Source organism: Archocentrus centrarchus, chromosome 10 (genome assembly GCF_007364275.1).
Source record: "Archocentrus centrarchus isolate MPI-CPG fArcCen1 chromosome 10, fArcCen1, whole genome shotgun sequence".
Classification (NCBI taxonomy): Eukaryota; Metazoa; Chordata; class Actinopteri; order Cichliformes; family Cichlidae; genus Archocentrus; species Archocentrus centrarchus.
This window is the reverse complement of record NC_044355.1, coordinates 29,280,844-29,352,932: the sequence shown is the minus strand read 5'-3', so window position 1 is coordinate 29,352,932 and position 72,089 is coordinate 29,280,844. Positions and strand designations below refer to the sequence as shown.

At 43.2% G+C, this 72,089-nt stretch overlaps 1 protein-coding gene across 1 annotated transcript; it reads left to right on the top strand.

The window, feature by feature from the left end:
* The first annotated feature begins 17,253 nt into the window (after window positions 1-17,253).
* On the top strand, window positions 17,254-23,916 carry LOC115786544 (uncharacterized). Its single transcript, XM_030738734.1, has 7 exons — window positions 17,254-17,539; window positions 17,891-18,064; window positions 18,770-18,886; window positions 19,283-20,964; window positions 23,396-23,447; window positions 23,592-23,701; window positions 23,854-23,916. Exons 1-7 carry the CDS (start codon window positions 17,254-17,256, stop codon window positions 23,914-23,916), a joined length of 2,484 nt encoding a protein of 827 aa, XP_030594594.1.
* Window positions 23,917-72,089: the final 48,173 nt, after the last annotated feature.

Sequence of the window (72,089 nt, the reverse complement as noted above, 5' to 3'; positions counted from 1 at the left end):
TACACTGTGGTTTTCGTCTGGTGTCTGCAATAACTTCAGCACAGACTTGGCTGTTTTGACTGACACTGAGAATATTTGACTGATTTTCCATATACTCTTTGTTTTGAAATGATTTTTTTCCCACTTGGCCACTATTTCCTCTATTACATTGAAGCCAATTATAGGCTGTTCTGCCACACTGGAGTCACTAGAGACTAACATGGGCACCAGTAGCGTCTTTGCTGAGTGATTGTCACCATCCAGAGAAAACTCTGTCTCTATCCATCCCTCATATGGTATCTCACTTCCATATCCAGCTAATGCAACTAGTGGCTCAGATAAGAGCTCAGTCAGTGGTCTTATTTTGCTGTGAGGAAGGTGTTTCTTTCTCCAGTCATTGTTTAAAAGACTCACTTTGAGCTCCGGTGTCCCATAAGGCTTCCACTGGTACCTTGTCAAGGTGGCATTGAACAACACACCTTCTCCCAATGAGGTTTATGAGCTTGGTTTGACGTTGTGTGGGGATATAACTACTAAGCTGTGGTGGGACAGCTGCGCTGTTGAGCTTACCTGGGGTCTTTGGTGAGCCTGCAGGATTTGCCTGCTGAGATGCAATGTCTATGTGGGACCTGGGGAGAGGTCGGGCTACTGAAGGTCCCTGCTCAGCAACCCCATCCCGTTTCCCTGCAGGTTTCTTCCTTGTCTGCGGCCACGAGACAGATGACCCTCTTGGCCACAGCAGAAACAGTGGCGACATGTCTCACCAGTCCCCGTCTCTCTGCACACCCGACATCCTCTGGGCCCTCTCACCGGTGGTGGCTTTCGGCTTGGCCCTGCTGACTCTGTGTATAACTTTTTAATCTCCTGGACGTCTGCCCTGATGCCTTCAATTAGCTTAACAGTCTCTGCATCCGGTCCTTCATTTTGTGTTCGTTTCTTTTTGTTGCTCTGGTCATTCTCTTTGGTGCGTCTTTCCACATGTGCGCCATCCTCATTGTTTGTGGGCAAGTAGTCAGACTGTACCTCTGTGTGTATTTCACCTACTCTGGGTGATTTGACTGGCGTGTATCTCTTAAGCTTGCTCTGTCGCTCCAACTCAAGACTGGAGGCCTCATTCACTTTTTCAATTAAGACTTCATCTGTAACTTTTGGGTCACTCAGTAATGGTTTTAGCTGAAACTTGACAGCTTCACTTAACAATCCAGTCTCCAGTGACCGCAAGAACTTACGTTGAATCAGGTTGGTGCTGAATTGCTCTCCCTCATCTTCTTCACCAGATTTACAGAGCAGTTTCTCTCTCAGTTCTATTGCTCTGAATAGAAAGGCTTGGGCAGACTCTTTGGGGTCTTGTAAAATGTTCATGAGTCTATGGAGTAGGTCCGATGATGAGTCTACTTTGTAATGTCCTCTTAATATAACTCTTAATGTAGACAGACTGAGGTCTCGCTTTACTTCTAGTAGGTCTCTGAGATGGAGGCCGGGGCTGACGGCTTTAATTACTGCCTCAATGATTTCATCCTCAGAATAACCTTTCTTCAGGCCAGACTCAATCTGGTTGGTCAGACTAGTAAAAGAGAGTTTGTCTCTTTGGCCTACTTCCCCTATTTGGCCCCATATTTTGAAATCTTTCCTTAAAGTCACTTCTGGTACCCTGAGGGTTGCGGGAGGGTTGAGTTCCCTCTCACTGGCCAGAGTTGTGTTACTCAGCTGAGTCTCTAATGTTCCTATCTTCTCCTCCAGCGCACGCCGTTCTTCTTCTTGTGACCTCTGAAGTTATTTGTATTCATGTCTCAGTCTCTCCATTTCAGTGAGCTCTGCATTTTGTGATACTGGTTCAGTTGTGTCCTGTACTTCTGGTGACTGTATGAACAACTGAAGATCACTGATGAACTGCTGGAACACCTCAGGCTCTTCGTGCCCTTGGGCTTCATCTATTGTGCTTTCTATAATCCTGATCAGGCTTCTGCGGGTGTGTCCTTTAAAGCCCTCACCTGATGGTTCCCTGCACTTAAGACGAGAGCACACCTTGAGGAGTCCTGGTGTCTTCAGAGTCCACAGTGCTGCCATGATGTCATCCTGTAGCTGCTCCATATTGACTTTCTTTGTTTTTGTCTTTTAAATCACTTCTAGGGTCGTAGGTTGTCTCTGAGGGCTATATTTTTTTTCTCTCCTGGCTAGCTCGCCAGATTTGTTACACACGTCACAAGGGGGCGCTGAATGGTGTGCTCAAGGCTGTTTTATTCTGTTTAATACAACACAGCACAGTACAGCGTTAGCGCTCTTCATCTACTAACTATACAACTGAGCTCACTTGACCTCTTAGCGCTATGGTTGCCATCTGGTGGCGTGGCATGTGTACTGCACCCCAATTTGGCAGGTGGAATAATTACTATTTTTTCGGTGTCACAACCCATAGGAACATTAAAACAGAAAAGTGAACATAACTTCAGCCTCAATAAAATGAAAAATTATAGGGGGATGTACTTTCTCAACATTCAATATGTCCTGGGTGCCACAATTTCCACTCAGCAGGGAAAGCCAGCGGGGGTTTGAAAAGGATGTGCAGGGAGCCAGGCACATTGTTTCCAGCTCCTCAGTAAGGAAAGTAGCTATTGGCTGTCCTAAAAGTCGCTAGAAGTCTCTATATGATGTCTTCACCTAATTTGCATAATTGGTTATTTCCATGTAGTTGCAATCGAGGCTGTAGTAGAGAGGAAAAACATCTTTGGAGAGACAACAAGTGAAGAAAAAAACACCCTAAATATGTTTAGAACTACTAGGGCTGGGGAATATGGACCAACAATAATGTTTCACTATTTTTTAGTTGAATGATGATATACAAAATATATCTTGATATTTTTTCTTCCCAAAAGTATAAACAAAAAAGCACTTTAGAGTCAAAGCTACATGTCCCAAATGTCACACAGACACTTTTATTCAGCTGTAGATGTACATGAGAAATGTCTCAAAAATAAACTATTGGCATATTTATATAATACTGCTCCTCAAATAAATAAATGCTTTTTTCCTTCATAACAAAAGACTCACAGCTGTGCTATTAAAATGTAAAGAGAAAAGATAGTGTGTGCGAGCACCTTTCAGTAGTGTGTGTGAGCGCGTTTCAGTAGTGTGTGAGCGCGTTTCAGTAGTGTGTGTGAGCGCGTTTCAGTAGTGTGTGTGAGCGCCTTTCAGTAGTGTGTGTGAGCACGTTTCAGTAGTGTGTGCGAGAGCGTTTCAGTAGTGTGTGTGAGAGCGTTTCAGTAGTGTGTGTGAGAGTGTTTCAGTAGTGTGTGTGAGCGTGTTTCAGTAGTGTGTTTGAGCGCGTTTCAGTAGTGTGTGTGAGCACGTTTCAGTAGTGTGTGTGAGAGCGTTTCAGTAGTGTGTGTGAGAGCGTTTCAGTAGTGTGTGTGAGCCCCTCATAGATGCTGCCTCTGAATTTGGACACAGCTCGAAGTTTCCTTCAGTACACTTGGGTGACATCTACTGGCAACAGTGGTTGTTGCAAAGCGAAATCAAGTCCTGCAAATGTGATGATTCTTTTATGTGCATAATAAGGCTTCTTAACGTACGTTGTGATGATCACTCAAATAACCTGGCAATCCAGCTGTGTTTTTATGTATTTGTTCTTTGTATCTCATTTTAAAAATCATCTGCCTGAGTAGTTCAATGTAACTGGACAGGGAAGATGTTTAGTAATAATTCAGTGAAGCAGTATGTGTGATTGATGTTTTTCCCCTTTGTTTGATGTGTTGGATATTTTCTTTGCTATTGTGTTTGGTGTACTGGAAATTTGCATTTATGCAACTCAGGTGCTTTTATTCAAAAATCCTTTTTCCACAGTTGATGGACTTAAACACTGAACCTGAAAAATCAACAGAATAATGTGTTGTTTATATCATACTTCATCTTACCTCCTATTTCAGCGGTCGCAATCACACGGGCCGAGGGCCGCATCCAGCCCCACCTCCTGCTTCTGGTCCGAGATTTGATGTCAAAAATATAAGATAATTTGGCCTTTTAAGTTGCTTTTTTGACATTTTGCTAACTCCTCTTAATTGGAGGGGAAAGCACGCAGGCAGTCGAAAGTTTTCGATTCTGGCAGAATTACAGCAACTTTGATCTGTGGCTTCTTCGAGTGCTGAAATTTAGTATGTCGCCCCTGTGATTGTGAAGATCTGTGAAACAGATTTTTATAAATCTGTAATGCACTATGTAAAGCCAAAGCAAATTTCTTGCTGGATGTAATCAAAGGTGCTAATAGAAATGTCAAAATCATATGGCAAAATATAAATAAATTGATAGGTAAGGAACATAAAATGATCAATGACAGACTGGAAATAAAAGTTAATAATAAGCTGTTGATTAATCCAAAAGAAATAGCAACTGAGTTCAATAATTTTTTCATTAAGTCTATTGATGAAATAAGACATATGTTTAGTCAGTCAGAGATAGCTTGCAATTCTAATGACTCTGGACAGCCTCTTTTTAGATTAGATCAAATTACAGATATTGAAGTCGCTAGTATAATTCAATCAATGAGGGCTTCAAAAACTAAAGATGCATACGGGCTTGACACACACACTTTTTAAAAACACACAAAGATGCACTGGTCTGTCCAATAACACATCTGATAAATTTATCCATCAGAATGGCAACAGTTCCAGCAAGTTGGAAGGCTGCCATAGTCTCACCAATTTTTAAATCAGGAGACAAATCAAATATTTCTAACTATCGTCCCATTAGCATCCTCCCTGTTGTCTCTAAGGTTGCAGAAAAATGGATTGCCAAGCTGCTGAATAAACATCTCAGCCACCATTCTCTTCTGCACCCCATGCAGTTCGGGTTTCGCCAGTATCATTCCACAGAGACGGCAAATTGTGTCTTTATAGAAACAGTGAAATCCCTGCTCGATAAAACCACCTGTGTTGGTGCAGTCTTTCTGGATTTAAAGAAGGCATTTGATACAGTAGACCATCAGGTCCTTCTGTCCAAACTGACTTATTTTAACTTTGCCGAAGACACATTAGCTTGGTTTCAATCTTACTTATCCAACAGGAGACAGTCAGTGACTGTCAGGGGCACAATGTCGTCATACCTTGACTGTCCAGCAGGGGTTCCCCAGGGCTCTATTTTGGGACCAGTTTGGTTTTCTTTGATAAGATAAGATAAGATAGTGTTTAGTTGTCACATGCACAGTTATACACAGTACAATGCACAGTAATATGTATTTTGTACCTGCAACCTTATATACACACACATATAAATAAGAAGAATAAAAAAAAAAAAAAAAAAAAGTAATTCACACTATACACTATACTCTATATACTATACACTATACACACTTTTTAAATTATAATATTTACACTGTGCAATAATAATGGTCCAGTTAGGGCTCAGAGTTGAGCAGACGGATGGCTTGTGGGTAAAAACTCTTCTTCAACCTTTCAGTCTTAGTCCTCAGGCAGCGGTAACGCCGGCCTGATGGGAGCAGGGAGAAGAGAGAGTGTCCGGGGTGGCTGGGCTGTTTTAGGATCTTCATGGCCCTCAGCCTGCACTGCTTGGTGTAAATGTCCTGCAGGTTGGGGAGGGTGGTTCTGATGGTCCGTTCAGCTGAACGAACCACCCTTTTTAGGGCCATGAAGTCCTGCTTGGTGCAGTTTCCCATCCAGGTGGTGATGCTCCCACGCATGATGCTCTCAATGGTGCAGGTGTAAAAGTTCCTGAGCACCTTGAGTGGGAGCTTGAAGTCTCTCAGCTGCCTGAGGAGGTAGAGACGCTGTCTGGCCTTCTTCACAGTGATGTTTATGTGATGAGTCCAGGACAGGTCCTGTGAGATGGTCACTCCCAGGTATTTGAAGGTGTCCACTCTTTCCACCTCAGCACCACTGATGACAAGTGGATGGTAGTCCCTCTGCTGCTTCCTGCTGAAGTCCACGATCAGTTCCTTTGTTTTGCTGACGTTGAGCAGGAGGTGGTTCTCCTGGCACCAGTTCTCCAGGCGGGAGACCTCTCTCCTGTAGGCTGTCTCCTCATTGTGAGAGATTAGTCCCACAACAGCAGTGTCGTCAGCAAACTTGATGATGACGTTGGACTCTGACGTGGCCTCGCAGTCATGGGTGTACAGTGAGTACAGCAGAGGGCTGAGCACACAGCCTTGGGGGGATCCAGTGTTGAGGGTGAGGGAGGATGAGGTGAGGTGACCCACTCGTACCACCTGTGGTCTGCTGGTCAGGAAGCTGTGAACCCACCTGCACAGGGATGGGCCCAGGCCCAGGTCCAGCAGCTTAGAGACCAGCCTGGAGGGAACTATGGTGTTGAATGCTGAGCTGTAATCTACAAAGAGCACTCTCACATAGTTCCCCTTACCAGTGTCTATGTGTGAAAGGGTCTTGTGGAGGAGGAAGGATATGGCGTCATCTGTGGATCTGTCTGGCCGGTATGCAAACTGTAGTGGGTCGAGGGTGGTGGGCAGTGAGGAGGTGATAATGTCTTAATGAGTCTCTCAAAACACTTCATCACCACAGAGGTGAGTGCTATGGGCCTGAAGTCATTGGGGCTGCTGGGGTGTGGTTTCTTTGGGACAGGGACTATGATGGACTTTTTAAAGCAGGTGGGAATCACACACAGTTTCAGTGAGAGGTTGAATATCAGTGTAAACACAGGTGCCAGCTGGTCAGCGCAGGTCTTAAGGACACGTCCACTAATACCGTCTGGTCCAGCCGCTTTCCTGGTGTTTACACGTCTAAACGCCCTCCTCACGTCGCGCTCCGTCACAGTGAGTGTCTCCGCCCCTCCGGCCGGGAGCGCAGCGGGCTGTCGGCTTCCCGACTCAAAGCGAGCAAAGAAGATGTTGAGTTCATCAGCCAGAGAAGCGTCGGCACTCACCGGGTGTGTGTGTGGTGCTTTGTAGTCCATGATGGTGCGTAGTCCCTGCCACAGTCCCCTGGGGTCAGACTGTTGTAGTTGCTGTTCCAGTCTGCGGCCGTAGCGATGTTTAGCCTCTTTCACCGCTCTGCGGACGTTGTATGATGCAACCTTGTAGTCCTCCATGTTCCCAGAGGCGAGGCCGGAGTTGTAGGCAACGGTGCGGGACCTCAGGGCGTCGCGGACAGATTTATCCACCCACGGCTTCTGGTTGGGAAAAGTCCTGATGGTCCTCCTTTGTATATAAATGATTTGCCAAATGTGTGTCAACGTGTCCACTTCCAAATGTATGCTGATGATGCTGTTATTTTACACCTGCAAAAAGTCCACAGGAAGCATCTTCAATCCTCACATTAGCCCTGGAGAATATACAACATTGGCTCCTTCAGTCCTCCTTACTGCTGAATAAGAAAAAAACAGTTACAATGATGTTTACAAAAAAAAACTCTAAAACTGGAGCAGTCTAGTGTGTTCCTGGGGGGAAAAGAGCTTGATCTTGTGCAGGATTTCAGGTACCTTGGGGTCACACTGGATCCCACATTGTCTTTTAAAAAACATATAAAACTTACAGCAAGCATAATTAAATTTAATTTAAATAACTTCAAACAAATTAGACCATCAATGACAATTAATTCAGCTAAGATTTTTCTACATTCAATGATATTTTCACATATAGATTATTGCATTACATCTTGGTCACTCACTGGAGACACGTTCTTAAAACCAATAGAAATATTATTTAAAAAGGCTATAAAAATCCTTGATCAAAAGCCCTTGTCATATCATCAGTGTAATATTTTGGAAAAATACAACATGCTCAATTTTGAAAATTTTATTAAATTTAAAAATAGCTGCTTAATCTATAAAGTTCTTCATGGACTAGCTCCACTTCCGCTTTCTACATACATTAAATTAAGAACTGACCGAGGTTTTGGCACCAGAGCCTCCTCCAGAGGAGACCTTGAAACAACCTTTGGACAAACGGTTCTGTCAGTCAGAGGGGGTCATTTCTGGAATAATGTACCGACTAACATCAGAGAATGCTCTGCTTACAGTACTTTTAAAAAGCACCTTAAGCAGTTTATTAAAAGTTCTCAGACATGTTTGCACTTTCACTAATTTTCATTTTCGCTTGTAGATTGTTTGAATGTTTGTCAATGTGTTGTCTTTTCACTGTTAATGTATACTCATGACGTTTTCTGTTGTTTGTCCTTCTGCCTAGGGACTACAGATGAAAATTAGCAATTATGCTATAATCTGGCTCATTTACAATCTGTAGAAAGTATTGATTGTTTTATTAATGTGCATTGTCCCAAATAAATAAAATAAAATAAAATAAAAAATAAATAAAGTCCAGCTTCATAAAAGTCATATTTTACAAAGCCGATTTTGGGCTGGACGTGTCATAGACAAAAGGTAACACTTAAATGTAAGATTCAACTCATTGTCATTGTGCGCACAACAAAATGATCGTTCCAGATCACTCATCCAGAGACGAGCATCTGCGGTCATGCAGACCGGCGCTACTGTTTAAGTGTCTTGCCCAAGGACACAACGCAGCCCAGAGACAGGGGCTCGAACCTGCAACCTTCAGACTGCAAGGCGAGCGCCTACCCACTGTGCCACTCACACACGAAACATGTCACTGCAGTATAAGGACAGCACACTGGATACTAAGAAAAATGATTAAAGGACAAAACGGGTTTTTGTGTGTTCACCTATTGCGCAGCTGTAAAATGAACATATTTATTCAATTCAATTCAATTCAATTTTATTTATATAGCGCCAAATCCCAACAAACAGTCGCCTCAAGGCGCTTTGTATTGTGGGTAAAGACCCTACAATAATACAGAGAAAACCCCACAGTCAAAACGACCCCAGGTTTCTGTAAGGCAGAACAAATCAATACGTTGATCAATTATTAAGTCATTTACTAATAGGGACTTGGAAGAGAGAGACCTAATGTTTAATAATCCACATTTAATTGTTTTATTTTTTGGTGCAGTTGATGAAGCTGTATTATTTATTGTTTTTGAATTTTTATGCTTAAATAGCTTTTTGCTGATTTTAGCTTTGTTTTTTGGTGGTCTGGGAGCAGGCACCGACTCTGTGGGGATGGGGTTTTGGGGGGATGGCAGGAGGAGAGAAGCTGCAGAGAGGCGTGTAAGACTGCGAGTCTGCTTCCTGGTCTCAACCCTGGGTAGTCAGGTTTTAGGGCTAATAAATTTGGCCAGATTTCTAGAAATGAGAGCTGCTCCATCCAAAGTGGGATGGATGCCGTCTCTTCTAACAAGACCAGGTTTTCCCCAGAAACTTTGCCAATTATCTATGAAGCTGTTAAGAAAATGCCGACTAGAGAAATAATTTCCCTGCAGCCCTTTGCCCCTCCAACCCCGTGGCGCCCCTGTGCATTGCATATAGTGCATACCCACTTTTTGCGCCACTGATATCCAATATAGGGTTTATTACAGTAAAAGTAAGCAAATGGTGATGGGAAGGAAGGGATGGAAATCAGAGCAGGTCTCCACCGCTGTGTTTGCAGCTGTGCTTTTTGCTGATAAACTGGACACACTGCACAGTTTATGCAGCATTTTTCCAAATATGAAGCGCAAAAATTCACATCACAATATTTAACTGAAAACTTAGCAAAGTCTCATCAGCTTGAAATATGCTCATTTTCCCTGATGTCATTTTTGAAGAAAAATATAATTTTATATTTTATTCAATGTGTTGAGGAAAAAATTGCTGTATTCTGACCATTAATATCATATTGCTGATTAAAACAGGCAGGACCCCAGGTGCAGGCTGTGCAGAGATGTCCCTGAGACAATCCAGCACATAACAGCAGGGTACAAGATGCTAGCAGGCAGGGCATACATGCAACGCCATAACCACTAGGCATAGTATACAGAAACATCTGTGCCAAGTATGACCTGGAAGTCCTGAGGTCAAAATGGGACACGTCCCCAAGGGTGTTTGAGAACAACAGAGCTAAGATCCTGTGGGACTTCCAGATACAGACAGACAAACTTGTGATGGCTAACCAACTGGACATCGTGGTGGTGGACAAACAAAGGAAGAAAGTCGTGGTAATAGACATTGCAATACCAAGTGACGGAAACATCAAGAAGAAGGAACACGAGAAGCTCGACAAATACCAAGGGCTCATATATATATATATATATATATATATATATATATATATATATATATATCTATCTCCTTGGCAACCACTGTGTTTTGAAGGTAAATGCACTCTTGTGTAAATGAAATAAATGAAATCTCCGGTCATAAGCAGTGTTTTCGAGCTGTTCTGTGCTGTTGAAATTGAGCAGAATAACATGAAACACAATTAGTTAATCTCTCTTTGCTTTTAATTGGGATATTTAGTAGCGAGCAGACAGACAATGAACTTAGTGGTGAACATTTTAAAGGCCGGCCGTTGACGACAGCCTCGAGCTCCGAGGGGAGAGAAGCTAGAGAATTGAGGCTCCATCATAGCACGAACAGTTCAGAAGCAATTTGAAATGAGGAAAAAAAAGCTATTTATTAACTGCTTACAGTAACTGCTTAGTGCTAATGGATCTATTCTGACTCAAAGTGCAGCTCTGACTGGCCGCTCCCCCTCTTCTAGGTACTGCGTACTGGCGCAGAATCTTTTAGTGGTACGCAGTACCAGACCGGACAGGCTTGCTTTCACCCCTGGTCATTACTACACTGAAGTAACTGTCTTATCAGTGAATTGTTTGTCCATGCTACATTTCAAGGTTTAAAGTCAGAGAATGAAAGCAAAGTGTTATTTGATCTTTAAGATGGGTGATTCCTTTCAATATCCAAGAGCTGAAGTGTAGCAGTTTCCTGTCAAGTAAGAAGTCAGGATTATTCCAGGTTATCTGAATGAACTTTTGATATTTCTCTTTAGACTTGCTATGCTCTGTCTTTTTACCAGCCACTGCTTTTAATAAGTATGTGGCAAAAATGGCTTGACTGGTTAACCTTCTACACTCCATCAAACTTCTATTAGACTGCTTTATATTTCTGAGAAGTCCAAAAGAAAGGGGAAATCTAAAGAAAGATGTAAACATCTAAATATGGCGATTTTATTTATGTGGCACGTTTCATTATATTTAAACTCAATGTATTTAATACAGAAGACACAAACATGAAAACCTATACAATTTTACAAAGAAATAAAACACAAGTTAACATACGCGCGCACACACACACACACACACAGACAGATATGAGTGCAGGCCTGTGTGAACCTTTTTTTTTTTTTTTTAACATAATCACAGACTTAGTTGACCTCTGGTCAGCAGGACTTTGTAACATGGAATAAGACCACAGTAACTGAACGCAACCTTAGCGCACTTAGATTCTGGTTTTGTTCAATTTAGTTAAATGCAATTTATTTATACAGTGCCAATTCACACAGTCACTTTATATTATAAGTTCATGACCCTAAATATTAGAAAGAAACCCCAACAATCACACAGCCCCTTATAAGCAAGTATTTGGTGACAGTGGGAAGCAAAAACTCCCTTTAAATAGGAAAAATCCTCTGGCAGAATGAGGCTGAGGGCGGGGCAGCCATCCACTGCAACCAGTTGGGGATTGCAGGAGGGAGGGAGGGAGACTGGGTCTCTCAGCCATAGTTTGCCTTTTGTCCAGAGTTTAATAATTGCTAATGGTAGTAGTGAAATTAGTAGTAGTAGTAGTAGAAATTGCACTTCATACCCAACAGGTATGCTGGGGGGGTGAAAGAAAAAGAACAAGGAGGGGGGGAAGAGGAAGCTGATGGAGAGGATGGCTAGGGGAGAGCTCTAGGCAGAGAGGAGAGGTCAACGTGAAGGAGATGATTGAAGGCGGAGGACGGCGAGGCTAGTGTTGTCCAGGTGGGACTGAAGAAGCAGTCTAGACACTCCAGCAAAACTTGAAGCGCTTTTTTTTCTTGAGGCAGCGTTCCTGCAGATCTTTGTGCTGCAATATGATGTTGTGCAGCTGATCAATAGTTTCTGCATTCTGCTCCTTCAGTGCTCTGCACCTTTCCTCAAGATCTTCTATTGTTTCCTGCTTCTCAGCATTTTTTTCTTCCGCTTCTCTATATTTCTCCTCCTGCACTTTCTTTGCCTCTTGAAATTCCTCATTTCTCCTCTGCACTTCATTTAGTGTACACTGCAGGTCTTCATGTGCTTTTAACTGCTGTTGCATCTCCTCATGCATTTCACTGTTTTTGAGCAGTGCACAGTCACAGAGATTTTCCACTTCTGCTTGTTTTGTCAGAATTTCTTGGATCGTGCTCTGCATCCCTGCACAGATTTTCTCCAGATCTTCCTTTTCTTTCTCTACTTTGTCACTTCTGACCTTGAGTTGATCGTAAAATACTTGCAGGTCAGTATTTTTCCTCTCAACATCCTGGAGAATATGCATTGCTTCCTGGTGTTCCTTCTGCTTCAGCAGGTCTCCATTTCTTTGCAGAGCTTCGTCAAGCTTTGCTTGTAAGACTTCATTTTTTTCCTGAACGTCTTCAAGCTTGCGTTGCATGTGCTTGTTCATTGCTTCCATGTCCTGTAGCTTGTTTTGGACCTCTCTCTTCTCTTCCAATAGTTCACTGTTTTTTTCCAATTGGGCATGAAGCATATCTTCATTCTTTCTTTCAGCATCAAGGAGCCTGCTCTGCATCACTGCATATGACACCTCCATTTGATGGAGCTTCAGCTCCTGTTCGTCCTTCTCTTCAAGGACTTCGGCAAGTCTTTGCCGGGCTTGATCCAGCATCATCTCCTGCTTTTCATGTTTTTTCTCCAATGCCTGGAGCTTGAAGCACACATCGCTGTATTCAGCTTTTTGTTGTTGCTTCTCTCTCATCAAGCCCATAATGCGCTCCCGGGCTTGATTAAACATTATTTCCCAATAATCGCTTGCAATTTGCAGGTTTGGCTGGTCCTGCATATTGGGAACTTCTCGGTCTTCTGTGTTGACAAGAAGTCCACTGCGGATTTTTCCAGAACTGACGGATTCAGCCTCAATTGGCTGATCTCCCCAGTCAACAGATCTTGGGAGCTGAAACATGTCGCAGTCTTGATTCTCTCACTCAGTAAAGTTTCCAAACGTTTGTTAAATGTTTGGCAGACGATGCCGAATGATTGAATGCTGCGACGATGAAAGCTGCCAACAAACCGACTTCTTGACTGAAAATGTTCACTTGAAGTTTCTCTTTGCTACTTAAAGCTTCAGATCAAAGGCTTTAGCTATTTTTCATTATGATGTAACAGTTTCAAAGAAAGTCAACATTCCATGTACAAATGAGGTGGTCACATGGCAAAGTCAACATTCCATATGCAAATGAGGCGGTCACATGACATTTTTAAGGGGGGGGGGGGGGCTTTGTGTAAGTTTCATGTTTTTTTTTCACCCTTTCAGACTTTAGAATGGGTTGTATTGGACGGAATCTTGGGGTTAGAGTGAGAGCTCCATCTGTCAGAGTGGGGGAATTCCAATTATTCATCTGAAAATTTTCTTTTTAAACTGCCGCTGTGTCCACAGTTTTAACTCTACAGCCTCCATTTTACCCTCAAAATGTAGTGCTGCTCCTCTTCTTTCAAAGAATGTGTCTCTCCACCCTGACAGATGTAAACATTTTGAACTGTGTGGGTCCAAGTAGAGGGAGTACCTTCCCACTCCTCCATACAGATCAATTGTAATTTTCGGGAGGAGATTTTGTCAACACCAGGACAGAACTCCTTTTTTAAACTGCTCCCATGGCCACATTTTTGACCTCAGGGATATAAAAATCACACTGATGTGTAGTTGTTCGACAGGTGTGCTGAGGTAAACTCAACAGGGATTTGCCTGTGGTGGCTGTATGTCAGCCTGTACGTTGAGCTCTGAAACCAAACTGATTTTCTGATGATTTATTGAAAGTAAAGAATTAACCTTTGCAAAGGGATCAATACAGCATGAACAGCCTCCGCACCAGCATTGACCAAAGCACAGAATAACACCCATTCCTTTATACTATTGTGTTGACACAATGTTGTTCTGCTAGCCATGGGGAGTTCAGGTTCCCACCACCATGTAGCACCTGCATGATAACAAGTGCGTCATGGCCTTGGACACAGCTTACAGTCAAGTTGTTTTCTCATCTTCACACACTTGGTCTTTGTGCTAGAAAATTACAGTTACATACCAAAGAAGTACACAGAGGTTATTTGAGTTGAAAAACAAATTTTCCATTACACAGTCAAGCTGACAGCTTTGGAGGCTGTTTTCAGTTGGTGGATTTAAATGTAGAGGAGCAGTCTGATTGGCAGATTACACTTTAAACTGATTGGTGGATTTCTCTAAAGCATGCACGTGGTTCAAAGCTGGACTGTTGGTCTCAGTTGATGAAGGTCAGGCACCTCACTTAGGGACACACACACACACACACATACAGAAACTTACAGAGTGTTGGCAATTTAGCAACTTTGTCACTAGATTTAGTGACTTTTCAAATTTCATATTCTACCATTAAACAATACGGGACCATATTTAAATATGTAATGTTTTTTCTGACCTTTTTTCTCTCCAAAGATGTTACTCCTGTCTCCTTCATGTGATGATGCCACATACCAACTTCTAGTCACAGCCAATAGCTGTTTTCTTCTAATCAGACATTAATGTTGAATAAAACTATCTAGTTATGAAGATCAACTTTAATTTCAGCCTAACAGATTTGCTCAGGAATAAATGAAACACGGACATAAACCAACATCAGCTGTTAGAGATCATCTGAGTGAGTTATATCTGTGTGTTACACACGTCACAAGGGGGCGCTGAATGGCGTGCTCAAGGCTGCTTTACTCTGTTTAATACAACACAGCACAGTACAGCGTTAGCGCTCTTCATCTACTAACTATACAACTGAGCTCACTTGACCTCTTAGCGCGGCGGTTTTCAAAGTGTGAGGCGCGCCTCCCCTAGGGGGCGCCAGAGCACTTTAGGGGAGGTGCGGTGTGAGGGAAAAAATAAACCGGGAAAAGAAGCTATCTGCTTGCTGTCTACTGATGTGAGAGAAAGAATGGACAAATAAGATGTGAAAACACTGTTGGTATCTCAAACATTAAACTCAGAATCTCAGATGTAACGTTTGTTTGAGAAAACGGTTGAAAAATGAGTTTGGGGTTGTTCTTATCATTAGAAAAATGAAAAAGGGCGTATTTGCCATACAAAAGCCCTGATAAAATAATTAAAATGGGAGGAAATGTTTTAAAATGTTCATGCGTTAAATTTCATTCAGATAAAGTGTCATTTTAAAAGATAAGATGGTTCTAAAATAAAAGCAATTAGAAGGTGTTTTGTAGTGGCATTTGTTTGTGTGTGGGTTGATTATTGGGGGGGGCGCAGCAGGCATTGTGCTCCTTGGAGGGGGGCTCACCCTTTCATACTTTGAAAACCCCTGTCTTAGCGCTATGGTTGCCATCTGGTGGCGTGGCATATGTACTGCACCCCAATTTGGCAGGTGGAATAATTACTATTTTTTCGGTGTCACAACCCATAAGAACATTAAAACAGAAAAGTGAACATAACTTCAGCCTCAATAAAATGAAAAATTATAGGGGGATGTACTTTCTCAACATTCAATATGTCCTGGGTGCCACACCCTCCCCTGCTTAATAAAGAAAAAAAAAATGACTAATCAATTTTTTTTTTTCGCTACTAATACCCAAAACAGTATCCCTTGAGTAGCTATAGCGGTTTCCCACCCTCTGTGAGTAGTGTTACACTCTATTTAGTTGTCATCTGTTTTTCACTGCTCATTCCTCATGTGTGGAATAACCACAATATTTCCCAAGCTAAATAAACAAGTTCACCTCACAGTGCATTCTTAAACCGCTGTAACCAGACACATCATCGGCTCACATTGTCACGTTGTCTGTTACCACAACCAAATATTTCTTTCAGTTAGACACTTTTATCTGTATTATTCTACTCTTGATCTTTTCAGCATGTCTGTTCTGCATAACAGTCTTGTTTATCTCAGTTTTTTTTTTTTTTTTTAACTTGTTGACTCAAATTATGCAGTCTTTCAGCCTTTAGCAGACTGTCTGTGTGGTGTTGGTTGTCCACGGTCTCCATAGTCTCTGGGAGCATGCAGGTGGGACACTCACCTTGGCACAGGCTATACCTGCCTCTCTGGTGGTTGGCTGTCCTAGCTGGTCATAGGTGAAGACCCGAGGCCGCCGGCGCTCTCTCTGTGGGTATGAGTGGGATCGGAGTGTATGCTGCTCCTCTGTGTCTGAGTCTCTGTCTCTCTGGTGGAGCTGTTCTCCATCAGAAGGATGCTCACCGCACTGCTCCTGGTCTTGTTCGTGCTGTCCATATTCCACCATATTCTGCTCTACAGGTTGATTGACTACTGCTTGAGATTCCTCCAGCTGTGGCTCATGGGTCTCAATCTCTGGAGTGTGATGAGGTCTGCTATCCTCACAGATATGGAGAAACGGAGACTCCCACAATAGGGCACCTTCTTCCTCACTGTCTGTTTCTGTATCCTCTTGTAATGACTGTTGTTTCTTCTTGTACCTTGTTGCTGTCTTTCTCTTCTGCTTGTTTGATGGTTTATTTATTCTTTCTAGAGGCATGCTATCACAGGGAAGAAGCAGGTTCCTGTGGACTGTGCGGCTCTTCCCTCCCTGTTCTGGCTTAATTTCATAAACTGGGTTGTCTGGACTCTTCTGGCTGACAACTACATACACCGCATCCTCCCAGTATGAACGGAGTTTTCCAGGTCCTCCTCTCTCCTTGAAATTGCGTAGCAACACTCTGTTGCCTGGATACAGCTGGACCCCGTGTACCTTTCGGTCATAGTAGTACTTGCCCCTTGACGACTCCTTCTGTGCCGCTGCTGCTGCTATGGCATAGGCTTCTTTCATTTGAGACTGCCATTTTTGCACATGTTGCAACTTTGTTTGGTTGGCCTTTGAAGGACAGTAAGGCAATATTCCCATATAATACCGACTATAGTCAACTGAGGATTTCATGTTATATTTGATTTATTTACATGAGTGAACAGTTACTAGTTAAAGGATTTGTTAATGTATGTTCCTAATTTAACGCTGCAGTTTGAACTTAGTTTGAGCGGAAGTTATAACTACATTTCCCAAGATGCATTTCATGTCCCAGAATGCACTGTGTTTGTTGTTGTTGAGTGATGGAGATGTACCGATGTGACCGTTGGTTTTCTGCTGAGTAAAGGTGATCATTTTGTACACGGATCTACTCCATTTTTTTTGCTGGCTAGACAGATTGGATACAACATTTTTTGGTGCCGAAACCCGGGATATCTAGTCAGCAAGGATAAGGAAAATGGAACTGGATCGATTGATAAGGAAACGCCGAGCGATCCGTGGAGCCACAACGAGGCTACTGCAAACTATGGACACGGAGCTAAATCGGGACCCCGCTGATGTTGGACGCTTACGTGAGTTACTGGCGAACCTGTCCACTAAAGAGGAAACATTACGGGAGTTAGACCAAGGAATTGAGGACGCGATAGCGACGGACGATTTGGAAGCAGAAATCGCGAGCACCGAGGATTATAAGGAAAGAGTCATCACGCTGAGGACACGTGCACAGCGAGCGGCGCAAGCTGGTGAGGGCGTAAGTAGCCCAAGGAGGGGCGCGCTGCAGCGACCCCCACTCACACAGAACTCAGTTAAATTACCCAAACTGACAATACCGAGGTTTAATGGGGATGTGAGTTTATGGAGAGACTTTTGGAACCAGTTTGAGACAGCTATTCATAATAATGATGCTTTAAGCAAAACTGAAACGTTTAGCTACTTGAAATCATACCTCACAGATGTCGCAGCTAAGACAGTAGCAGGGCTGATGTTAACAGACAGCAACTATGATCATGCACTGCAAATCCTGCGTGACAGATATGGAAGAAAGGACATTGTAGTGAATGCACACATGACCAAACTCCTGAATCTTGCCCCAGTGAAGAAGGCGTCAGATGTGGTTGCATTAAGACAGCTCTATGATGAATGTGAGATCCAAATACGAAGCCTGGAGTCACTGGGAGTTGTGTCAGAGACTTATGGCAGTTTGCTTTGCCCCATCCTGCTGCAGTTGATACCAGAGGAGATCACACTTCAGTACAGCAGGCAACGAGGTATGAGCGATGAATGGAAGGGCTCAGAGGTAATGGAATTCCTTCAGAACGAGATCATCAGCAGAGAAAGAACCATGCAACTGACCAGAGGGAATAAAGAAAGGGATAACCAGAGCCTCCTAAGGCCATTCAAAAGGCCTGACACAAATTATGAGCTGAAGGAGAAAAAACAGAGACTGTCATCAGCAGCTGCTTTGCACACTGCTAGCCAAAGAACACCGAGCTGTGTATTTTGTGACAGTGCAGAGCACAAACCTGAACATTGCCCCGCGCACAATATAACAGAGCGGCGTGATATCCTCAAAAGGACAGGGAGATGCTATGTATGCCTGAGACCGAAGCACATAGCAAAAAACTGCAGGATGAAGGACATGTTCTGTGAACAATGTGGAAAAAGACATCACAGTGCTGTATGTGAAAAAAATGGAGAGCCTGCACCTGTCACCCGCGATCAAGTGGAGAATGTTGTCTCCTCCTTCGCTACTCATTCCCCAAAGGTGAGACCAAGGGGTCAGAGCACAGTGTTGTTACAGACTGTCAAAGCATATGCAGAGGGACCGGGAGGACGGACAGTAGTGCGCTGCCTACTAGATGGTGGAAGTCAGAGGAGCTTTGTGGGTGAAACGGTGTCAAGGACACTGAAGCTAGCAGTAATAAGGCAAGAAATGTTCTCTCGTCATACATTTGGCTCTCCTGCTCCTGTAGCAGCTAAACGCAACACTGTGAAGCTGGTTCTGGAAAATATGCAGGACAGTGGACAGAAAATAGAAATTGAAGCGATAGAAACTCCACAAATCTGTACTGCAGTTATGAAGGTTCCAGGTGAGCCGATTCAGCGAGAACTGGAAAGAAGAGGTCTGCAGTTTGCAGATGCGCCAGCAGATGGTGCTAATGACTCCGAATTGTCAGTGCTAATCGGAGCAGACTTTTACTGGAGCACGGTATCAGGCCGTGTAGAGAGGCTCACAGACAAACTTGTTGCCCTTGAGAGCGTGTTTGGATGGTCTGTGCAGGGTCCAGTGACAATGTCAAGTGTCACTGAAGCAGCATGTATGCATGTACGCATTGAGGAAGAGGCACTGATTTCGAGCCAGCTTAAGGCCCTTTGGGAGGTAGATTCTCTTGGAATAATAAAACATGAACCAAGTGATCCAGATGAAGACAATGCACTCCAGATGTTTGGAAAAACAACTCAATTCAAGGATGGGTGATATGAAGTGGAACTGCCATGGCGGCACGAGAACCCAGAACTTCCAGACAACTACCAAATTGCCAAGAAAAGATTTGAAGGGCTGAAACGCAAGTTGCGGGCAGATGTAATCTTCTACAAGAGATACAGCGAGGTGATAGAGGATTACCTGCAACAGGGCATAGTTGAAGAAGTTACTGATGATGAGTGTTTATCACCCACAGTTAAATATTACTTGCCTCATCATGCAGTGCTCCGCGAAGACAAGATGACAACTAAGCTGAGAGTGGTGTTTGATGCCTCATCACATGAAGACGGCTGTCCGTCCCTGAACAATTGCCTGCTAACAGGTCCAAACCTGAACCCAGACCTGCTTGGCATATTGGTCAGATTCAGACTGCATAAAATTGCATTCATGGCGGACATCAAGAAGGCATTCTTGCAAATTTCTCTTGCTCAGAAAGACAGAGACGCAGTGAGATTTCTGTGGCTCACTGCTTCACCAAGAGAAGAGGCTGACGAAAGGCTGCGCGTGTTGAGAATGACCAGAGTGGTGTTTGGGGTGTCCTCAAGCCCAATCCTGTTGGCAGCTGTGGTGAGAAGGCACCTTCAGCAATACAAAGAACACCCTCACCCTGTACAGCTAATCACAGAGTCACTGTATGTGGATGACTTTGTGGCCAGCGTCCGTGACATAGAAGAGGCTTTGTCTGTGACAACTGAAGCCAAGAAAATCATGGCTGCTGCTGGAATGGACCTGTGCAAGTGGATGACAAACTCTCCAGCACTTAAGGAGAGGTGGAGGAAGACAGTCATAGGGCCCATTGAAGAGCCAGATGCCCACGGAACAGTGCTGAAGGTATTGGGCTTAGTGTGGAGAACACAGACAGATGACTTTGTCTTTGACCTAAGACCTCTGTTGGAGAAGCTGACAATAAGCGGCACAAAGAGAAATGTTTTGCAACACGCTGCTAGTATCTTTGACCCTCTGGGTTTCCTAACACCATTTACCATTAGGGTTAAATGCCTGCTACAAGAAATGTGGGAGAGAGGGCTGAGCTGGGACGAGAAGCTGCCACCTGATCTGAATGGACAATGGCGCAACTGGCGCTCTGAACTCCCCCTGATACACCAGATCGCTATACCACGCTGGTATGGAGAAAGGAATGAGCAGAGTGACAAAACATTAACACTTCATGTGTTTTGTGATGCCAGTGAAAGAGCATACAGTGCTGTGGCCTACCTACAGTGGGAGGGAGAGGACAGAAAGATGGCTAGTCTGGTTGCATCAAAATCCAGAGTAGCACCACTAAAGAAACTGTCCTTGCCACATCTCGAGCTAATGGGAGCACTGATAGGAGCAAGGCTCGGAAGAAACTTGATAAATCTGCTGAAGATGGAACTCTGTCAGCTTCACCTGTGGACAGACTCCATGATTGTGCTACACTGGATTCGCAGCTCAGCACACAAGTGGAAACAGTTTGTTGCCAACAGGGTGGTAGAAATCCAGTCCCTCACTGATCCAGCTGCGTGGTCTCATTGTAAAGGTAAAGAAAATCCAGCCGATTTACCCACACGTGGCCTGTCAGTGACGAGCCTGAGTCAGAGTCAGCTATGGTGGAGGGGCCCTGCCTTTCTGACCTCCTCTGAATCTGAGGCAGACTGCGCCGATCAATCAGTAAACGATAACTCCGCTGAGGAAGAATTGGAAGTAAGCGAACAAGTCACAGTACATCTCAGCACTGAAAACAACAAGGCAGTAGAGGCGGTGTTAGATCTTCAAAGATACAGTAAACTGAAGACTGTACTTAGAGTAACAGCCTGGTTAAAGAGATTTACAGACAACACATGTTTAGCAACCAAGAGAAAGGGAGAGCTGACCGCTGAGGAGTTATTTCAAGCAGAAAAATACTGGATCAAGTTGACACAACACCAAGACTTCAGTCAAGAGCTGAATCTCATGAAGGATGGGAAGTCAACAAACAAGGATTCAAAGATCAGAGAATTAAGGCCCTTTTTTGATGAAGATGGATTGATGTGTGTTGAAGGCAGGCTACAACAGTCAGACTTAAGCTTCCGGCAACAACACCCATGGATTTTGCCTGCAAAGAACAAATATTGTGAGTTGTTAGTTCAACAGAACCATGAGACCCTGATGCATGCAGGTGTGCGAGACACACTAGTGCAACTGAGAGAAAGATACTGGATAATAAAGGGGAGACAGCTTGTGAAGAGTGTTCTATCTAGATGCACCGTGTGCAGAAGATTCAAGGCGAAACCTGTGCAGCAGGTTACTGCTCCATTGCCTCGTGATAGAATCACAGAATCTCCCCCATTTGAAGTCACAGGTGTGGATTTCGCTGGGCCACTATATGTCAAGGTCAGTGGTGCACTCAGTAAAGCGTATATTGCATTGTTCACCTGCGCTGTGACCAGAGCTGTCCATCTGGAGCTTGTATCCAGTCAATCTACAGAGCATTTCCTGTTGGCTCTGAAAAGATTCGTAGCTAGAAGAGGACTGTGCAAAGTTATTTACTCAGATAACGCAAGGACCTTTAAGCGAGTCGACCAAGAATTAAAGGATCTGTGGAAAAACCTAAAAAACCCTCAGCTTCTAGAATACTTCTCAGGGAGGGGCATAAGCTGGAAATTTATTGCAGAACGAGCCGCTTGGTGGGGTGGTTTCTGGGAAAGGCTTGTCCGGTCTGTTAAAACCTGCCTGAGAAAGGTGTTGGGGCGAGCATCCCTAAGCTTTGAAGAAATGACCACCATTCTGACAGAGGTGGAAGCCACTTTAAATTCCAGACCACTTACCTTTGTCAGCAATAATCTGGATGAGCCGCAGCCATTGACACCCGCTCACTTCCTTGTAGGGAAAAGGCTCACTTCTCTGCCATCAAAACAGCTTTCTGCTGTCAGCGGAACAGCACTGAATAGACAGGAGATGACCAGGAGATGGCGCTATCAGCAACGACTGATGACAAGTTTCTGGAGTAGCTGGCGTAAGGACTATTTATTGGACCTGAAGTCAGCCCATCACAGTAAAACCTTACAGCCTACTTTGCTTAAGGTGGGTGACGTTGTCCTCATGGGAGATGAGAATATGCCACGACAGACCTGGAAGCTAGGAAGGGTTCATGAACTGTTTCCAGGGCGTGACGGGAAGGTGAGGTCCTGTGTGGTCCGCACATCATCGGGAACCTTCCTGAGAAGACCTGTTCAACTGCTATATCCTTTAGAGACTGAGTGATGAACTATTGTTCATCGGGGGGGGGAGGATGTTGCAACTTTGTTTGGTTGGCCTTTGAAGGACAGTAAGGCAATATTCCCATATAATACCGACTATAGTCAACTGAGGATTTCATGTTATATTTGATTTATTTACATGAGTGAACAGTTACTAGTTAAAGGATTTGTTAATGTATGTTCCTAATTTAACGCTGCAGTTTGAACTTAGTTTGAGCGGAAGTTATAACTACATTTCCCAAGATGCATTTCATGTCCCAGAATGCACTGTGTTTGTTGTTGTTGAGTGATGGAGATGTACCGATGTGACCGTTGGTTTTCTGCTGAGTAAAGGTGATCATTTTGTACACGGATCTACTCCATTTTTTTTGCTGGCTAGACAGATTGGATACAACATACTCTTCATAACTTACATGGTGGTTCTCACTCGGTAAGTTAAACATTATGTCGATTGGGAGTCTGGGGGTGCGGCCAAACAACAAATAATATGGTGAGAACCCCGTGGCTTCGCTCCGAGTGCAATTGTAGGCATGCACTACCTTTGCAAGTGATTGTTTCCAGTCTGCCTTTTCATTGTTGGTGAGAGTCCTGAGCATGGAGAGGAGGGTTCTGTTAAAGCGCTCCACTTGTCCGTTCCCCTGTGGGTGGTATGGTGTCGTGTGGGAGCCACGTAGCCCGCAGACCTTCTGGAGCTGGGAAAACAACTGGTTTTCAAATTCACGTCCCATGTCATGATGGATTCTCTGTGGGAAGCCAAAGTTCAGGGCAAAGTCACCAAACACTTTATCCACCACCATTTTTGCTGACTTGTTTGTTGTGGCATATGCTTTTGCAAAGCGGGTAAAATGATCCATCACTACCAGGATGTATTCGTATCCATGTTTGCATGTCTCTAGGTGAAGAAAGTCTATGGATACCAACTCAAAAGGGTAAGTGGTAGTGATAGAGGTCAGTGGGGCTTTATGGGCTCTGTTGGGACGTTTTCTCTTAAGGCATTCACAGGCATGCATCACAAAGTGTTCAATGTCATGTTGCATTCTGGGCCAATAAAATCTGTCCCTTATTAATCCCAGTGTTCTTTCTGTGCCCAAGTGTCCCATTTCTTTATGAAGTTCCCTAAATACCATATCATGGCGTTCTTTAGGAAGGAGGAGCTGGTCTTTGCCGTTCACTCGCCTATAGAGGACCCCATCATCGTTCACGTAAAGTCTGTTCCACTGTCTCAGCAGAATTTTCACATTGGGTGGCTCTTTTTTAAATGCTTGGCCTTTGGGCAGATACTCACTAACTTTGTAATGTAGTGCAGGCCCAATCACAGCATCACATTCTTGACTCGCCCTGATTTCCTCTGGAGACAGAGTCTTACCAGCTGGGGATGACATATTGTCCTGCACTAAATGAATGCCATTCTGACTGAGAATGTAGCTCTCAGGACCTTTCTGTAACAAAACACTGTCTGCAGCGGCCTTTATCACATCTTGTTTCACCTCAACTGTGCACTGTGTCATGTATTGGCTGATGTCAAGCGGTAACCTGGACAGGCCATCAGCATCAGCATTCTTCTTGCCTGGCCTCTATCTGATTGTGAAGTTAAAGTTAGCCAGTTCACCAACGCAGCAATGTCCAGTGGCATTTAATTTTGCTGTTGTGAGGACGTAAGTCAAGGGGTTGTTGTCTGTGTACACAACAAAATGTGGGGCATAATAAAGATAGTCTCGGAAGCGCTCACATATTGCCCATTTCATGCCTAGGAATTCCAGTTTTCCAGAATGCATGTGGTAGTTTTTTTCTGAAGGTGTCAGTGTGCGTGATCCATATGCAATCACCCTCATTTTGCCTGCCTGGTGCTGGTACACTACTGCCCCTAGGCCTTCTTGTGAAGCATCACAGTGGAGTATAAAGGGTTGTGTAAAATCAGGGTACCCTAGAATAGGTGGCTCTGTCAAACTGTCTGCAAGCTTATTTAAAGCTTTTTGATGGCTCTCTGTCCACATAATGGGCGTGTTTGGTGGTGGTCGCCCCTTTTGTTTTGTATTCACCCGTTTTCCTCTTGTTTTAGTCACAGGTGGTGCTGTTTTGTCTGTGGGTAGAGTCAAGAGTTGGTACAGTGGCTTGGCTATCTTTGAAAAGTCAGGGATGTATGATCTGTAATATGAGAGAAAACCTAGGACTCGGCTCAGCTCCCCTACAGTGGTTGGTGGGTTCTCATTCAGTGCCTGGACTGGGGCTATTTCATTTGGATCCATAGTATAACCCTGTTCTGACACCATGCGTCCCAGGAATCTAACTTGACGCTTAAAGACATCACATTTGTGTGGGGTGAGCTTGACACCATGTTTTTGGTATCTCTGTAGCACTTCTCGGATGTGCTGCACATGGGTTTCAAATGATGGGGAGTGTATCAAGTTGTCATCTAAATAGGGCTGACAGTTGATGTCCCTAAGACCCTTTAGGCAGTCCTCCATACTCCTTTGAAACTCCGCTGGGGCTGAACTCAAGCCAAATGGTATGCGGTTCCACTGGTACAAGCCCCAAGGAGTAATGAATGCTGTGAGGGGGCGGCTTTCTGGGTCGAGGAAGCCCTGGTGATAGGCTTTGCCTTGGTCGAGGACAGAGAACCAGGAGCTGCCATGTAGGGAATCCAACATATCTTGGATCCTTGGGATTGGATGCCTGTCTGGTACTGATTTTCTGTTAAGTTCTCTGTAGTCGCAGCACAGCCTCAGTTCACCTGACTTTTTCTGGACACAGACAATTGGTGAAGAATATGATGACCTTGATACGGAAATCCATCCTCGGCTTAACAGGTCTTCCAGATAGTCTTTTACCTCCTGATGCAAAGGCTTTGGCACTGAAACGTAGGTCTTTTTCACTGGTGTTTTGTCGTGTAGCGTAATATGCATATTTAGAGAGGGAATGCATCCCACGTCTTTGTCATTATAAGCAAAAGCATGGCACTCCTCTCGCAGCAGCTGTCTCACTATTTTCTGCTGGTCACAACTGAGATGGTCTAGGCTGACAGGGGGATCCCACTGAGGCGGCTTGTGGTTAGGCTGGGGATTGCTGGAGACCTCATTCACCTGAATAGGGACCCCTGTGTCAGCGTTAAGTCCTTCCGATGTCTTCCCTGGGTTTTCAACTGTAATTGGATACACTGCCTTTATTTCTTCCAGGTGACCCAGGGTGGTACGAGGAGACAAGGTGAGTTCTTGCTTATTTGTATTAGCAATGGAGATTGGAATGTATGCTGTCCTTCCCTGCCTGACAGTGACCAGTCCCTCTTGTACAACCAGGCCCTCTGGCAATGGTGACGCTGCATCAGGAACAAACAAAAGGCTTTGGCCTGCATACTGGGGCCCTACATGTGCACGAACAAATATAGTGCTTATCTGTGTTGCAGCCAGGTTTATCGCCTTCTTCCCTGTAAGGACAGTCCCTACACTGTGGTTTTCGTCTGGTGTCTGCAATAACTTCAGCACGGACTTGGCTGTTTGACTGACACTGAGAATATTTGACTGATTTTCCATATACTCTTTGTTTTGAAATGATTTTTTTCCCACTTGGCCACTATTTCCTCTATTACATTGAAGCCAATTATAGGCTGTTCTGCCACACTGGAGTCACTAGAGACTAACATGGGCACCAGTAGCGTCTTTGCTGAGTGATTGTCACCATCCAGAGAAAACTCTGTCTCTATCCATCCCTCATATGGTATCTCACTTCCATTTGCAGCTAATGCAACTAGTGGCTCAGATAAGAGCTCAGTCAGTGGTCTTATTTTGCTGTGAGGAAGGTGTTTCTTTCTCCAGTCATTGTTTAAAAGACTCACTTGAGCTCCGGTGTCCCATAAGGCTTCCACTGGTACCTTGTCAAGGTGGCATTGAACAACACACCTTCTCCCAATGAGGTTTATGAGCTTGGTTTGACGTTGTGTGGGGATATAACTACTAAGCTGTGGTGGGACAGCTGCGCTGTTGAGCTTACCTGGGGTCTTTGGTGAGCCTGCAGGATTTGCCTGCTGAGATGCAATGTCTATGTGGGACCTGGGGAGAGGTCGGGCTACTGAAGGTCCCTGCTCAGCAACCCCATCCCGTTTCCCTGCAGGTTTCTTCCTTGTCTGCGGCCACGAGACAGATAACTCTCTTGGCCACAGCAGAAACAGTGGCGACATGTCTCACCAGTCCCCGTCTCTCTGCACACCCGACATCCTCTGGGCCCTCTCACTGGTGGTGGCTTTCGGCTTGGCCCTGCTGACTCTGTGTATAACTTTTTAATCTCCTGGACGTCTGCCCTGATGCCTTCAATTAGCTTAACAGTCTCTGCATCCGGTCCTTCATTTTGTGTTCGTTTCTTTTTGTTGCTCTGGTCATTCTCTTTGGTGCGTCTTTCCACATGTGCGCCATCCTCATTGTTTGTGGGCAAGTAGTCAGACTGTACCTCTGTGTGTATTTCACTTACTCTGGGTGATTTGACTGGCGTGTATCTCTTAAGCTTGCTCTGTCGCTCCAACTCAAGACTGGAGGCCTCATTCACTTTTTCAATTAAGACTTCATCTGTAACTTTTGGGTCACTCAGTAATGGTTTTAGCTGAAACTTGACAGCTTCACTTAACAATCCAGTCTCCAGTGACCGCAAGAACTTACGTTGAATCAGGTTGGTGCTGAATTGCTCTTCCTCATCTTATTCACCAGATTTACAGAGCAGTTTCTCTCTCAGTTCTATTGCTCTGAATAGAAAGGCTTGGGCAGACTCTTTGGGGTCTTGTGAAATGTTCATGAGTCTATGGAGTAGGTCCGATGATGAGTCTACTTTGTAATGTCCTCTTAATATAACTCTTAATGTAGACAGACTGAGGTCTCGCTTTACTTCTAGTAGGTCTCTGAGATGGAGGCCGGGGCTGACGGCTTTAATTACTGCCTCAATGATTTCATCCTCAGAATAACCTTTCTTCAGGCCAGACTCAATCTGGTTGGTCAGACTAGTAAAAGAGAGTTTGTCTCTTTGGCCTACTTCCCCTATTTGGCCCCATATTTTGAAATCTTTCCTTAAAGTCACTTCTGGTACCCTGAGGGTTGCGGGAGGGTTGAGTTCCCTCTCACTGGCCAGAGTTGTGTTACTCAGCTGAGTCTCTAATGTTCCTATCTTCTCCTCCAGCGCACGCCGTTCTTCTTCTTGTGACCTCTGAAGTTATTTGTATTCATGTCTCAGTCTCTCCATTTCAGTGAGCTCTGCATTTTGTGATACTGGTTCAGTTGTGTCCTGTACTTCTGGTGACTGTATGAACAACTGAAGATCACTGATGAACTGCTGGAACACCTCAGGCTCTTCGTGCCCTTGGGCTTCATCTATTGTGCTTTCTATAATCCTGATCAGGCTTCTGCGGGTGTGTCCTTTAAAGCCCTCACCTGATGGTTCCCTGCACTTAAGACGAGAGCACACCTTGAGGAGTCCTGGTGTCTTCAGAGTCCACAGTGCTGCCATGATGTCATCCTGTAGCTGCTCCATATTGACTTTCTTTGTTTTTGTCTTTTAAATCACTTCTAGGGTCGTAGGTTGTCTCTGAGGGCTATATTTTTTTTCTCTCCTGGCTAGCTCGCCAGATTTGTTACACACGTCACAAGGGGGCGCTGAATGGTGTGCTCAAGGCTGTTTTATTCTGTTTAATACAACACAGCACAGTACAGCGTTAGCGCTCTTCATCTACTAACTATACAACTGAGCTCACTTGACCTCTTAGCGCTATGGTTGCCATCTGGTGGCGTGGCATGTGTACTGCACCCCAATTTGGCAGGTGGAATAATTACTATTTTTTCGGTGTCACAACCCATAGGAACATTAAAACAGAAAAGTGAACATAACTTCAGCCTCAATGAAATGAAAAATTATAGGGGGATGTACTTTCTCAACATTCAATATGTCCTGGGTGCCACAATTTCCACTCAGCAGGGAAAGCCAGCGGGGGTTTGAAAAGGATGTGCAGGGAGCCAGGCACATTGTTTCCAGCTCCTCAGTAAGGAAAGTAGCTATTGGCTGTCCTAAAAGTCGCTAGAAGTCTCTATATGATGTCTTCACCTAATTTGCATAATTGGTTATTTCCATGTAGTTGCAATCGAGGCTGTAGTAGAGAGGAAAAACATCTTTGGAGAGACAACAAGTGAAGAAAAAAACACCCTAAATATGTTTAGAACTACTAGGGCTGGGGAATATGGACCAACAATAATGTTTCACTATTTTTTAGTTGAATGATGATATACAAAATATATCTTGATATTTTTTCTTCCCAAAAGTATAAACAAAAAAGCACTTTAGAGTCAAAGCTACATGTCCCAAATGTCACACAGACACTTTTATTCAGCTGTAGATGTACATGAGAAATGTCTCAAAAATAAACTATTGGCATATTTATATAATACTGCTCCTCAAATAAATAAATGCTTTTTTCCTTCATAACAAAAGACTCACAGCTGTGCTATTAAAATGTAAAGAGAAAAGATAGTGTGTGCGAGCACCTTTCAGTAGTGTGTGTGAGCGCGTTTCAGTAGTGTGTGAGCGCGTTTCAGTAGTGTGTGTGAGCGCGTTTCAGTAGTGTGTGTGAGCGCCTTTCAGTAGTGTGTGTGAGCACGTTTCAGTAGTGTGTGCGAGAGCGTTTCAGTAGTGTGTGTGAGAGCGTTTCAGTAGTGTGTGTGAGAGTGTTTCAGTAGTGTGTGTGAGCGTGTTTCAGTAGTGTGTTTGAGCGCGTTTCAGTAGTGTGTGTGAGCACGTTTCAGTAGTGTGTGTGAGAGCGTTTCAGTAGTGTGTGTGAGAGCGTTTCAGTAGTGTGTGTGAGCCCCTCATAGATGCTGCCTCTGAATTTGGACACAGCTCGAAGTTTCCTTCAGTACACTTGGGTGACATCTACTGGCAACAGTGGTTGTTGCAAAGCGAAATCAAGTCCTGCAAATGTGATGATTCTTTTATGTGCATAATAAGGCTTCTTAACGTACGTTGTGATGATCACTCAAATAACCTGGCAATCCAGCTGTGTTTTTATGTATTTGTTCTTTGTATCTCATTTTAAAAATCATCTGCCTGAGTAGTTCAATGTAACTGGACAGGGAAGATGTTTAGTAATAATTCAGTGAAGCAGTATGTGTGATTGATGTTTTTCCCCTTTGTTTGATGTGTTGGATATTTTCTTTGCTATTGTGTTTGGTGTACTGGAAATTTGCATTTATGCAACTCAGGTGCTTTTATTCAAAAATCCTTTTTCCACAGTTGATGGACTTAAACACTGAACCTGAAAAATCAACAGAATAATGTGTTGTTTATATCATACTTCATCTTACCTCCTATTTCAGCGGTCGCAATCACACGGGCCGAGGGCCGCATCCAGCCCCACCTCCTGCTTCTGGTCCGAGATTTGATGTCAAAAATATAAGATAATTTGGCCTTTTAAGTTGCTTTTTTGACATTTTGCTAACTCCTCTTAATTGGAGGGGAAAGCACGCAGGCAGTCGAAAGTTTTCGATTCTGGCAGAATTACAGCAACTTTGATCTGTGGCTTCTTCGAGTGCTGAAATTTAGTATGTCGCCCCTGTGATTGTGAAGATCTGTGAAACAGATTTTTATAAATCTGTAATGCACTATGTAAAGCCAAAGCAAATTTCTTGCTGGATGTAATCAAAGGTGCTAATAGAAATGTCAAAATCATATGGCAAAATATAAATAAATTGATAGGTAAGGAACATAAAATGATCAATGACAGACTGGAAATAAAAGTTAATAATAAGCTGTTGATTAATCCAAAAGAAATAGCAACTGAGTTCAATAATTTTTTCATTAAGTCTATTGATGAAATAAGACAAATGTTTAGTCAGTCAGACATAGCTTGCAATTCTAATGACTCTGGACAGCCTCTTTTTAGATTAGATCAAATTACAGATATTGAAGTCGCTAGTATAATTCAATCAATGAGGGCTTCAAAAACTAAAGATGCATACGGGCTTGACACACACACTTTTTAAAAACACACAAAGATGCACTGGTCTGTCCAATAACACATCTGATAAATTTATCCATCAGAATGGCAACAGTTCCAGCAAGTTGGAAGGCTGCCATAGTCTCACCAATTTTTAAATCAGGAGACAAATCAAATATTTCTAACTATCGTCCCATTAGCATCCTCCCTGTTGTCTCTAAGGTTGCAGAAAAATGGATTGCCAAGCTGCTGAATAAACATCTCAGCCACCATTCTCTTCTGCACCCCATGCAGTTCGGGTTTCGCCAGTATCATTCCACAGAGACGGCAAATTGTGTCTTTATAGAAACAGTGAAATCCCTGCTCGATAAAACCACCTGTGTTGGTGCAGTCTTTCTGGATTTAAAGAAGGCATTTGATACAGTAGACCATCAGGTCCTTCTGTCCAAACTGACTTATTTTAACTTTGCCGAAGACACATTAGCTTGGTTTCAATCTTACTTATCCAACAGGAGACAGTCAGTGACTGTCAGGGGCACAATGTCGTCATACCTTGACTGTCCAGCAGGGGTTCCCCAGGGCTCTATTTTGGGACCAGTTTGGTTTTCTTTGATAAGATAAGATAAGATAGTGTTTATTTGTCACATGCACAGTTATACACAGTACAATGCACAGTAATATGTATTTTGTACCTGCAACCTTATATACACACACATATAAATAAGAAGAATAAAAAAAAAAAAAAAAAACGTAATTCACACTATACACTATACTCTATATACTATACAATATACACACTTTTTAAATTATAATATTTACACTGTGCAATAATAATGGTCCAGTTAGGGCTCAGAGTTGAGCAGACGGATGGCTTGTGGGTAAAAACTCTTCTTCAACCTTTCAGTCTTAGTCCTCAGGCAGCGGTAACGCCGGCCTGATGGGAGCAGGGAGAAGAGAGAGTGTCCGGGGTGGCTGGGCTGTTTTAGGATCTTCATGGCCCTCAGCCTGCACTGCTTGGTGTAAATGTCCTGCAGGTTGGGGAGGGTGGTTCTGATGGTCCGTTCAGCTGAACGAACCACCCTTTTTAGGGCCATGAAGTCCTGCTTGGTGCAGTTTCCCATCCAGGTGGTGATGCTCCCACGCATGATGCTCTCAATGGTGCAGGTGTAAAAGTTCCTGAGCACCTTGAGTGGGAGCTTGAAGTCTCTCAGCTGCCTGAGGAGGTAGAGACGCTGTCTGGCCTTCTTCACAGTGATGTTTATGTGATGAGTCCAGGACAGGTCCTGTGAGATGGTCACTCCCAGGTATTTGAAGGTGTCCACTCTTTCCACCTCAGCACCACTGATGACAAGTGGATGGTAGTCCCTCTGCTGCTTCCTGCTGAAGTCCACGATCAGTTCCTTTGTTTTGCTGACGTTGAGCAGGAGGTGGTTTTCCTGGCACCAGTTCTCCAGGCGGGAGACCTCTCTCCTGTAGGCTGTCTCCTCATTGTGAGAGATTAGTCCCACAACAGCAGTGTCGTCAGCAAACTTGATGATGACGTTGGACTCTGACGTGGCCTCGCAGTCATGGGTGTACAGTGAGTACAGCAGAGGGCTGAGCACACAGCCTTGGGGGGATCCAGTGTTGAGGGTGAGGGAGGATGAGGTGAGGTGACCCACTCGTACCACCTGTGGTCTGCTGGTCAGGAAGCTGTGAACCCACCTGCACAGGGATGGGCCCAGGCCCAGGTCCAGCAGCTTAGAGACCAGCCTGGAGGGAACTATGGTGTTGAATGCTGAGCTGTAATCTACAAAGAGCACTCTCACATAGTTCCCCTTACCAGTGTCTATGTGTGAAAGGGTCTTGTGGAGGAGGAAGGATATGGCGTCATCTGTGGATCTGTCTGGCCGGTATGCAAACTGTAGTGGGTCGAGGGTGGTGGGCAGTGAGGAGGTGATAATGTCTTAATGAGTCTCTCAAAACACTTCATCACCACAGAGGTGAGTGCTATGGGCCTGAAGTCATTGGGGCTGCTGGGGTGTGGTTTCTTTGGGACAGGGACTATGATGGACTTTTTAAAGCAGGTGGGAATCACACACAGTTTCAGTGAGAGGTTGAATATCAGTGTAAACACAGGTGCCAGCTGGTCAGCGCAGGTCTTAAGGACACGTCCACTAATACCGTCTGGTCCAGCCGCTTTCCTGGTGTTTACACGTCTAAACGCCCTCCTCACGTCGCGCTCCGTCACAGTGAGTGTCTCCGCCCCTCCGGCCGGGAGCGCAGCGGGCTGTCGGCTTCCCGACTCAAAGCGCGCAAAGAAGATGTTGAGTTCATCAGCCAGAGAAGCGTCGGCACTCACCGGGTGTGTGTGTGGTGCTTTGTAGTCCATGATGGTGCGTAGTCCCTGCCACAGTCCCCTGGGGTCAGACTGTTGTAGTTGCTGTTCCAGTCTGCGGCCGTAGCGATGTTTAGCCTCTTTCACCGCTCTGCGGACGTTGTATGATGCAACCTTGTAGTCCTCCATGTTCCCAGAGGCGAGGCCGGAGTTGTAGGCAACGGTGCGGGACCTCAGGGCGTCGCGGACAGATTTATCCACCCACGGCTTCTGGTTGGGAAAAGTCCTGATGGTCCTCCTTTGTATATAAATGATTTGCCAAATGTGTGTCAACGTGTCCACTTCCAAATGTATGCTGATGATGCTGTTATTTTTACACCTGCAAAAAGTCCACAGGAAGCATCTTCAATCCTCACATTAGCCCTGGAGAATATACAACATTGGCTCCTTCAGTCCTCCTTACTGCTGAATAAGAAAAAAACAGTTACAATGATGTTTACAAAAAAAAACTCTAAAACTGGAGCAGTCTAGTGTGTTCCTGGGGGGAAAAGAGCTTGATCTTGTGCAGGATTTCAGGTACCTTGGGGTCACACTGGATCCCACATTGTCTTTTAAAAAACATATAAAACTTACAGCAAGCATAATTAAATTTAATTTAAATAACTTCAAACAAATTAGACCATCAATGACAATTAATTCAGCTAAGATTTTTCTACATTCAATGATATTTTCACATATAGATTATTGCATTACATCTTGGTCACTCACTGGAGACACGTTCTTAAAACCAATAGAAATATTATTTAAAAAGGCTATAAAAATCCTTGATCAAAAGCCCTTGTCATATCATCAGTGTAATATTTTGGAAAAATACAACATGCTCAATTTTGAAAATTTTATTAAATTTAAAAATAGCTGCTTAATCTATAAAGTTCTTCATGGACTAGCTCCACTTCCGCTTTCTACATACATTAAATTAAGAACTGACCGAGGTTTTGGCACCAGAGCCTCCTCCAGAGGAGACCTTGAAACAACCTTTGGACAAACGGTTCTGTCAGTCAGAGGGGGTCATTTCTGGAATAATGTACCGACTAACATCAGAGAATGCTCTGCTTACAGTACTTTTAAAAAGCACCTTAAGCAGTTTATTAAAAGTTCTCAGACATGTTTGCACTTTCACTAATTTTCATTTTCGCTTGTAGATTGTTTGAATGTTTGTCAATGTGTTGTCTTTTCACTGTTAATGTATACTCATGACGTTTTCTGTTGTTTGTCCTTCTGCCTAGGGACTACAGATGAAAATTAGCAATTATGCTATAATCTGGCTCATTTACAATCTGTAGAAAGTATTGATTGTTTTATTAATGTGCATTGTCCCAAATAAATAAAATAAAATAAAATAAAAAATAAATAAAGTCCAGCTTCATAAAAGTCATATTTTACAAAGCCGATTTTGGGCTGGACGTGTCATAGACAAAAGGTAACACTTAAATGTAAGATTCAACTCATTGTCATTGTGCGCACAACAAAATGATCGTTCCAGATCACTCATCCAGAGACGAGCATCTGCGGTCATGCAGACCGGCGCTACTGTTTAAGTGTCTTGCCCAAGGACACAACGCAGCCCAGAGACAGGGGCTCGAACCTGCAACCTTCAGACTGCAAGGCGAGCGCCTACCCACTGTGCCACTCACACACGAAACATGTCACTCCAGTATAAGGACAGCACACTGGATACTAAGAAAAATGATTAAAGGACAAAACGGGTTTTTGTGTGTTCACCTATTGCGCAGCTGTAAAATGAACATATTTATTCAATTAAATTCAATTCAATTTTATTTATATAGCGCCAAATCCCAACAAACAGTCGCCTCAAGGCGCTTTGTATTGTGGGTAAAGACCCTACAATAATACAGAGAAAACCCCACAGTCAAAACGACACCAGGTTTCTGTAAGGCAGAACAAATCAATACGTTGATCAATTATTAAGTCATTTACTAATAGGGACTTGGAAGAGAGAGACCTAATGTTTAATAATCCACATTTAATTGTTTTATTTTTTGGTGCAGTTGATGAAGCTGTATTATTTATTGTTTTTGAATTTTTATGCTTAAATAGCTTTTTGCTGATTTTAGCTTTGTTTTTTGGTGGTCTGGGAGCAGGCACCGACTCTGTGGGGATGGGGTTTTGGGGGGATGGCAGGAGGAGAGAAGCTGCAGAGAGGCGTGTAAGACTGCGACTCTGCTTCCTGGTCTCAACCCTGGGTAGTCAGGTTTTAGGGCTAATAAATTTGGCCAGATTTCTAGAAATGAGAGCTGCTCCATCCAAAGTGGGATGGATGCCGTCTCTTCTAACAAGACCAGGTTTTCCCCAGAAACTTTGCCAATTATCTATGAAGCTGTTAAGAAAATGCCGACTAGAGAAATAATTTCCCTGCAGCCCTTTGCCCCTCCAACCCCGTGGCGCCCCTGTGCATTGCATATAGTGCATACCCACTTTTTGCGCCACTGATATCCAATATAGGGTTTATTACAGTAAAAGTAAGCAAATGGTGATGGGAAGGAAGGGATGGAAATCAGAGCAGGTCTCCACCGCTGTGTTTGCAGCTGTGCTTTTTGCTGATAAACTGGACACACTGCACAGTTTATGCAGCATTTTTCCAAATATGAAGCGCAAAAATTCACATCACAATATTTAACTGAAAACTTAGCAAAGTCTCATCAGCTTGAAATATGCTCATTTTCCCTGATGTCATTTTTGAAGAAAAATATAATTTTATATTTTATTCAATGTGTTGAGGAAAAAATTGCTGTATTCTGACCATTAATATCATATTGCTGATTAAAACAGGCAGGACCCCAGGTGCAGGCTGTGCAGAGATGTCCCTGAGACAATCCAGCACATAACAGCAGGGTACAAGATGCTAGCAGGCAGGGCATACATGCAACGCCATAACCACTAGGCATAGTATACAGAAACATCTGTGCCAAGTATGACCTGGAAGTCCTGAGGTCAAAATGGGACACGTCCCCAAGGGTGTTTGAGAACAACAGAGCTAAGATCCTGTGGGACTTCCAGATACAGACAGACAAACTTGTGATGGCTAACCAACTGGACATCGTGGTGGTGGACAAACAAAGGAAGAAAGTCGTGGTAATAGACATTGCAATACCAAGTGACGGAAACATCAAGAAGAAGGAACACGAGAAGCTCGACAAATACCAAGGGCTCATATATATATATATATATATATATATATATATATATATATATATATATATATATATATATATATATATATATATATATCTATCTCCTTGGCAACCACTGTGTTTTGAAGGTAAATGCACTCTTGTGTAAATGAAATAAATGAAATCTGCGGTCATAAGCAGTGTTTTCGAGCTGTTCTGTGCTGTTGAAATTGAGCAGAATAACATGAAACACAATTAGTTAATCTCTCTTTGCTTTTAATTGGTATATTTAGTAGCGAGCAGACAGACAATGAACTTAGTGGTGAACATTTTAAAGGCCGGCCGTTGACGACAGCCTCGAGCTCCGAGGGGAGAGAAGCTAGAGAATTGAGGCTCCATCATAGCACGAACAGTTCAGAAGCAATTTGAAATGAGGAAAAAAAAGCTATTTATTAACTGCTTACAGTAACTGCTTAGTGCTAATGGATCTATTCTGACTCAAAGTGCAGCTCTGACTGGCCGCTCCCCCTATTCTAGGTACTGCGTACTGGCGCAGAATCTTTTAGTGGTACGCAGTACCAGACCGGACAGGCTTGCTTTCACCCCTGGTCATTACTACACTGAAGTAACTGTCTTATCAGTGAATTGTTTGTCCATGCTACATTTCAAGGTTTAAAGTCAGAGAATGAAAGCAAAGTGTTATTTGATCTTTAAGATGGGTGATTCCTTTCAATATCCAAGAGCTGAAGTGTAGCGGTTTCCTGTCAAGTAAGAAGTCAGGATTATTCCAGGTTATCTGAATGAACTTTTGATATTTCTTTTTAGACTTGCTATGCTCTGTCTTTTTACCAGCCACTGCTTTTAATAAGTATGTGGCAAAAATGGCTTGACTGGTTAACCTTCTACACTCCATCAAACTTCTATTAGACTGCTTTATATTTCTGAGAAGTCCAAAAGAAAGGGGAAATCTAAAGAAAGATGTAAACATCTAAATATGGCGATTTTATTTATGTGGCACGTTTCATTATATTTAAACTCAATGTATTTAATACAGAAGACACAAACATGAAAACCTATACAATTTTACAAAGAAATAAAACACAAGTTAACATACGCGCGCACACACACACACACACACAGACAGATATGAGTGCAGGCCTGTGTGAACCTTTTTTTTTTTTTTTAACATAATCACAGACTTAGTTGACCTCTGGTCAGCAGGACTTTGTAACATGGAATAAGACCACAGTAACTGAACGCAACCTTAGCGCACTTAGATTCTGGTTTTGTTCAATTTAGTTAAATGCAATTTATTTATACAGTGCCAATTCACACAGTCACTTTATATTATAAGTTCATGACCCTAAAATATTAGAAAGAAACCCCAACAATCACACAGCCCCTTATAAGCAAGTATTTGGTGACAGTGGGAAGCAAAAACTCCCTTTAAATAGGAAAAATCCTCTGGCAGAATGAGGCTGAGGGCGGGGCAGCCATCCACTGCAACCAGTTGGGGATTGCAGGAGGGAGGGAGGGAGACTGGGTCTCTCAGCCATAGTTTGCCTTTTGTCCAGAGTTTAATAATTGTTAATGGTAGTAGTGAAATTAGTAGTAGTAGTAGTAGAAATTGCACTTCATACCCAACAGGTATGCTGGGGGGGTGAAAGAAAAAGAACAAGGAGGGGGGGAAGAGGAAGCTGATGGAGAGGATGGCTAGGGGAGAGCTCTAGGCAGAGAGGAGCGGTCAACGTGAAGGAGATGATTGAAGGCGGAGGACGGCGAGGCTAGTGTTGTCCAGGTGGGACTGAAGAAGCAGTCTAGACACTCCAGCAAAACTTGAAGCGCTTTTTTTTCTTGAGGCAGCGTTCCTGCAGATCTTTGTGCTGCAATATGATGTTGTGCAGCTGATCAATAGTTTCTGCATTCTGCTCCTTCAGTGCTCTGCACCTTTCCTCAAGATCTTCTATTGTTTCCTGCTTCTCAGCATTTTTTTCTTCCGCTTCTCTATATTTCTCCTCCTGCACTTTCTTTGCCTCTTGAAATTCCTCATTTCTCCTCTGCACTTCATTTAGTGTACACTGCAGGTCTTCATGTGCTTTTAACTGCTGTTGCATCTCCTCATGCATTTCACTGTTTTTGAGCAGTGCACAGTCACAGAGATTTTCCACTTCTGCTTGTTTTGTCAGAATTTCTTGGATCGTGCTCTGCATCCCTGCACAGATTTTCTCCAGATCTTCCTTTTCTTTCTCTACTTTGTCACTTCTGACCTTGAGTTGATCGTAAAATACTTGCAGGTCAGTATTTTTCCTCTCAACATCCTGGAGAATATGCATTGCTTCCTGGTGTTCCTTCTGCTTCAGCAGGTCTCCATTTCTTTGCAGAGCTTCGTCAAGCTTTGCTTGTAAGACTTCATTTTTTTCCTGAACGTCTTCAAGCTTGCGTTGCATGTGCTTGTTCATTGCTTCCATGTCCTGTAGCTTGTTTTGGACCTCTCTCTTCTCTTCCAATAGTTCACTGTTTTTTTCCAATTGGGCATGAAGCATATCTTCATTCTTTCTTTCAGCATCAAGGAGCCTGCTCTGCATCACTGCATATGACACCTCCATTTGATGGAGCTTCAGCTCCTGTTCGTCCTTCTCTTCAAGGACTTCGGCAAGTCTTTGCCGGGCTTGATCCAGCATCATCTCCTGCTTTTCATGTTTTTTCTCCAATGCCTGGAGCTTGAAGCACACATCGCTGTATTCAGCTTTTTGTTGTTGCTTCTCTCTCATCAAGCCCATAATGCGCTCCCGGGCTTGATTAAACATTATTTCCCAATAATCGCTTGCAATTTGCAGGTTTGGCTGGTCCTGCATATTGGGAACTTCTCGGTCTTCTGTGTTGACAAGAAGTCCACTGCGGATTTTTCCAGAACTGACGGATTCAGCCTCAATTGGCTGATCTCCCCAGTCAACAGATCTTGGGAGCTGAAACATGTTGCAGTCTTGATTCTCTCACTCAGTAAAGTTTCCAAACGTTTGTTAAATGTTTGGCAGACGATGCCGAATGATTGAATGCTGCGACGATGAAAGCTGCCAACAAACCGACTTCTTGACTGAAAATGTTCACTTGAAGTTTCTCTTTGCTACTTAAAGCTTCAGATCAAAGGCTTTAGCTATTTTTCATTATGATGTAACAGTTTCAAAGAAAGTCAACATTCCATGTACAAATGAGGTGGTCACATGGCAAAGTCAACATTCCATATGCAAATGAGGCGGTCACATGACATTTTTAAGGGGGGGGGGGGGGGGGGGGCTTTGTGTAAGTTTCATGTTTTTTTTCACCCTTTCAGACTTTAGAATGGGTTGTATTGGACGGAATCTTGGTGGTTAGAGTGAGAGCTCCATCTGTCAGAGTGGGGGAATTCCAATTATTCATCTGAAAATTTTCTTTTTAAACTGCCGCTGTGTCCACAGTTTTAACTCTACAGCCTCCATTTTACCCTCAAAATGTAGTGCTGCTCCTCTTCTTTCAAAGAATGTGTCTCTCCACCCTGACAGATGTAAACATTTTGAACTGTGTGGGTCCAAGTAGAGGGAGTACCTTCCCACTCCTCCATACAGATCAATTGTAATTTTCGGGAGGAGATTTTGTCAACACCAGGACAGAACTCCTTTTTAAACTGCTCCCATGGCCACATTTTTGACCTCAGGGATATAAAAATCACACTGATGTGTAGTTGTTCGACAGGTGCGCCGAGGTAAACTCAACAGGGATTTGCCTGTGGTGGCTGTATGTCAGCCTGTACGTTGAGCTCTGAAACCAAACTGATTTTCTGATGATTTATTGAAAGTAAAGAATTAACCTTTGCAAAGGGATCAATACAGCATGAACAGCCTCCGCACCAGCATTGACCAAAGCACAGAATAACACCCATTCCTTTATACTATTGTGTTGACACAATGTTGTTCTGCTAGCCATGGGGAGTTCAGGTTCCCACCACCATGTAGCACCTGCATGATAACAAGTGCGTCATGGCCTTGGACACAGCTTACAGTCAAGTTGTTTTCTCATCTTCACACACTTGGTCTTTGTGCTAGAAAATTACAGTTACATACCAAAGAAGTACACAGAGGTTATTTGAGTTGAAAAACAAATTTTCCATTACACAGTCAAGCTGACAGCTTTGGAGGCTGTTTTCAGTTGGTGGATTTAAATGTAGAGGAGCAGTCTGATTGGCAGATTACACTTTAAACTGATTGGTGGATTTCTCTAAAGCATGCACGTGGTTCAAAGCTGGACTGTTGGTCTCAGTTGATGAAGGTCAGGCACCTCACTTAGGGACACACACACACACACACATACAGAAACTTACAGAGTGTTGGCAATTTAGCAACTTTGTCACTAGATTTAGTGACTTTTCAAATTTCATATTCTACCATTAAACAATACGGGACCATATTTAAATATGTAATGTTTTTTCTGACCTTTTTTCTCTCCAAAGATGTTACTCCTGTCTCCTTCATGTGATGATGCCACATACCAACTTCTAGTCACAGCCAATAGCTGTTTTCTTCTAATCAGACATTAATGTTGAATAAAACTATCTAGTTATGAAGATCAACTTTAATTTCAGCCTAACAGATTTGCTCAGGAATAAATGAAACACGGACATAAACCAACATCAGCTGTTAGAGATCATCTGAGTGAGTTATATCTGTGTGTTACACACGTCACAAGGGGGCGCTGAATGGCGTGCTCAAGGCTGCTTTACTCTGTTTAATACAACACAGCACAGTACAGCGTTAGCGCTCTTCATCTACTAACTATACAACTGAGCTCACTTGACCTCTTAGCGCGGCGGTTTTCAAAGTGTGAGGCGCGCCTCCCCTAGGGGGCGCCAGAGCACTTTAGGGGAGGTGCGGTGTGAGGGAAAAAATAAACCGGGAAAAGAAGCTATCTGCTTGCTGTCTACTGATGTGAGAGAAAGAATGGACAAATAAGATGTGAAAACACTGTTGGTATCTCAAACATTAAACTCAGAATCTCAGATGTAACGTTTGTTTGAGAAAACGGTTGAAAAATGAGTTTGGGGTTGTTCTTATCATTAGAAAAATGAAAAAGGGCGTATTTGCCATACAAAAGCCCTGATAAAATAATTAAAATGGGAGGAAATGTTTTAAAATGTTCATGCGTTAAATTTCATTCAGATAAAGTGTCATTTTAAAAGATAAGATGGTTCTAAAATAAAAGCAATTAGAAGGTGTTTTGTAGTGGCATTTGTTTGTGTGTGGGTTGATTATTGGGGGGGGCGCAGCAGGCATTGTGCTCCTTGGAGGGGGGCTCACCCTTTCATACTTTGAAAACCCCTGTCTTAGCGCTATGGTTGCCATCTGGTGGCGTGGCATATGTACTGCACCCCAATTTGGCAGGTGGAATAATTACTATTTTTTCGGTGTCACAACCCATAAGAACATTAAAACAGAAAAGTGAACATAACTTCAGCCTCAATAAAATGAAAAATTATAGGGGGATGTACTTTCTCAACATTCAATATGTCCTGGGTGCCACACCCTCCCCTGCTTAATAAAGAAAAAAAAAATGACTAATCAATTTTTTTTTTTCGCTACTAATACCCAAAACAGTATCCCTTGAGTAGCTATAGCGGTTTCCCACCCTCTGTGAGTAGTGTTACACTCTATTTAGTTGTCATCTGTTTTTCACTGCTCATTCCTCATGTGTGGAATAACCACAATATTTCCCAAGCTAAATAAACAAGTTCACCTCACAGTGCATTCTTAAACCGCTGTAACCAGACACATCGGCTCACATTGTCACGTTGTCTGTTACCACAACCAAATATTTCTTTCAGTTAGACACTTTTATCTGTATTATTCTACTCTTGATCTTTTCAGCATGTCTGTTCTGCATAACAGTCTTGTTTATCTCAGTTTTTTTTTTTTTTTTTTAATTTGTTGACTCAAATTATGCAGGCTTTCAGCCTTTAGCAGACTGTCTGTGTGGTGTTGGTTGTCCACGGTCTCCATAGTCTCTGGGAGCATGCAGGTGGGACACTCACCTTGGCACAGGCTATACCTGCCTCTCTGGTGGTTGGCTGTCCTAGCTGGTCATAGGTGAAGACCCGAGGCCGCCGGCGCTCTCTCTGTGGGTATGAGTGGGATCGGAGTGTATGCTGCTCCTCTGTGTCTGAGTCTCTGTCTCTCTGGTGGAGCTGTTCTCCATCAGAAGGATGCTCACCGCACTGCTCCTGGTCTTGTTCGTGCTGTCCATATTCCACCATATTCTGCTCTACAGGTTGATTGACTACTGCTTGAGATTCCTCCAGCTGTGGCTCATGGGTCTCAATCTCTGGAGTGTGATGAGGTCTGCTATCCTCACAGATATGGAGAAACGGAGACTCCCACAATAGGGCACCTTCTTCCTCACTGTCTGTTTCTGTATCCTCTTGTAATGACTGTTGTTTCTTCTTGTACCTTGTTGCTGTCTTTCTCTTCTGCTTGTTTGATGGTTTATTTATTCTTTCTAGAGGCATGCTATCACAGGGAAGAAGCAGGTTCCTGTGGACTGTGCGGCTCTTCCCTCCCTGTTCTGGCTTAATTTCATAAACTGGGTTGTCTGGACTCTTCTGGCTGACAACTACATACACCGCATCCTCCCAGTATGAACGGAGTTTTCCAGGTCCTCCTCTCTCCTTGAAATTGCGTAGCAACACTCTGTTGCCTGGATACAGCTGGACCCCGTGTACCTTTCGGTCATAGTAGTACTTGCCCCTTGACGACTCCTTCTGTGCCGCTGCTGCTGCTATGGCATAGGCTTCTTTCATTTGAGACTGCCATTTTTGCACATGTTGCAACTTTGTTTGGTTGGCCTTTGAAGGACAGTAAGGCAATATTCCCATATAATACCGACTATAGTCAACTGAGGATTTCATGTTATATTTGATTTATTTACATGAGTGAACAGTTACTAGTTAAAGGATTTGTTAATGTATGTTCCTAATTTAACGCTGCAGTTTGAACTTAGTTTGAGCGGAAGTTATAACTACATTTCCCAAGATGCATTTCATGTCCCAGAATGCACTGTGTTTGTTGTTGTTGAGTGATGGAGATGTACCGATGTGACCGTTGGTTTTCTGCTGAGTAAAGGTGATCATTTTGTACACGGATCTACTCCATTTTTTTTGCTGGCTAGACAGATTGGATACAACATTTTTTGGTGCCGAAACCCGGGATATCTAGTCAGCAAGGATAAGGAAAATGGAACTGGATCGATTGATAAGGAAACGCCGAGCGATCCGTGGAGCCACAACGAGGCTACTGCAAACTATGGACACGGAGCTAAATCGGGACCCCGCTGATGTTGGACGCTTACGTGAGTTACTGGCGAACCTGTCCACTAAAGAGGAAACATTACGGGAGTTAGACCAAGGAATTGAGGACGCGATAGCGACGGACGATTTGGAAGCAGAAATCGCGAGCACCGAGGATTATAAGGAAAGAGTCATCACGCTGAGGACACGTGCACAGCGAGCGGCGCAAGCTGGTGAGGGCGTAAGTAGCCCAAGGAGGGGCGCGCTGCAGCGACCCCCACTCACACAGAACTCAGTTAAATTACCCAAACTGACAATACCGAGGTTTAATGGGGATGTGAGTTTATGGAGAGACTTTTGGAACCAGTTTGAGACAGCTATTCATAATAATGACGCTTTAAGCAAAACTGAAAAGTTTAGCTACTTGAAATCATACCTCACAGATGTCGCAGCTAAGACAGTAGCAGGGCTGATGTTAACAGACAGCAACTATGATCATGCACTGCAAATCCTGCGTGACAGATATGGAAGAAAGGACATTGTAGTGAATGCACACATGACCAAACTCCTGAATCTTGCCCCAGTGAAGAAGGCGTCAGATGTGGTTGCATTAAGACAGCTCTATGATGAATGTGAGATCCAAATACGAAGTCTGGAGTCACTGGGAGTTGTGTCAGAGACTTATGGCAGTTTGCTTTGCCCCATCCTGCTGCAGTTGATACCAGAGGAGATCACACTTCAGTACAGCAGGCAACGAGGTATGAGCGATGAATGGAAGGTCTCAGAGGTAATGGAATTCCTTCAGAACGAGATCATCAGCAGAGAAAGAACCATGCAACTGACCAGAGGGAATAAAGAAAGGGATAACCAGAGCCTCCTAAGGCCATTCAAAAGGCCTGACACAAATTATGAGCTGAAGGAGAAAAAACAGAGACTGTCATCAGCAGCTGCTTTGCACACTGCTAGCCAAAGAACACCGAGCTGTGTATTTTGTGACAGTGCAGAGCACAAACCTGAACATTGCCCCGCGCACAATATAACAGAGCGGCGTGATATCCTCAAAAGGACAGGGAGATGCTATGTATGCCTGAGACCGAAGCACATAGCAAAAAACTGCAGGATGAAGGACATGTTCTGTGAACAATGTGGAAAAAGACATCACAGTGCTGTATGTGAAAAAAATGGAGAGCCTGCACCTGTCACCCGCGATCAAGTGGAGAATGTTGTCTCCTCCTTCGCTACTCATTCCCCAAAGGTGAGACCAAGGGGTCAGAGCACAGTGTTGTTACAGACTGTCAAAGCATATGCAGAGGGACCGGGAGGACGGACAGTAGTGCGCTGCCTACTAGATGGTGGAAGTCAGAGGAGCTTTGTGGGTGAAACGGTGTCAAGGACACTGAAGCTAGCAGTAATAAGGCAAGAAATGTTCTCTCTTCATACATTTGGCTCTCCTACTCCTGTAGCAGCTAAACGCAACACTGTGAAGCTGGTTCTGGAAAATATGCAGGACAGTGGACAGAAAATAGAAATTGAAGCGATAGAAACTCCACAAATCTGTACTGCAGTTATGAAGGTTCCAGGTGAGCCGATTCAGCAAGAACTGGAAAGAAGAGGTCTGCAGTTTGCAGATGCGCCAGCAGATGGTGCTAATGACTCCGAATTGTCAGTGCTAATCGGAGCAGACTTTTACTGGAGCACGGTATCAGGCCGTGTAGAGAGGCTCACAGACAAACTTGTTGCCCTTGAGAGCGTGTTTGGATGGTCTGTGCAGGGTCCAGTGACAATGTCAAGTGTCACTGAAGCAGCATGTATGCATGTACGCATTGAGGAAGAGGCACTGATTTCGAGCCAGCTTAAGGCCCTTTGGGAGGTAGATTCTCTTGGAATAATAAAACATGAACCAAGTGATCCAGATGAAGACAATGCACTCCAGATGTTTGGAAAAACAACTCAATTCAAGGATGGGTGATATGAAGTGGAACTGCCATGGCGGCACGAGAACCCAGAACTTCCAGACAACTACCAAATTGCCAAGAAAAGATTTGAAGGACTGAAACGCAAGTTGCGGGCAGATGTAATCTTCTACAAGAGATACAGCGAGGTGATAGAGGATTACCTGCAACAGGGCATAGTTGAAGAAGTTACTGATGATGAGTGTTTATCACCCACAGTCAGAGGTGGCAAAAGTACTGACATTCTGTACTTAAGTAGAAGTACAAGTACTTATGTTAAAAAATACTTTAGTAAAAGTCGAAGTACTGGTTCAACTTCTCTACTTAAGTAAAAGTAAAAAAGTACAGGCTCTGAAATGTACTCAAAGTAAGAAAGTAAAAGTAGTTCTTTGGAGGACGTTTCTACCTGCTATTTTTGTGTAAAACAAACCGAACCTCATTATATATTATTGTAATAATATAAAATAATATTACATGAGAACACAAACGTTATTCCAATCTAAATTTTAATTCTAATGAATGCACTCAGCTTGAATCTGTTATGTAGGACACAAACTGTGAAAGGGAATTTAAACACAGCTCTATTCTCTGTGTCCTCCATAGTAGAGGGTGACTGTGCCTCCACCTAAACACCAACATGAGGATACTCAGGGGTTACAGTGGGATTCAGAAGCTGGAGGAACCCTAAGATCAGCTGTAGTGGCTCTGCATGGGGAGAAGAATCACAACTTTCTATTGTGAGCTGCAGTAAATGATGTTGGTGTGCAGGCTGTGATCAGCTGACCTGCTGCTGCTGCTGCTCTGAGGTTTACTGCTCTGTGTGGATGAACTGAACTCACAAAGATGTAACCCAGTATTTCACAGCTATCTGAGCTGATCTCCATCCCCTACACTGACAGCATACAGGCTGTAGAAATGTTGGATTCAGTGAATGAATCTCAGCATCAGCAGCTTTGATTCAGACTCATCTCTGCTGCACTGATGTAACCTGTAACTCTGACCATGAACACAAACACTGTGCTCCAGTCCAACACAGAGCTTTACTGTAAATACAGTACAACAAGCTAACCTAAACTGCAGTATTTTCATAGAATCTTTGAATTACACAAAGTCAGCATACTTCAGTTTATTTTCCAGTCCTTACCTTTAATTCAAACCTCTCTCCTTCCTCTCCTGTCCTCTTTCTCCATCTCTGAGTGAACTTCTCTCTCTTTGCTCTCCCTGAAATACAGCAGCTCTTCTTTTAGCTAGCTGTGTAACAAACTGCACATACTTTGTGTGTTTGCTGATATTTGTTGAGTATTTAAAAACGTTGCATTTACCTGCCACACGTTACTCCCTTCATGCTCGCTCCTCTTCAGTAGCGCTAGCTAAGCTGTTTATGTGCCGCAGCGCAACTTACGGACTCGGTCCGGCCCGCTGTAATCCCTGATTATAGCGCTATAAATGAGACATTAATTATATGGGTTTGCGTATTTAATCCCTTTGTACGAGATAAGCCCCGATGATGGAGGATACGCCAGTACGATTGTCTCTTATGTGTTATTATTCCTCCGTTTAGGCTCAGATCGTTTGATGTTTGAGGCGCACTGACCGGAAATGCAAGCTTCTCTCTGACGTGTTAAAAAGTAACGAGTCTGTTTGAAAATGTAAGAAGTAGAAAGTACAGATACTTGTGTAAAAATGTAGGGAGTAAAAGTAAAAAGTAGTCAGAAAAATAAATACTCAAGTAAAGTACAGATACCTGAAAAATCTACTTAAGTACAGTAACGAAGTATTTGTACTTCGTTACTTCCCACCTCTGCCCACAGTTAAATATTACTTGCCTCATCATGCAGTGCTCCGCGAAGACAAGATGACAACTAAGCTGAGAGTGGTGTTTGATGCCTCATCACATGAAGACGGCTGTCCGTCCCTGAACAATTGCCTGCTAACAGGTCCAAACCTGAACCCAGACCTGCTTGGCATATTGGTCAGATTCAGACTGCATAAAATTGCATTCATGGCGGACATCAAGAAGGCATTCTTGCAAATTTCTCTTGCTCAGAAAGACAGAGACGCAGTGAGATTTCTGTGGCTCACTGCTTCACCAAGAGAAGAGGCTGACGAAAGGCTGCGCGTGTTGAGAATGACCAGAGTGGTGTTTGGGGTGTCCTCAAGCCCATTCCTGTTGGCAGCTGTGGTGAGAAGGCACCTTCAGCAATACAAAGAACACCCTCACCCTGTACAGCTAATCACAGAGTCACTGTATGTGGATGACTTTGTGGCCAGCGTCCGTGACATAGAAGAGGCTTTGTCTGTGACAACTGAAGCCAAGAAAATCATGGCTGCTGCTGGAATGGACCTGTGCAAGTGGATGACAAACTCTCCAGCACTTAAGGAGAGTTGGAGGAAGACAGTCATAGGGCCCATTGAAGAGCCAGATGCCCACGGAACAGTGCTGAAGGTATTGGGCTTAGTGTGGAGAACACAGACAGATGACTTTGTCTTTGACCTAAGACCTCTGTTGGAGAAGCTGACAATAAGCGGCACAAAGAGAAATGTTTTGCAACACGCTGCTAGTATCTTTGACCCTCTGGGTTTCCTAACACCATTTACCATTAGGGTTAAATGCCTGCTACAAGAAATGTGGGAGAGAGGGCTGAGCTGGGACGAGAAGCTGCCACCTGATCTGAATGGACAATGGCGCAACTGGCGCTCTGAACTCCCCCTGATACACCAGATCGCTATACCACGCTGGTATGGAGAAAGGAATGAGCAAAGTGACAAAACATTAACACTTCATGTGTTTTGTGATGCCAGTGAAAGAGCATACAGTGCTGTGGCCTACCTACAGTGGGAGGGAGAGGACAGAAAGATGGCTAGTCTGGTTGCATCAAAATCCAGAGTAGCACCACTAAAGAAACTGTCCTTGCCACATCTCGAGCTAATGGGAGCACTGATAGGAGCAAGGCTCGGAAGAAACTTGATAAATCTGCTGAAGATGGAACTCTGTCAGCTTCACCTGTGGACAGACTCCATGATTGTGCTACACTGGATTCGCAGCTCAGCACACAAGTGGAAACAGTTTGTTGCCAACAGGGTGGTAGAAATCCAGTCCCTCACTGATCCAGCTGCGTGGTCTCATTGTAAAGGTAAAGAAAATCCAGCCGATTTACCCACACGTGGCCTGTCAGTGACGAGCCTGAGTCAGAGTCAGCTATGGTGGAGGGGCCCTGCCTTTCTGACCTCCTCTGAATCTGAGGCAGACTGCGCCGATCAATCAGTAAACGATAACTCCGCTGAGGAAGAATTGGAAGTAAGCGAACAAGTCACAGTACATCTCAGCACTGAAAACAACAAGGCAGTAGAGGCGATGTTAGATCTTCAAAGATACAGTAAACTGAAGACTGTACTTAGAGTAACAGCCTGGTTAAAGAGATTTACAGACAACACACGTTTAGCAACCAAGAGAAAGGGAGAGCTGACCGCTGAGGAGTTATTTCAAGCAGAAAAATACTGGATCAAGTTGACACAACACCAAGACTTCAGTCAAGAGCTGAATCTCATGAAGGATGGGAAGTCAACAAACAAGGATTCAAAGATCAGAGAATTAAGGCCCTTTTTTGATGAAGATGGATTGATGTGTGTTGAAGGCAGGCTACAACAGTCAGACTTAAGCTTCCGGCAACAACACCCATGGATTTTGCCTGCAAAGAACAAATATTGTGAGTTGTTAGTTCAACAGAACCATGAGACCCTGATGCATGCAGGTGTGCGAGACACACTAGTGCAACTGAGAGAAAGATACTGGATAATAAAGGGGAGACAGCTTGTGAAGAGTGTTCTATCTAGATGCACCGTGTGCAGAAGATTCAAGGCGAAACCTGTGCAGCAGGTTACTGCTCCATTGCCTCGTGATAGAATCACAGAATCTCCCCCATTTGAAGTCACAGGTGTGGATTTCGCTGGGCCACTATATGTCAAGGTCAGTGGTGCACTCAGTAAAGCGTATATTGCATTGTTCACCTGCGCTGTGACCAGAGCTGTCCATCTGGCGCTTGTATCCAGTCAATCTACAGCGCATTTCCTGTTGGCTCTGAAAAGATTCGTAGCTAGAAGAGGACTGTGCAAAGTTATTTACTCAGATAACGCAAGGACCTTTAAGCGAGTCGACCAAGAATTAAAGGATCTGTGGAAAAACCTAAAAAACCCTCAGCTTCTAGAATACTTCTCAGGGAGGGGCATAAGCTGGAAATTTATTGCAGAACGAGCCGCTTGGTGGGGTGGTTTCTGGGAAAGGCTTGTCCGGTCTGTTAAAACCTGCCTGAGAAAGGTGTTGGGGCGAGCATCCCTAAGCTTTGAAGAAATGACCACCATTCTGACAGAGGTGGAAGCCACTTTAAATTCCAGACCACTTACCTTTGTCAGCAATAATCTGGATGAGCCGCAGCCATTGACACCCGCTCACTTCCTTGTAGGGAAAAGGCTCACTTCTCTGCCATCAAAACAGCTTTCTGCTGTCAGCGGGACAGCACTGAATAGACAGGAGATGACCAGGAGATGGCGCTATCAGCAACGACTGATGACAAGTTTCTGGAGTAGCTGGCGTAAGGACTATTTATTGGACCTGAAGTCAGCCCATCACAGTAAAACCTTACAGCCTACTTTGCTTAAGGTGGGTGACGTTGTCCTCATGGGAGATGAGAATATGCCACGACAGACCTGGAAGCTAGGAAGGGTTCATGAACTGTTTCCAGGGCGTGACGGGAAGGTGAGGTCCTGTGTGGTCCGCACATCATCGGGAACCTTCCTGAGAAGACCTGTTCAACTGCAATATCCTTTAGAGACTGAGTGATGAACTATTGTTCATCGGGGGGGGGGGGATGTTGCAACTTTGTTTGGTTGGCCTTTGAAGGACAGTAAGGCAATATTCCCATATAATACCGACTATAGTCAACTGAGGATTTCATGTTATATTTGATTTATTTACATGAGTGAACAGTTACTAGTTAAAGGATTTGTTAATGTATGTTCCTAATTTAACGCTGCAGTTTGAACTTAGTTTGAGCGGAAGTTATAACTACATTTCCCAAGATGCATTTCATGTCCCAGAATGCACTGTGTTTGTTGTTGTTGAGTGATGGAGATGTACCGATGTGACCGTTGGTTTTCTGCTGAGTAAAGGTGATCATTTTGTACACGGATCTACTCCATTTTTTTTGCTGGCTAGACAGATTGGATACAACATACTCTTCATAACTTACATGGTGGTTCTCACTCGGTAAGTTAAACATTATGTCGATTGGGAGTCTGGGGGTGCGGCCAAACAACAAATAATTTGGTGAGAACCCCGTGGCTTCGCTCCGAGCGCAATTGTAGGCATGCACTACCTTTGCAAGTGATTGTTTCCAGTCTGCCTTTTCATTGTTGGTGAGAGTCCTGAGCATGGAGAGGAGGGTTCTGTTAAAGCGCTCCACTTGTCCGTTCCCCTGTGGGTGGTATGGTGTCGTGTGGGAGCCACGTAGCCCGCAGACCTTCTGGAGCTGGGAAAACAACTGGTTTTCAAATTCACGTCCCATGTCATGATGGATTCTCTGTGGGAAGCCAAAGTTCAGGGCAAAGTCACCAAACACTTTATCCACCACCATTTTTGCTGACTTGTTTGTTGTGGCATATGCTTTTGCAAAGCGGGTAAAATGATCCATCACTACCAGGATGTATTCGTATCCATGTTTGCATGTCTCTAGGTGAAGAAAGTCTATGGATACCAACTCAAAAGGGTAAGTGGTAGTGATAGAGGTCAGTGGGGCTTTATGGGCTCTGTTGGGACGTTTTCTCTTAAGGCATTCACAGGCATGCATCACAAAGTGTTCAATGTCATGTTGCATTCTGGGCCAATAAAATCTGTCCCTTATTAATCCCAGTGTTCTTTCTGTGCCCAAGTGTCCCATTTCTTTATGAAGTTCCCTAAATACCATATCATGGCGTTCTTTAGGAAGGAGGAGCTGGTCTTTGCCGTTCACTCGCCTATAGAGGACCCCATCATCGTTCACGTAAAGTCTGTTCCACTGTCTCAGCAGAATTTTCACATTGGGTGGCTCTTTTTTAAATGCTTGGCCTTTGGGCAGATACTCACTAACTTTGTAATGTAGTGCAGGCCCAATCACAGCATCACATTCTTGACTCGCCCTGATTTCCTCTGGAGACAGAGTCTTACCAGCTGGGGATGACATATTGTCCTGCACTAAATGAATGCCATTCTGACTGAGAATGTAGCTCTCAGGACCTTTCTGTAACAAAACACTGTCTGCAGCGGCCTTTATCACATCTTGTTTCACCTCAACTGTGCACTGTGTCATGTATTGGCTGATGTCAAGCGGTAACCTGGACAGGCCATCAGCATCAGCATTCTTCTTGCCTGGCCTCTATCTGATTGTGAAGTTAAAGTTAGCCAGTTCACCAACGCAGCAATGTCCAGTGGCATTTAATTTTGCTGTTGTGAGGACGTAAGTCAAGGGGTTGTTGTCTGTGTACACAACAAAATGTGGGGCATAATAAAGATAGTCTCGGAAGCGCTCACATATTGCCCATTTCATGCCTAGGAATTCCAGTTTTCCAGAATGCATGTGGTAGTTTTTTCTGAAGGTGTCAGTGTGCGTGATCCATATGCAATCACCCTCATTTTGCCTGCCTGGTGCTGGTACACTACTGCCCCTAGGCCTTCTTGTGAAGCATCACAGTGGAGTATAAAGGGTTGTGTAAAATCAGGGTACCCTAGAATAGGTGGCTCTGTCAAACTGTCTGCAAGCTTATTTAAAGCTTTTTGATGGCTCTCTGTCCACATAATGGGCGTGTTTGGTGGTGGTCGCCCCTTTTGTTTTGTATTCACCCGTTTTCCTCTTGTTTTAGTCACAGGTGGTGCTGTTTTGTCTGTGGGTAGAGTCAAGAGTTGGTACAGTGGCTTGGCTATCTTTGAAAAGTCAGGGATGTATGATCTGTAATATGAGAGAAAACCTAGGACTCGGCTCAGCTCCCCTACAGTGGTTGGTGGGTTCTCATTCAGTGCCTGGACTGGGGCTATTTCAGTTGGATCCATAGTATAACCCTGTTCTGACACCATGCATCCCAGGAATCTAACTTGACGCTTAAAGACATCACATTTGTGTGGGGTGAGCTTGACACCATGTTTTTGGTATCTCTGTAGCACTTCTCGGATGTGCTGCACATGGGTTTCAAATGATGGGGAGTGTACCAAGTTGTCATCTAAATAGGGCTGACAGTTGATGTCCCTAAGACCCTTTAGGCAGTCCTCCATACTCCTTTGAAACTCCGCTGGGGCTGAACTCAAGCCAAATGGTATGCGGTTCCACTGGTACAAGCCCCAAGGAGTAATGCATGCTGTGAGGGGGCGGCTTTCTGGGTCGAGGAAGCCCTGGTGATAGGCTTTGCCTTGGTCGAGGACAGAGAACCAGGAGCTGCCATGTAGGGAATCCAACATATCTTGGATCCTTGGGATTGGATGCCTGTCTGGTACTGATTTTCTGTTAAGTTCTCTGTAGTCGCAGCACAGCCTCAGTTCACCTGACTTTTTCTGGACACAGACAATTGGTGAAGAATATGATGACCTTGATACGGAAATCCATCCTCGGCTTAACAGGTCTTCCAGATAGTCTTTTACCTCCTGATGCAAAGGCTTTGGCACTGAAACGTAGGTCTTTTTCACTGGTGTTTTGTCGTGTAGCGTAATATGCATATTTAGAGAGGGAATGCATCCCACGTCTTTGTCATTATAAGCAAAAGCATGGCACTCCTCTCGCAGCAGCTGTCTCACTATTTTCTGCTGGTCACAACTGAGATGGTCTAGGCTGACAGGGGGATCCCACTGAGGCGGCTTGTGGTTAGGCTGGGGATTGCTGGAGACCTCATTCACCTGAATAGGGACCCCTGTGTCAGCGTTAAGTCCTTCTGATGTCTTCCCTGGGTTTTCAACTGTAACTGGATACACTGCCTTTATTTCTTCCAGGTGACCCAGGGTGGTACGAGGAGACAAGGTGAGTTCTTGCTTATTTGTATTAGCAATGGAGATTGGAATGTATGCTGTCCTTCCCTGCCTGACAGTGACCAGTCCCTCTTGTACAACCAGGCCCTCTGGCAATGGTGACGCTGCATCAGGAACAAACAAAAGGCTTTGGCCTGCATACTGGGGCCCTACATGTGCACGAACAAATATAGTGCTTATCTGTGTTGCAGCCAGGTTTATCGCCTTCTTCCCTGTAAGGACAGTCCCTACACTGTGGTTTTCGTCTGGTGTCTGCAATAACTTCAGCACAGACTTGGCTGTTTTGACTGACACTGAGAATATTTGACTGATTTTCCATATACTCTTTGTTTTGAAATGATTTTTTTCCCACTTGGCCACTATTTCCTCTATTACATTGAAGCCAATTATAGGCTGTTCTGCCACACTGGAGTCACTAGAGACTAACATGGGCACCAGTAGCGTCTTTGCTGAGTGATTGTCACCATCCAGAGAAAACTCTGTCTCTATCCATCCCTCATATGGTATCTCACTTCCATATCCAGCTAATGCAACTAGTGGCTCAGATAAGAGCTCAGTCAGTGGTCTTATTTTGCTGTGAGGAAGGTGTTTCTTTCTCCAGTCATTGTTTAAAAGACTCACTTTTGAGCTCCGGTGTCCCATAAGGCTTCCACTGGTACCTTGTCAAGGTGGCATTGAACAACACACCTTCTCCCAATGAGGCTTATGAGCTTGGTTTGACGTTGTGTGGGGATATAACTACTAAGCTGTGGTGGGACAGCTGCGCTGTTGAGCTTACCTGGGGTCTTTGGTGAGCCTGCAGGATTTGCCTGCTGAGATGCAATGTCTATGTGGGACCTGGGGAGAGGTCGGGCTACTGAAGGTCCCTGCTCAGCAACCCCATCCCGTTTCCCTGCAGGTTTCTTCCTTGTCTGCGGCCACGAGACAGATGACCCTCTTGGCCACAGCAGAAACAGTGGCGACATGTCTCACCAGTCCCCGTCTCTCTGCACACCCGACATCCTCTGGGCCCTCTCACCGGTGGTGGCTTTCGGCTTGGCCCTGCTGACTCTGTGTATAACTTTTTAATCTCCTGGACGTCTGCCCTGATGCCTTCAATTAGCTTAACAGTCTCTGCATCCGGTCCTTCATTTTGTGTTCGTTTCTTTTTGTTGCTCTGGTCATTCTCTTTGGTGCGTCTTTCCACATGTGCGCCATCCTCATTGTTTGTGGGCAAGTAGTCAGACTGTACCTCTGTGTGTATTTCACTTACTCTGGGTGATTTGACTGGCGTGTATCTCTTAAGCTTGCTCTGTCGCTCCAACTCAAGACTGGAGGCCTCATTCACTTTTTCAATTAAGACTTCATCTGTAACTTTTGGGTCACTCAGTAATGGTTTTAGCTGAAACTTGACAGCTTCACTTAACAATCCAGTCTCCAGTGACCGCAAGAACTTACGTTGAATCAGGTTGGTGCTGAATTGCTCTTCCTCATCTTCTTCACCAGATTTACAGAGCAGTTTCTCTCTCAGTTCTATTGCTCTGAATAGAAAGGCTTGGGCAGACTCTTTGGGGTCTTGTGAAATGTTCATGAGTCTATGGAGTAGGTCCGATGATGAGTCTACTTTGTAATGTCCTCTTAATATAACTCTTAATGTAGACAGACTGAGGTCTCGCTTTACTTCTAGTAGGTCTCTGAGATGGAGGCCGGGGCTGACGGCTTTAATTACTGCCTCAATGATTTCATCCTCAGAATAACCTTTCTTCAGGCCAGACTCAATCTGGTTGGTCAGACTAGTAAAAGAGAGTTTGTCTCTTTGGCCTACTTCCCCTATTTGGCCCCATATTTTGAAATCTTTCCTTAAAGTCACTTCTGGTACCCTGAGGGTTGCGGGAGGGTTGAGTTCCCTCTCACTGGCCAGAGTTGTGTTACTCAGCTGAGTCTCTAATGTTCCTATCTTCTCCTCCAGCGCACGCCGTTCTTCTTCTTGTGACCTCTGAAGTTATTTGTATTCATGTCTCAGTCTCTCCATTTCAGTGAGCTCTGCATTTTGTGATACTGGTTCAGTTGTGTCCTGTACTTCTGGTGACTGTATGAACAACTGAAGATCACTGATGAACTGCTGGAACACCTCAGGCTCTTCGTGCCCTTGGGCTTCATCTATTGTGCTTTCTATAATCCTGATCAGGCTTCTGCGGGTGTGTCCTTTAAAGCCCTCACCTGATGGTTCCCTGCACTTAAGACGAGAGCACACCTTGAGGAGTCCTGGTGTCTTCAGAGTCCACAGTGCTGCCATGATGTCATCCTGTAGCTGCTCCATATTGACTTTCTTTGTTTTTGTCTTTTAAATCACTTCTAGGGTCGTAGGTTGTCTCTGAGGGCTATATTTTTTTTCTCTCCTGGCTAGCTCGCCAGATTTGTTACACACGTCACAAGGGGGCGCTGAATGGTGTGCTCAAGGCTGTTTTATTCTGTTTAATACAACACAGCACAGTACAGCGTTAGCGCTCTTCATCTACTAACTATACAACTGAGCTCACTTGACCTCTTAGCGCTATGGTTGCCATCTGGTGGCGTGGCATGTGTACTGCACCCCAATTTGGCAGGTGGAATAATTACTATTTTTTCGGTGTCACAACCCATAGGAACATTAAAACAGAAAAGTGAACATAACTTCAGCCTCAATAAAATGAAAAATTATAGGGGGATGTACTTTCTCAACATTCAATATGTCCTGGGTGCCACAATTTCCACTCAGCAGGGAAAGCCAGCGGGGGTTTGAAAAGGATGTGCAGGGAGCCAGGCACATTGTTTCCAGCTCCTCAGTAAGGAAAGTAGCTATTGGCTGTCCTAAAAGTCGCTAGAAGTCTCTATATGATGTCTTCACCTAATTTGCATAATTGGTTATTTCCATGTAGTTGCAATCGAGGCTGTAGTAGAGAGGAAAAACATCTTTGGAGAGACAACAAGTGAAGAAAAAAACACCCTAAATATGTTTAGAACTACTAGGGCTGGGGAATATGGACCAACAATAATGTTTCACTATTTTTTAGTTGAATGATGATATACAAAATATATCTTGATATTTTTTCTTCCCAAAAGTATAAACAAAAAAGCACTTTAGAGTCAAAGCTACATGTCCCAAATGTCACACAGACCCTTTTATTCAGCTGTAGATGTACATGAGAAATGTCTCAAAAATAAACTATTGGCATATTTATATAATACTGCTCCTCAAATAAATAAATGCTTTTTTCCTTCATAACAAAAGACTCACAGCTGTGCTATTAAAATGTAAAGAGAAAAGATAGTGTGTGCGAGCACCTTTCAGTAGTGTGTGTGAGCGCGTTTCAGTAGTGTGTGAGCGCGTTTCAGTAGTGTGTGTGAGCGCGTTTCAGTAGTGTGTGTGAGCGCCTTTCAGTAGTGTGTGTGAGCACGTTTCAGTAGTGTGTGCGAGAGCGTTTCAGTAGTGTGTGTGAGAGCGTTTCAGTAGTGTGTGTGAGAGTGTTTCAGTAGTGTGTGTGAGCGTGTTTCTGTAGTGTGTTTGAGCGCGTTTCAGTAGTGTGTGTGAGCACGTTTCAGTAGTGTGTGTGAGAGCGTTTCAGTAGTGTGTGTGAGAGCGTTTCAGTAGTGTGTGTGAGCCCCTCATAGATGCTGCCTCTGAATTTGGACACAGCTCGAAGTTTCCTTCAGTACACTTGGGTGACATCTACTGGCAACAGTGGTTGTTGCAACGCGAAATCAAGTCCTGCAAATGTGATGATTCTTTTATGTGCATAATAAGGCTTCTTAACGTACGTTGTGATGATCACTCAAATAACCTGGCAATCCAGCTGTGTTTTTATGTATTTGTTCTTTGTATCTCATTTTAAAAATCATCTGCCTGAGTAGTTCAATGTAACTGGACAGGGAAGATGTTTAGTAATAATTCAGTGAAGCAGTATGTGTGATTGATGTTTTTTCCCCTTTGTTTGATGTGTTGGATATTTTCTTTGCTATTGTGTTTGGTGTACTGGAAATTTGCATTTATGCAACTCAGGTGCTTTTATTCAAAAATCATTTTTCCACAGTTGATGGACTTAAACACTGAACCTGGAAAATCAACAGAATAATGTGTTGTTTATATCATACTTCATCTTACCTCCTATTTCAGCGGTCGCAAACACACGGGCCGAGGGCCGCATCCAGCCCCACCTCCTGCTTCTGGTCCGAGATTTGATGTCAAAAATATAAGATAATTTGGCCTTTTAAGTTGCTTTTTTGACATTTTGCTAACTCCTCTTAATTGGAGGGGAAAGCACGCAGGCAGTCGAAAGTTTTCGATTCTGGCAGAATTACAGCAACTTTGATCTGTGGCTTCTTCTAGTGCTGAAATTTAGTATGTCGCCCCTGTGATTGTGAAGATCTGTGAAACAGATTTTTATAAATCTGTAATGCACTATGTAAAGCCAAAGCAAATTTCTTGCTGGATGTAATCAAAGGTGCTAATAGAAATGTCAAAATCATATGGCAAAATATAAATAAATTGATAGGTAAGGAACATAAAATGATCAATGACAGACTGGAAATAAAAGTTAATAATAAGCTGTTGATTAATCCAAAAGAAATAGCAACTGAGTTCAATAATTTTTTCATTAAGTCTATTGATGAAATAAGACAAATGTTTAGTCAGTCAGAGATAGCTTGCAATTCTAATGACTCTGGACAGCCTCTTTTTAGATTAGATCAAATTACAGATATTGAAGTCACTAGTATAATTCAATCAATGAGGGCTTCAAAAACTAAAGATGCATACGGGCTTGACACACACACTTTTTAAAAACACACAAAGATGCACTGGTCTGTCCAATAACACATCTGATAAATTTATCCATCAGAATGGCAACAGTTCCAGCAAGTTGGAAGGCTGCCATAGTCTCACCAATTTTTAAATCAGGAGACAAATCAAATATTTCTAACTATCGTCCCATTAGCATCCTCCCTGTTGTCTCTAAGGTTGCAGAAAAATGGATTGCCAAGCTGCTGAATAAACATCTCAGCCACCATTCTCTTCTGCACCCCATGCAGTTCGGGTTTCGCCAGTATCATTCCACAGAGACGGCAAATTGTGTCTTTATAGAAACAGTGAAATCCCTGCTCGATAAAACCACCTGTGTTGGTGCAGTCTTTCTGGATTTAAAGAAGGCATTTGATACAGTAGACCATCAGGTCCTTCTGTCCAAACTGACTTATTTTAACTTTGCCGAAGACACATTAGCTTGGTTTCAATCTTACTTATCCAACAGGAGACAGTCAGTGACTGTCAGGGGCACAATGTCGTCATACCTTGACTGTCCAGCAGGGGTTCCGCAGGGCTCTATTTTGGGACCAGTTTGGTTTTCTTTGTATATAAATGATTTGCCAAATGTGTGTCAAAGTGTCCACTTCCAAATGTATGCTGATGATGCTGTTATTTTTACACCTGCAAAAAGTCCACAGGAAGCATCTTCAATCCTCACATTAGCCCTGGAGAATATACAACATTGGCTCCTTCAGTCCTCCTTACTGCTGAATAAGAAAAAAACAGTTACAATGATGTTTGCAAAAAACCCTCTAAAACTGGAGCAGTCTAGTGTGTTCCTGGGGGGAAAAGAGCTTGATCTTGTGCAGGATTTCAGGTACCTTGGGGTCACACTGGATCCCACACTGTCTTTTAAAAAACATATAAAACTTACAGCAAGCATAATTAAATTTAATTTAAATAACTTCAAACAAATTAGACCATCAATGACAATTAATTCAGCTAAGATTTTTCTACATTCAATGATATTTTCACATATAGATTATTGCATTACATCTTGGTCACTCACTGGAGACACGTTCTTAAAACCAATAGAAATATTATTTAAAAAGGCTATAAAAATCCTTGATCAAAAGCCCTTGTCATATCATCAGTGTAATATTTTGGAAAAATACAACATGCTCAATTTTGAAAATGTTATTAAATTTAAAAATAGCTGCTTAATCTATAAAGTTCTTCATGGACTAGCTCCACTTCCGCTTTCTACATACATTAAATTAAGAACTGACCGAGGTTTTGGCACCAGAGCCTCCTCCAGAGGAGACCTTGAAACAACCTTTGGACAAATGGTTCTGTCAGTCAGAGGGGGTCATTTCTGGAATAATGTACCGACTAACATCAGAGAATGCTCTGCTTACAGTACTTTTAAAAAGCACCTTAAGCAGTTTATTAAAAGTTCTCAGACATGTTTGCACTTTCACTAATTTTCATTTTCGCTTGTAGATTGTTTGAATGTTTGTCAATGTGTTGTCTTTTCACTGTTAATGTATACTCATGACGTCTTCTGTTGTTTGTCCTTCTGTCTAGGGACTACAGATGAAAATTAGCAATTATGCTATAATCTGGCTCATTTACAATCTGTAGAAAGTATTGATTGTTTTATTAATGTGCATTGTCCCAAATAAATAAAATAAAATAAAATAAAAAATAAATAAAGTCCAGCTTCATAAAAGTCATATTTTACAAAGCCGATTTTGGGCTGGACGTGTCATAGACAAAAGGTAACACTTAAATGTAAGATTCAACTCATTGTCATTGTGCGCACAACAAAATGATCGTTCCAGATCACTCATCCAGAGACGAGCATCTGCGGTCATGCAGACCGGCGCTACTGTTTAAGTGTCTTGCCCAAGGACACAACGCAGCGCAGAGACAGGGGCTCGAACCTGCAACCTTCAGACTACAAGGCGAGTGCCTACCCACTGTGCCACTCACACACGAAACATGTCACTGCAGTATAAGGACAGCACACTGGATACTAAGAAAAATGATTAAAGGACAAAACGGGTTTTTGTGTGTTCACCTATTGCGCAGCTGTAAAATGAACATATTTATTCAATTAAATTCAATTCAATTCAATTTTATTTATATAGCGCCAAATCACAACAAACAGTCGCCTCAAGGCACTTTGTATTGTGGGTAAAGACCCTAAAATAATACAGAGAAAACCCCACAGTCAAAACGACCCCAGGTTTCTGTAAGGCAGAACAAATCAATACGTTGATCAATTATTAAGTCATTTACTAATAGGGACTTGGAAGAGAGAGACCTAATGTTTAATAATCCACATTTAATTGTTTTATTTTTTGGTGCAGTTGATGAAGCTGTATTATTTATTGTTTTTGAATTTTTATGCTTAAATAGCTTTTTGCTGATTTTAGCTTTGTTTTTTGGTGGTCTGGGAGCAGGCACCGACTCTGTGGGGATGGGGTTTTGGGGGGATGGCAGGAGGAGAGAAGCTGCAGAGAGGCGTGTAAGACTGCGACTCTGCTTCCTGGTCTCAACCCTGGGTAGTCAGGTTTTAGGGCTAATAAATTTGGCCAGATTTCTAGAAATGAGAGCTGCTCCATCCAAAGTGGGATGGATGCCGTCTCTTCTAACAAGACCAGGTTTTCCCCAGAAACTTTGCCAATTATCTATGAAGCTGTTAAGAAAATGCCGACTAGAGAAATAATTTCCCCGCAGCCCTTTGCCCCTCCAACCCCGTGGCGCCCCTGTGCATTGCATATAGTGCATACCCACTTTTTGCGCCACTGATATCCAATATAGGGTTTATTACAGTAAAAGTAAGCAAATGGTGATGGGAAGGAAGGGATGGAAATCAGAGCAGGTCTCCACCGCTGTGTTTGCAGCTGTGCTTTTTGCTGATAAACTGGACACACTGCGCAGTTTATGCAGCGTTTTTCCAAATATGAAGCGCAAAAATTCACATCACAATATTTAACTGAAAACTTAGCAAAGTCTCATCAGCTTGAAATATGCTCATTTTCCCTGATGTCATTTTTGAAGAAAAATATAATTTTATATTTTATTCAATGTGTTGAGGAAAAAATTGCTGTATTCTGACCATTAATATCATATTGCTCATTAAAACAGGCAGGACCCCAGGTGCAGGCTGTGCAGAGATGTCCCTGAGACAATCCAGCACATAACAGCAGGGTACAAGATGCTAGCAGGCAGGGCATACATGCAACGCCATAACCACTAGGCATAGTATACAGAAACATCTGTGCCAAGTATGACCTGGAAGTCCTGAGGTCAAAATGGGACACGTCCCCAAGGGTGTTTGAGAACAACAGAGCTAAGATCCTGTGGGACTTCCAGATACAGACAGACAAACTTGTGATGGCTAACCAACTGGACATCGTGGTGGTGGACAAACAAAGGAAGAAAGTCGTGGTAATAGACATTGCAATACCAAGTGACGGAAACATCAAGAAGACGGAACACGAGAAGCTCGACAAATACCAAGGGCTCATATATATATATATATATATATATATATATATATATATATATATATATATATATATATATATATATATATATATATATATATATATATATATATATATATATCCTTGGCAACCACTGTGTTTTGAAGGTAAATGCACTCTTGTGTAAATGAAATAAATGAAATCTCCGGTCATAAGCAGTGTTTTCGAGCTGTTCTGTGCTGTTGAAATTGAGCAGAATAACATGAAACACAATTAGTTAATCTCTCTTTGCTTTTAATTGGGATATTTAGTAGCGAGCAGACAGACAATGAACTTAGTGGTGAACATTTTAAAGGCCGGCCGTTGACGACAGCCTCGAGCTCCGAGGGGAGAGAAGCTAGAGAATTGAGGCTCCAGCATATCACGAACAGTTCAGAAGCAATTTGAAATGAGGAAAAAAAAGCTATTTATTAACTGCTTACAGTAACTGCTTAGTGCTAATGGATCTATTCTGACTCAAAGTGCAGCTCTGACTGGCCGCTCCCCCTATTCTAGGTACTGCGTACTGGCGCAGAATCTTTTAGTGGTACGCAGTACCAGACCGGACAGGCTTGCTTTCACCCCTGGTCATTACTGCACTGAAGTAACTGTCTTATCAGTGAATTGTTTGTCCATGCTACATTTCAAGGTTTAAAGTCAGAGAATGAAAGCAAAGTGTTATTTGATCTTTAAGATGGGTGATTCCTTTCAATATCCAAGAGCTGAAGTGTAGCGGTTTCCTGTCAAGTAAGAAGTCAGGATTATTCCAGGTTATCTGAATGAACTTTTGATATTTCTTTTTAGACTTGCTAGGCTTTGTCTTTTTACCAGCCACTGCTTTTAATAAGTATGTGGCAAAAATGGCTTGACTGGTTAACCTTCTACACTCCATCAAACTTCTATTAGACTGCTTTATATTTCTGAGAAGTCCAAAAGAAAGGGGAAATCTAAAGAAAGATGCAAACATCTAAATATGGCGATTTTATTTATGTGGCACGTTTCATTATATTTAAACACAATGTATTTAATACAGAAGACACAAACATGAAAACCTATAAAATTTTACAAAGAAATAAAACACAAGTTAACATACGCGCGCACACACACACACACACACAGACAGATATGAGTGCAGGCCTGTGTGAACCTTTTTTTTTTCTTTTAACATAATCACAGACTTAGTTGACCTCTGGTCAGCAGGACTTTGTAACATGGAATAAGACCACAGTAACTGAACGCAACCTTAGCACACTTAGATTCTGGTTTTGTTCAATTTAGTTAAATGCAATTTATTTATACAGTGCCAATTCACACAGTCACTTTATATTATAAGTTCATGACCCTAAAATATTAGAAAGAAACCCCAACAATCACACAGCCCCTTATAAGCAAGTATTTGGTGACAGTGGGAAGCAAAAACTCCCTTTAAATAGGAAAAATCCTCTGGCAGAATGAGGCTGAGGGCGGGGCAGCCATCCACTGCAACCAGTTGGGGATTGCAGGAGGGAGGGAGGGAGACTGGGTCTCTCAGCCATAGTTTGCCTTTTGTCCAGAGTTTAATAATTGCTAATGGTAGTAGTGAAATTAGTAGTAGTAGTAGTAGAAATTGCACTTCATACCCAACAGGAGCGCAGCTATATGCTTTCTGAGGTGTATGGTGACAGATCCCCCTACACACACACACACACACACCGCACCCTCTCAATATAAGTTATATTGTAACTACAGCACACAGTTGAAGAAGAGTGACTTGTTACTACTAGTAACTTAAGCTCACCTGAGTATTTAAAAGCCTCCTCTTGATACAAATGACAACAGTCTAGATCGAGCGTGTTCTCTAAAGCGTGCGCTGGAGCACCGTTTGCTGCAAGTCTCAGCTCGGTTGCATGGAATCCATAATTCTGGTCATTTTCATAAGGATTAGCATCATCATCATTTTCATACTGTAAAAATGCTTTTTGGTCACTACAAATTTTTTACAACCTTCATATCTGTGTGCTAAGCTTTTAGTCTGGCTTTGTACACAGACTGTAAGCAAAGAGAAAAAAGTAGACATCCACAAACAGAATTAATTTTAGGTGGCATTTAAATGCCTTTATTAACACAAAATCCAATTATTAAAGGAAAGATAGTCTTCTATCTTTCCTTAAGAAAGAGAGAAAAGAAAGGGACAGAGAAGAGAACCCCCCAACAATCCCCTCTGAGCAAGCACTAGGCGACAGTGGGGAGGAAAAACTCCCTTTTAACAGGAAGAAACCTCCAGCAGATCCAGGCTCAGGGAGGGGCAGCTATCTGCCGACACCGGCTGGGGGGGTGAAAGAAAAAGAACAAGGAGGGAGGGAAGAGGAAGCTGATGGAGAGGATGGCTAGGGGAGAGCTCTAGGCAGAGAGGAGAGGTCAACGTGAAGGAGATGATTGAAGGCGGAGGACGGCGAGGCTAGTGTTGTCCAGGTGGGACTGAAGAAGCAGTCTAGATACTCCAGCAAAACTTGAAGCGCTTTTTTTTCTTGAGGCAGCGTTCCTGCAGATCTTTGTGCTGCAATATGATGTTGTGCAGCTGATCAATAGTTTCTGCATTCTGCTCCTTCAGTGCTCTGCACCTTTCCTCAAGATCTTCTATTGTTTCCTGCTTCTCAGCATTTTTTTCTTCCGCTTCTCTATATTTCTCCTCCTGCACTTTCTTTGCCTCTTGAAATTCCTCATTTCTCCTCTGCACTTCATTTAGTGTACACTGCAGGTCTTCATGTGCTTTTAACTGCTGTTGCATCTCCTCATGCATTTCAGTGTTTTTGAGCAGTGCACAGTCACAGAGATTTTCCACTTCTGCTTGTTTTGTCAGAATTTCTTGGATCGTGCTCTGCATCCCTGCACAGATTTTCTCCAGATCTTCCTTTTCTTTCTCTACTTTGTCACTTCTGACCTTGAGTTGATCGTAAAATACTTGCAGGTCAGTATTTTTCCTCTCAACATCCTGGAGAATATGCAGTCTCTCTCTCTGTATTGCTTCCTGGTGTTCCTTCTGGTTCAGCAGGTCTCCATTTCTTTGCAGAGCTTCGTCAAGCTTTGCTTGTAAGACTTCATTTTTTTCCTGAACGTCTTCAAGCTTGCGTTGCATGTGCTTGTTCATTGCTTCCATGTCCTGTAGCTTGTTTTGGACCTCTCTCTTCTCTTCCAATAGTTCACTGTTTTTTTCCAATTGGGCATGAAGCATATCTTCATTCTTTCTTTCAGCATCAAGGAGCCTGCTCTGCATCACTGCATATGACACCTCCATTTGATGGAGCTTCAGCTCCTGTTCGTCCTTCTCTTCAAGGACTTCGGCAAGTCTTTGCCGGGCTTGATCCAGCATCATCTGCTGCTTTTCATGTTTTTTCTCCAATGCCTGGAGCTTGAAGCACACATCGCTGTATTCAGCTTTTTGTTGTTGCTTCTCTCTCATCAAGCCCATAATGCGCTCCCGGGCTTGATTAAACATTATTTCCCAATAATCGCTTGCAATTTGCAGGTTTGGCTGGTCCTGCATATTGGGAAATTCTCGGTCTTCTGTGTTGACAAGAAGTCCACTGCGGATTTTTCCAGAACTGACGGATTCAGCCTCAATTGGCTGATCTCCCCAGTCAACAGATCTTGGGAGCTGAAACATGTCGCAGTCTTGATTCTCTCACTCAGTAAAGTTTCCAAACGTTTGTTAAATGTTTGTCAGACGATGCCGAATGATTGAATGCTGCGACGATGAAAGCTGCCAACAAACCGACTTCTTGACTGAAAATGTTCACTTGAAGTTTCTCTTTGCTACTTAAAGCTTCAGATCAAAGGCTTTAGCTATTTTTCATTATGATGTAACAGTTTCAAAGAAAGTCAACATTCCATATGCAAATGAGGCGGTCACATGACATTTTTAAGGGGGGGGGGGGGGGGGGGGGGGGGCTTTGTGTAAGTTTCATGTTTTTTTTCACCCTTTCAGACTTTAGAATGGGTTGTATTGGACGGAATCTTGGGGTTAGAGTGAGAGCTCCATCTGTCAGAGTGGGGGAATTCCAATTATTCATCTGAAAATTTTCTTTTTAAACCGCTGCTGTGTCCACAGTTTTAACTCTACAGCCTCCATTTTACCCTCAAAATGTAGTGCTGCTCCTCTTCTTTCAAAGAATGTGTCTCTCCACCCTGACAGATGTAAACATTTTGAACTGTGTGGGTCCAAGTAGAGGGAGTACCTTCCCACTCCTCCATACAGATCAATTGTAATTTTCGGGAGGAGATTTTGTCAACACCAGGACAGAACTCCTTTTTTAAACTGCTCCCATGGCCACATTTTTGACCTCAGGGATATAAAAATCACACTGATGTGTAGTTGTTCGACAGGTGTGCCGAGGTAAACTCAACAGGGATTTGCCTGTGGTGGCTGTATGTCAGCCTGTACGTTGAGCTCTGAAACCAAACTGATTTTCTGATGATTTATTGAAAGTAAAGAATTAACCTTTGCAAAGGGATCAATACAGCATGAACAGCCTCCGCACCAGCATTGACCAAAGCACAGAATAACACCCATTCCTTTATACTATTGTGTTGACACAATGTTGTTCTGCTAGCCATGGGGAGTTCAGGTTCCCACCACCATGTAGCACCTGCATGATAACAAGTGCGTCATGGCCTTGGACACAGCTTACAGTCAAGTTGTTTTCTCATCTTCACACACTTGGTCTTTGTGCTAGAAAATTACAGTTACATACCAAAGAAGTACACAGAGGTTATTTGAGTTGAAAAACAAAATTTCCATTACACAGTCCAGCTGACAGCTTTGGAGGCTGTTTTCAGTTGGTGGATTTAAATGTAGAGGAGCAGTCTGATTGGCAGATTACACTTTAAACTGATTGGTGGATTTCTCTAAAGCATGCACGTGGTTCAAAGCTGGACTGTTGGTCTCAGTTGATGAAGGTCAGGCACCTCACACAGGGACACACACACACACACACATACAGAAACTTACAGAGTGTTGGCAATTTAGCAACTTTGTCACTAGATTTAGTGACTTTTCAAATTACATATTCTACCATTAAACAATACGGGACCATATTTAAATATGTAATGTTTTTTCTGACCTTTTTTCTCTCCAAAGATGTTACTCCTGTCTCCTTCATGTGATGATGCCACATACCAACTTCTAGTAACAGCCAATAGCTGCTTTCCTCTAATCAGACATTAATGTTGAATAAAACTATCTAGTTATGAAGATCAACTTTAATTTCAGCCTAACCGATTTGCTCAGGAACAAATGAAACACGGACATAAACCAACATCAGCTGTTAGAGATCATCTGAGTGAGTTATATCTGTGTTTAATTTCCACTCAGCAGGGAAAGCCAGCGGGGGTTTGAAAAGGATGTGCAGGGAGCCAGGCACACTGTTGCCAGCTCCTCAGTAAGGAAAGTAGCTATTGGCTGTCCTAAAAGTCGCTAGAAGTCTCTATATGACGTCTTCACCTAATTTGCATAATTGGTTATTTCCATGTAGTTGCAATCGAGGCTGTAGTAGAGAGGAAAAACATCTTTGGAGAGACAACAAGTGAAGAAAAAACACCCTAAATATGTTTAGAACTACAAGGGCTGGGAAATATGGACCAACAATAATGTTTCACTATTTTTTAGTTGAATGATGATATACAAAATATATCTTGATATTTTTTCTTCCCAAAACTATAAACAAAAAAGCACTTCAGAGTCAAAGCTACATGTCCCAAATGTCACACAGACCCTTTTATTCAGCTGTAGATGTACATGAGAAATGTCTCAAAAATAAACTATTGGCATATTTATATAATACTGCTCCTCAAATAAATAAATGCTTTTTTCCTTCATAACAAAAGACTCACAGCTGTGCTATTAAAATGTAAAGAGAAAAGATAGTGTGTGCGAGAGCGTTTCAGTAGTGTGTGTGAGCGCCTTTCAGTAGTGTGTGTGAGAGCGTTTCAGTAGTGTGTGCGAGAGCGTTTCAGTAGTGTGTGTGAGAGCGTTTCAGTAGTGTGTGCGAGAGCGTTTCAGTAGTGTGTGTGAGCGCGTTTCAGTAGTGTGTGTGAGCGCGTTTCAGTAGTGTGTGTGAGAGCGTTTCAGTAGTGTGTGTGAGCGCGTTTCAGTAGTGTGTATGAGCGCGTTTCAGTAGTGTGTGCGAGAGCGTTTCAGTAGTGTGTGTGAGAGCATTTCAGTAGTGTGTGTGAGCGCGTTTCAGTAGTGTGTGTGCGCGCGTTTCAGTAGTGTGTGCGAGAGCGTTTCAGTAGTGTGTGCGAGCGCGTTTCAGTAGTGTGTGTGAGAGCGTTTCAGTAGTGTGTGTGAGAGCAGTTCAGTAGTGTGTGTGAGCACTTTCAGTACTGTGTGTGTGAGAGCGTTTCAGTAGTGTGTGTGTGAGCACGTTTCAGTAGTTGGTGAGAGCGTTTCAGTAGTGTGTGAGAGCGCGTTTCAGTAGTGTGTGTGAGCTCGTTTCAGTAGTGTGTGTGAGCACGTTTCAGTAGTGTGTGAGAGCGCGTTTCAGTAGTGTGTGTGAGAGCGTTTCAGTAGTGTGTGTGAGAGCGTTTCAGTAGTGTTTGTGAGCGCGTTTCAGTAGTGTGTGTGAGCACGTTTCAGTAGTGTGTCCGAGAGCCTTTCTGTACAGTGTGTGAGCGCGTTTCAGTAGTGTGTGTGAGTGCGTTTCAGTAGTGTGTGTGAGCGCGTTTCAGTAGTGTGTGAGAGCGCGTTTCAGTAGTGTGTGAGAGCGCGTTTTAGTAGTGTGTGAGAGAGCGTTTTAGTAGTGTGTGTGAGCGCATTTCAGTAATGTGTGTGAGCACGTTTCAGTAGTGTGTGTGAGAGCCTTTCAGTAGTGTGTGTGAGCGCATTTCAGTAGTGTGTGAGAGCGTTTCAGTAGTGTGTGCGAGCATGTTTCAGTAGTGTGTGAGAGCGTTTCAGTAGTGTGTGAGAGCGTTTCAGTAGTGTGTGCGAGCATGTTTCAGTAGTGTGTGAGAGCGTTTCAGTAGTGTGTGAGAGCGTTTCAGTAGTGTGTGCGAGCATGTTTCAGTAGTGTGTGAGAGCGTTTCAGTAGTGTGTGTGAGCGCGTTTCAGTAGTGTGTGTGAGCGCGTTTCAGTAGTGTGTGTGAGCGCGTTTCAGTAGTGTGTGTGAGCGCGTTTCAGTAGTGTGTGTGAGAGCGTTTCAGTAGTGTGTGTGAGCGCGTTTCAGTAGTGTGTATGAGCGCGTTTCAGTAGTGTGTGCGAGAGCGTTTCAGTAGTGTGTGTGAGCGCGTTTCAGTAGTGTGTGCGAGAGCGTTTCAGTAGTGTGTGCGAGAGCGTTTCAGTAGTGTGTGTGAGAGCGTTTCAGTAGTGTGTGTGAGAGCATTTCAGTAGTGTGTGTGAGAGCATTTCAGTAGTGTGTGCGAGAGCGTTTCAGTAGTGTGTGTGAGAGCGTTTCAGTAATAATGTCCCTAATGGCCCCTCATAGATGCTGCCTCTGAATTTGGACACAGCTCGAAGTTTCCTTCAGTACACTTGGGTGACATCTACTGGCAACAGTGGTTGTTGCAAAGCGAAATGAAGTCCTGCAAATGTGATGATTCTTTTATGTGCATAATAAGGCTTCTTAAAGTAAATGTAAATTTTACTAAGAATTGATCAGACAGGAGGGGGCTTTCAGGGAATACTGTTAAGTCTTTAGTTTCTATGCCATATGTTGAGACAAGATCCAGAGTATGATTAAAGTGGTGGGTGGCCTCCTTCACATTTTGAGAGAAGCCAATTGAATCTAACAATAGATTAAATGCAGTGTTGAGGCTGTCATTCTCAGCATCTACATGGATGTTAAAATCACCCGCTATAATTATTTTATCTTAACTGAGCACTAAATCAGATAAAAAGTCTGAGAAATCAGACAGAAACTCTGAGTAAGGACCAGGTGGACGATAGATAATAACAAATAAAACAGGTTTTTGATTTTCCCAATTAGGATGGACCAGGCTAAGAGTCAGGCTTTCAAAAGAATGAAAACTTTGTCTGGGTCTTTGATTAATTAATAAGCTGGAATTGAAGATTGCAGCTAATCCTCCTCCTCGACCTGTGCTTCGAGCATTCTGACAGTTACTGTGACTCGGGGGTGTTGATTCATTTAAACTAACATATTCATCCTGCTGTAACCAGGTTTCTGTAAGGCAGAACAAATCCATACGTTGATCAACTATTAAATCATTTACTAATAGGGACTTGGAAGAGAGAGACCTAATGTTTAACAATCCACATTTAATTGTTTTATTTTTTGGTGCAGTTGATGAAGCTGTATTATTTATTGTTTTTGAATTTTTATGCTTAAATAGCTTTTTGCTGATTTTAGCTTTGGTTTTTGGTGGTCTGGGAGCAGGCACCGACTCTATGGGGATGGGGTTTTGGGGGGATGGCGGGAGGAGAGAAGCTGCAGAGAGGCGTGTAAGACTGCGACTCTGCTTCCTGGTCTCAACCCTGGGTATTCAGGTTTTAGGAGGGTTAATAAATTTGGCCAGATTTCTAGAAATGAGAGCTGCTCCATCCAAAGTGGGATGGATGCCGTCTCTCCTAACAAGACCAGGTTTTCCCCAGAAACTTTGCCAATTATCTATGAAGCCCACGTCGTTTTTATTGACCCCAGGAGTGCAGCTATATACTTTCTGAGGTGTATGCAGACATATTTTTGGTGACTTTTTATTTTACCACTAGTAACTTAAGAGTATTTAACAGCCTCCTCTTGATACTAATGATAGCAGTCGCAATCAAGCGCTTTCCCGAAAGCGCACACTGGAGTGTGGGTGGGCGGGTGTGTGTGTGTGTTGGGGGGGTGGGGGTGAAGGAGCACAGGGGCATCTAATCAGCACCGTGCCTCTGTTATTGATCATATCATATGCACAGCTGTTAAGAAAATGCCGACTAGAGAAATGATTTCCCCGCAGCCCTTTGCCCCTCCAACCCCGTGGCGCCCCTGTGCATTGCATATAGTGCATACCCACTTTTTGCGCCACTGATATCCAATATAGGGTTTATTACAGTAAAAATAAGCAAATGGCGATGGGATTGAAGGGATGGAAATCAGAGCAGGTCTCCACCGCTGTGTTTGCAGCTGTGCTTTTTGCTGATAAACTGGACACACTGCACAGTTTATGCAGCATTTTTCCACATATGAAGAGCAAAAATTCACATCACAATATTTAACTGAAAAAATTAGCAAATTTTCATCAGCTTGAAATATGCTCATTTTCCCTGATGTCATTTTTGAAGAAAAACATAATTTTATATTTTATTCAATGTGTTGAGGAAAAAATTGCCGTATTCTGACCATTAATATCATATTGCTGATTAAAACAAATTTTAATTCTGATGTACATGAATGTTCAAATCACCTACAATAATTATTTTATCAGAACTGATCACATCCTGAGACGTTTGAGTTGTAGACATTAAGCAAGTCAAAGCACTGAGAGCATGAACTAATAAAAATTATTTTAAAGGTAATTCTGGATTGAACTGGATTGAAATGACTTCAGTACTGCAGTAATATGGTCAAATTTCCATGTGCATGTAGAGATTCTGGCTGCTGCATTCTGAATGATCTACTAATAATTTGAATAATCCTGCAAATAGAGGATTATGCAGTCTTATCTGTGCAATATGACCAATTTCTCAGAGTCAGTTTGATATATATATTTGATATATTTCCTGATTGACAGAAATCAGTTCTGGTGACTTTATTATTATCATTATCAAAACTGAGATCTCTGTGCGAAAATGATGCCAAGATTTCTGACTTGCTCAATGTGTTTCATAGAAAGGGATATTCTATATGAACAACCTGTCAGTCTCATACTTTTTGGACCAACACCAAATATTTCTGTATTGTCTCTTTTAAGTTCTAAAAATTTTCTAGACATCTAGCAGTTAATATCAGTACAGCGTATTAGTTTGTGAACAGAGTTGAGATCATCAGAGGAATATTTGTACAACTGTGTATCATCTTCATAAGAACAATAGGATACATCATGATTCTTTGATAGTACCAGTTTGGAGCACATACAGTTAAAAGGCAGTGGACCAAGGACAGACCCCTGAGGAACCCTGAATTAAATTTTTCTTTGTGCAGATCTACATAAACATAAAACCTTCTGTACGTGATGTGATGAAACCAATCAAGACCCTGACCTCTTAAACCAACTGAATCATCAGTCATCGTCTTTGAACCAAGAGAAACTACCAGCTGGCCACAGCTTCTGTGGGGTAGAGAGGGTTAATAAAGGCTACACTGATTCACTGCATCATCTTGTGGTACAAATTGGTATTACATCCTAGCCCCATTTTAACTTCAGTACAAATCTCTTCAACAGAATACATAGATTTTTTTGGACATAAAGTGGCTTCAAGGCACATGTAAAAAAAAATATGGCAAACATGATCTGTGATTGTTTACATTTAACATGATGCATTAACTGTATTTGTATATTGGTATTTGTGTTTTGTTGATACTGTCCCATATATGTTTTCATAGCTTTACTTTACCTT

Excerpts from the sequence above, each read along its gene's own strand:
- LOC115786544 (XM_030738734.1), top strand. The coding sequence starts at position 17,254 with ATGGAACTGGATCGATTGATAAGGAAACGCCGAGCGATCCGTGGAGCC. Across the intron at positions 18,065-18,769 it reads TCAGTACAGCAGGCAACGAG|CAGCTAAACGCAACACTGTG; the intron begins GTATGAGCGATG and ends CTGCTCCTGTAG. Across the intron at positions 23,702-23,853 it reads AGGACCCCATCATCGTTCAC|ACAGAGTCTTACCAGCTGGG; the intron begins GTAAAGTCTGTT and ends TTTCCTCTGGAG.